This window comes from Humulus lupulus, chromosome 2 (assembly GCF_963169125.1).
Source record: "Humulus lupulus chromosome 2, drHumLupu1.1, whole genome shotgun sequence".
Lineage (NCBI taxonomy): Eukaryota > Viridiplantae > Streptophyta > Magnoliopsida > Rosales > Cannabaceae > Humulus > Humulus lupulus.
The window spans coordinates 49,874,687-49,946,775 of record NC_084794.1 but is presented as its reverse complement, the minus strand read 5'-3'; the positions used below and the strand labels follow the sequence as shown (position 1 = coordinate 49,946,775).

General features: G+C 36.0%; 1 long non-coding RNA gene across 1 annotated transcript; it reads right to left on the bottom strand.

Annotated features, from left to right (window-relative positions):
• Positions 1–55,861: 55,861 nt before the first annotated feature.
• LOC133816019 (uncharacterized) lies at positions 55,862–59,194 on the bottom strand. Its single transcript, XR_009884963.1, has 3 exons — positions 58,955–59,194; positions 58,289–58,402; positions 55,862–56,136 (listed from the first exon to the last, which is right to left on the bottom strand). It is a non-coding gene; the product is annotated as an uncharacterized LOC133816019 (long non-coding RNA).
• Between the last annotated feature and the right edge of the window lie 12,895 nt (positions 59,195–72,089).

Here is a 72,089-nt window from a genome sequence, read left to right as displayed (position 1 = left end):
ATAAATAAGATTTGCCTGAGTCTCAAAATCTTCTTTAGAGCTACTTTTTCTCCATTTACATTCTTTAATTAACTGTTATCACCCTATGCTAATTTGCTTGGTCTACTTTGCTTTTATCTTATCCACCCATGGGAATTTTGAGTTTTTGAGTTTTTTAAACTTTTTTTTTATCGAAAAAAAGGAGTATATTAAAAACACATAAACAAATTACAACTGCCAGATTTGAAACACCACCAAACTTACAAAAAACTCAAAACAAAGACTAAAATACAAGCCAAATCATAAACTCCTAACCAACTCAGCAATTGATCTATTCTTAGCCAAACACTGTTGACTCAAACAGCCAAAAAATCTAGCTGTCAAACTCAAACTTATCATTTTAACTAAACTTATCATTGCACCAGATGCATAAAAGGCCACCCCCAATCAAATAAGAAGTGTTTTTTTAGGTTCCTCATATAAACATGTACATATATTAGTCTACATATATCCAGAACAATCCATTGGATATCTGGTTTCATCCCAAGCGAAACACGCAAAACTACATCATCAACCACAGGACCACAAGGAATACCATCTTTTGTTTGGCTTGCAGTGTAACTCATAAAACTGATTGTTGTCACACTTGAATCTGCCTTGAACTTCATTGAGAAATTCTTGGCTGAGCTTGTGCCACTGCTGAGAAGAGTAAAATTTTGAACTGTTGACCCTGCTTGGGCAGACACTAGGAAATCTTTCACACACGAGTTATTGGCATCTCCTAGAATAAATTCCAAATTATAACTCGATCCCTCTTTAAGGCTTGATACTATTTGTATGCTAGTTGAAACAATCTTGATTGCAGCATTGCCGTATGGGACAAAAAAGTGCTTGGAATCTATATAGTTTACAGTTCCTAACACAGACCACTCTTGCAATGGGGATTGGATCAGACTAGGTGCTGGTTCAATCAATATTCCCTCTTCACTATGATGTTCTTTCCCTAGTCTATCTATAAGTACTTTGTTCAGTTTGTTCTTGATATATTGTCAATCCATTTTCCTTAATTTAAACCATTTTATTATACTTTATCTGATATAAGAACAGAGAAGCTGTCCATGAAAAATGTTTCGGTGCATGTGATACTCTTACCAATATGTTTGGTCTTTAATCTATATGAGAGTTTGCTTAATGTTTGGGACTGTAGAATGCCCTATTTTTTGTGTGTAAATTATAGTATTCTCTATTATATATACTTAGGCAAGCAAGGCAGCATTTTTGTGAGACACTGAGAAATGAAGTTGGTTCAATCATTGGCATAACAATTGTCACACATGGGCTCATTGGGACCAAAATCTCATGTGAACATGTAGTAATTTATCAATTATATATGTATATGGATTTATATTCAATATATTTTTTGTGATGCATGAGTTTGTAACTCAATTTGTACTTAAATTGTAAGTATGATTGGTCTGTGAAATCTTCCTGAACAGGACATAAATCTGGCTGAATGGAGAATAAAAAACATCAACCATCCAAGAATGAAAACATATACAAGTTAAGCTAAAAATCAGGTCAGATTTTAGATCTCAAAAAATGCTAAGTAATTAGCTATTAAATGTTGTATGGCTCTTGTCAATCATAAATGATAAACAAGTAATTGCTAGTCGGGGTTAAGCAAGTTTGGACTAGTTAAAACAGATGACATGTATAACAAGAGCCAATCACAGCACAAAACTTCTGTAGTTGCTAAAAGATCATCACACTATCATGCATGTCTTTTGCCAATTATTAAAATCAGTTTCCTTTTCAGTTTTTCAATAGCTCTCCTGTAAATATTTGTCTTTGTATGGTTCAGATTAATAAGACAGATTATATTCATTCATATTGCTCTTTGTAATTAGGTTGTCAATCCACATTTTCCCATTAGTGCCACCTAGAATTGAAACCATGCCATTGACATTACTTTTTACTACTCAATTTCTCTATCAGTAGTAATTAATGCTCCACTATTTTATCAAAGTCATTTTACCAATGACTGGATCTATAGCACTGTCCTTTTGGCCCTCAAAATGACAGAAAACTGAATTTCACCATCGATAGTGTTGTATTATACATGGTTAGTGAGTGGTGATGACAGTTGTAGGGAATTATTCTTTTGAAAGTTGCATGGATTAGATTGAAACATACAAGTTTGATTGGAAATATGAATCCATATTAATGAACATTAACAATGCATATTAAATTTTGATCTTAATTGATGTTTCGAAAGAATATCAGCTCCCAATTTTTATAGTTTGGGTTCTTACAATCTTTATATCTGTACTTTGCCTAGAAAGAATATCACTTCTAAGCTCTTTTTTTTACTGCTTATATTCTGCTTGTTATTTCTCATTTTTAGCTACGCTTGATGAATTTATGTCTAATTTACTTTTCCTTGAAAGAATATCACTTCTAAGTTCTTTTTTTTACTGCTTATATTCTGTTGGTTATTTCTCATTTTCACTCATTAGCTACGCTTGATGAACTCATTTTCCCTACTGGTCATTTCTCATTTACTTTGCCTAGATTTTGGTTATCACTTCTAAATTTCAGTTCAGCCTTTACCCTTTCAATTTCTCTCTATAATTTCACCCAGAGTATATACTGAATATACTCTTGCATCCACTAGAAAAAAAATTATTGGATAATAACATCTCAATCATCCCGGAAAGAAACAATTCAATTATGGAAAAATTACCATTGAATCCCATATATTTAGAAAATGATCAAAACTTACTGTTGTATTGTGTGAAATAGGTACACTCTCCTATCCATTTTGTCAAAATTTACTAAGTCATACTTAAAATGCCTTTAAATTAAATGTATGTATATATTTTATCCCCAAATTTTAAGATCAAATTAGATAAATTTTGGATTTCAAAGGCTGTTTTAATATCTATTGACAAATTTTAATTTTCTATTAATTTTTTAAGTATTGATTATATTCTTTAGGTTGGGAATCGAATTGGCAAGGAGCATTGCAAAGTTAATTTGTAAGAGGTACATAATTTGTTCTTTTAACTCTTATTATTAATATCTTAAAAATGTTAGAGGAGTTTGAATATCTTAAATATTCATCCATAGAGAAGTAGGTTCTGAGATTAAAATTGTGTGCTGTAGTGATAACGGAAGGTTGAAAACTTGTGTATTAGAGAAGTAGGTTCTAGAAAATTTGTTTGTGTACTGCGGTGATATAAGGAAGAAAAATTATTGTGTGTTGTTTGAATTTTTTGACTTGGTATTGATAGATGGTTAGGTAAGCTTTTATATGTATAGATTAGATTTTTCATTATATGTATAGATTAAAATTTTCATTTAGTCATATTGTTTTCATTATTTCCATATGTATAGATTAGATTTAATTGCCATAACAAAATTGCCATAACCCAAGGTAAAATCTTGTCTTTGATCCAAACCCAATTAGTTAGTGGCTCCCATTTTAGAATCTGATTTTTAAATTAAAAACAATACTAGAATCTCTTAAACTATAGACTATTAAATGGATAGAAAATAAACTAGCAGAATTAACAAAAAATGGTGGTCAAGACTTGTGTTTAGATAAGCCTCCAATAAGATAACTAGATAAGCATTTAGATAAGCCTCCAATACAAAAGACTTGTGTTAGAAGTTGTCTGGGCTATTAGGTTGGGAAGATATTGTAGATAGAGAGTGAGATTTACTTAAAGAAGAATTTGGCAATCTTTGGGAAAGGGGAGCCTCTCAATCTAACTCAACCTTGTAATGTTTAGGGTTTTGGTCTATACCATCACTGTCTATTAATTAATAATGCGGAATTTCAGTAGTTCTCTCTTGTATTTGCTTCCTCAAAAATTACTATAAGGTTTTCAATCAAAGGAAAATCTATCCAAATAAAGTGAAACTCACTCTGCCTTACTGATTTCAATAGAAATCTCCATAATAAAATGCAAACAAGCTTTTCAAGCCACAAAAACAAAAGTAATTTACACATTAAGAAATTGTACACAATATTTTACTATTTATTATCTTTAATATTGATCTCAAAATGAATCCTTCTCTAATTCTTTAGTGCAGCTGAAGGAGAGCATTAACTAAACTATTTGTATAGCTTTTAGTTAAAAGAAATTGAATACAGAACTAAGACTTAGAGCAGGATTCATTCTGAGATCAATACTACAAAACTTACATAATAAGAAGACCAAAATCATCAGCAATCCCTTACAATAGTGTATAGACAGAGAATATAATATAAAATATGACTCAAAAGTACAAATCTATGAAACAAGTATTAGATAGTGTACCCCACAGAACCCCTTTGCTAGCTTGAAAATCTTACCCTTGTTCATTGTTGAAACTTCCTTTTACTGCAGAATCAAACACACTCCAAAATGTATTATGATTATCTATATAGCGTATAAGTAGGTCCAAAATCTGGAACTATAGACAACGCTGATGAGGATGCCTTGACAAAAATTTTTGGTAACCCAAAATCTGGTCGTTTAATCAGACAAGGAAGAGGCGTAACAAGGTCAAAGCCAACTGTTGTTAATATGTGTAATAGCAAGATCTCCAAGTTAGAAGAAGAGCAACATAATATGAAGCTCAAAATGACTTAAATGATGAATCTACTTAAAGAACACTTGGTGGTATTTCTATCTTGCACTTATAAACCTTAGTTTTCTTTTCTTCCAATGAAACTTATCTTGGTTTTAATTTTAGGTTGGTGGTAATGTGACACCAAGTGAAGGACAGTCTCGCAATGTACCGCAGTCAAACAATATTCAGTCCCCTAAGGTAAATTATAAAAGTTGTTATTGTTTTAAATTTTCATTTTAGAAGAACAAATACAGAAACTAATATATTGTCTTCAAAATAAATTTGGTAGAGTATTGCACTAGAAAAAAGACATTACTTTACAGAAGGGAAGAATGCTTGCTACTTGCTTGACTGGGCAGATGTAATTGTTGCTGAAGGTCATTGGGATTCTAGTGATCCAAAGATAATTGTACATGGAAAGCCTCTTAGACCAGACTTTATGCGAGTATGGGTTGATGTTGATATTGTACCAGAATCTTACTTATTTCGTCCTAATCATGCGATGCTTACAATACAAGAAGCAGTTGGTTCCACAATTGCATGACCTTCTAAAAAAGTTATTCCAAGAGGTACATTTTCATACTCAAAAAATAACCAATGTCTTATAATTTAGTGTTTGGTTTCTTTGTTTGCTATGGTGTAGTTGTGAATCCATTTTTTTTTTTGTGGTGTCCTTTCTTGGATATAATTTCCATAGCTTTTTCTTGAAGTAATTTGTGATGCTAGATAATAACAGTAAAATATTTCTTTTTTTATTTTGCAGATGTGACAAGCGAAGTAGAAAATGATACTTAAGACTCATTGAAAGTAGTTACTTTGTTTATTTCTTTGTGTTGAAAGTAGTAACTTTTAGACTCCTTGAATACTTAAAGAACATTTTGTTGTTGATGACAGTATTGAATGTTTTAAACTAATTTGTGGATTGTTAATGCAATGTTGAATGTTCTTACTTTTTGTTATTTGAAAATCAAGTTCATTTGATGATGCTAGTATATATTAGAAAGCTAATTTTAATTATATAAAAAAAATTCAAATATAATAGAATAAATTAATGTTATATAAATAAAATATATAATGCGAATTTAAACATATCTAAATATAACAATAATACAAAAATTGAGTTATAATATATATTACAATAACACTTTTTAGGCAAAGAATTGTGTTATGCAAACTTCATTATATAACACAAATAATGTGTTATACTAAAGTGTAGTATAAAACAAATTTATAAGTATTGAAATGTGTTATATAATCGACTATAAATAACATAATTAAACACTTATCTATATATTAAAATAACACAAAAAGTGTTATCGTTGACAGTGTAATAACACATCTGTACAACACTGATAAAGTGTTATGTAAAGTACCTTGACCTACGATAACATAGTCGGTCTTAACACATCAAAAAGTGTTATCGTATGTTTTTATAACACATTTTCAGTGTTATTAAAAGCATTTTTTCTTGTAGTGCTATAAGATTTTAAAATGGTAAAAAAATTATTTTTTAAAATGATTTTAATGTTTTGGAACTTGTACCGCCAAAAATTAAATTTTTGGTATTAATCCGCAAGTAAATACAAAATTTAGGTGCTTTAGCTGCAAATTTACTGAATTAAAATAAGATTTAATGGTTGGTACCTACTGAATGATAATAAAAGTAAAGTTTTGGCACATTTACAGCCGAAAAAAAGTTTTGGTATTTATCTACAAGTAAATACAAAGTTAAGGTACTTTATCCACAATTTTCCCTTAAGACTATAATATGTAGTGTAGTTGTTTCAAAGTTTGGTGCTATTTGGAACCTTAAGGTGCCCAATGTCATATGCTACAGCATAACACACCTCCAGGGGGCCATTTTGTATGTATGAGCATGCCTTGGTGCTTGATCATTAGACAAGTCTTACACCATGTAACCTCCAATGTAGAGGGATGGTGCTTTTGTAATTATGTATATGTCTCCTAGGAGAAAATTATATATGTTCCTAGGAAGACTTTATTTCCTTAGAATGCTCCTTAGGGGGAGGTGACCTGGTGAGTTAGGGAAGCACCATGGCCACCAGCAGATAGGGGCTTAAGTTGTGTACTCCCTTGCCTTATCAAGGTCATATATGAATAAAAGATGTTTATCCATGCCCCGCTATGTGTGCTTTCTTTATGGTTTATATGTTGCTTGTTTGTTGCCTCTGTTGGGTCATCGCGTGCCACTTGCCTATGTTGTATACTCTAGTTGTTGTGTGGAAAGTTGTATTTGGATGGCCTGCTTTGTACTTTCTCATGCTTCGTCATTGCCCTTAAATGTGCAAGACTTGTATCGTGGCTAACCGTTGGGCTTGTTTGCCTCAGGTGTGAGTTTTAGGCTAACTTGCTAGCTGAGTGTGCTAATGAGTGTCGCATGTTTCGTCAATTCGAGGAGTAAAGTTGGTGGCCCGTGACAAATGGTATTAGAGCTAGGTTTGAGAAAGCTTGGTTACCCTGGATAAGGATGAGCAACACTTAATGGATCGAAGCACTGGAGAGGCGCGTTGGAGAGCTAGATTGCTTGGATGAGAGGGTCAAGGATCTTAGCTTTGTCATGCTAGAATCAAAGTCAGACAACACACAAAACTATGTGGTTATGTTGGAGCAGGATACAACCAATATACTAGCCCTCATAACTGCGATCGAGGGAAGGGAGAAACTTTCTAGTACATCTGATAGTCCCCGGAGGGAGGAACGTATCGAGGTAGTGGAACGAGTGGTGAAAGACATACAAGATACATTAAATGACTACGTAGAGAATTGCAAAGGGCCAGTTAAGGTGTAAAAGGGCAAGATGTTGGAGATAAACACTAAGCTGAACCTTACTATGAGGGTGGTCGCGAATCAGCCTACAGCTGGACCTATTGGCATGGAATACGAAAGAGTAAAAGTTCCTTAGACGAGGCCCTATGGCAAGGCTCGAGAAGCAAAGGACTTAGAGATCTTCCTCTTTGACATGGAGCATTACTTTAGATCCGTGAGAGCTGAATCAGAAGATGGCAAGGTCACCATGGAAACAATGTACTTGTCTGCAGATGCCAAAGTGTGGTGGAGGATGAAGTACGATGACATTCAGAACGACAGATGCACCATAGCGACATGGAAAGATCTAAAGAGAGAATTGAAGACACAATTTCTACCTTAAAATGTTGCCTACATAGCTCGATGCCAATTGAGAGAGCTGAAGCACACTAGAACAATCCGAGAATACGTGAATAAATTCTCTGGGTTGATGCTTGGTATCAAAGACATGTCCGAAGTGGACAAGCTCTTTGCCTTTTTGGAAGGATTGAAGCCTTAGGCAAAACAAGAGCTCGAGAGACAATGAGTGGCCGACTTGGCCAATGCTTAAACTGCTGCCGAACGACTGAGCAATTACTCATCAAGGAACATTCAATCGAAGAAGACTAATCCTTCACCTAGCGGAAGCAACGTTGGGGGTAAGAAGTGGGGAAAGTCTTGGTAGAGCAAGAATGAGGGAGGAGAAAAGAAGATCGTGGAGTCTAACTCTCCTAGCAAAGGTTGTAGCCCCCCGTTCAACAAGCCCCTTACATGTTGGATATGTTCCAGACTGCATAAGTCAACATAATGTCCTCAAATATCAAAGATGAGTGCCCTCCAGGAATCAATTTCCCAAGGGGAGTAAGCCAACGAAGAAGAGGACGAGGAATATACGCACATAGGTGCCCTCTAGATGTTAAATGCTCTCAAGAAGCATGGTGCGAATGTGAAGAAAACCCTTGGAAGAGGACTAATGTATGTGGACGCCACTCTAAATGGTAAAATGGCAGGGAGCGTGATGATCGACATGGGCTCCACTCACAACTTCATTTCGGAGATCGAAGCGAAACGTCTGGGACTGAAATGGGAGAAAGACTATGGTTGTAACGTCCCAAAAGTACCTAATAAGGCTTAGGGCCTTGATTAGGGGGCCAGGATGGAAATATATGGAGTTATATGCTTATTTGTTATATTTTATTGTAATTATGTGGATTATGTGATAATATGACTAGTTGTGCATGTTTGGCGATATTAAATATGCATGTGGGCCTGCTTCTTATTAGAAGGGAATTCTTGATAATTTGGCCCGTTGTGGGCATAATTGTATATATGTGATATATGTGAGAGACCACATTATTATATGGGTTTACTTTAGTTACTCAGCACGTGACAATCCTAGGGAGCAAGTTAGCGGGAAGTCACAACGGGACCCAATACCCGACTCGGGGTGAGTCGAGGGATATTTTGGGTATTAGGCATTTAATTAGGTTATCGCTTAATGGAAATGAATAATTAGAGATATATTTGAAGTTAGTGAGTGATAACTCTTGAATAAAGAGTTATTTGTCATACTTTTAAGCTTATTATAAACAAAAAGAATAAGTTGAGTGATACTTTTGTAATGGTGTCATTTCATTTCATTATTCTCTTTTCATAGTTTTATTATATCCTTTAGTCTTTGTGAAGTGCTTAAGCATTTAATCGCATTTAGAGAGTTCTTGCATTGGTACTCTCTAAAGAAATCAAGAAAAGCAAATAGATTTTTATTATGTGTTGCTTGTGATGAAATATAGGGTTTGCTGAAGATATGAGCGTTTTGCAGCAGCATTTTCAGAAAAAATAGAAGGAGGAAATATCATCTCAAAGAGGAGTACATGTGGCATCACTTATCCAGCTGTAAAAGGAGGCTGACGTGGCACAGAGTGGGTACAGATATTATATCAGCAACTTTTAAGTGAGTGGGTCATGTGTGAGAGTAAAAGGAGGGGTAAAATTGGGAAATAAGAAGAAGGAAAAGAAGAGGGTTGTACCCTAGCTAATTAAGAAAAGAGCAGCCTCCATTTTTGGGAGACTTGAGCCACAAGTTGTCTGCAGAAAAACGCCAGAAAAAAAAGGAAGGAGGTTCAAGGAAGAAGGAGAAAAAACAAAGAAGCTCAAGCATCATTTTGGATTTGTTTATTAACTTCTTCCTAAACTCTATTGTATTAATTTGTGAGTTGGATTCTAAACTGAATATTATGGGCTGTTTTGATTGTGAATTAATGTTGATGAATTCAACCATGAACTAATTTCTTAGTGGCTTGAATTGTTGATGAACCCTATGTTATAATCTATCACTTTCTTACACTTTATTTTAGTGAAATCTCCCTTGATCATTCAAGTGTGCTTATATTAATTTCTTGTTATTGTGTGGCCAGCAATGGCAAGTTATTTAATTATGTTTAATGCTGGAAAGATTAAATATAATAGGAAAAACTTGGATGACACAAGTCATAATATAGGTTAGGTTATGTTAGTAATTAATATAGGGATATGTTAATTACTTTGTGTAACATTTGAGAATTAAAATATGATTGGCATTCTTAAATCTGATTTTGCATAGGAATATGTTTAATTAGGTAGAAGAATTAGTGTCATAAAATTTGGGAAAGTTTTATAAGTGTTAAATGAACTTTTTGTTATCCTGGGAGGTTTGCTAGAAACTTGCTGCAGCAATATGTCCGCAATGTGTTCAGGAAAAATAATATAGGGGGATTCAATGATTCAACTACATTTCGCAATCCATATATTTCTCTCAATTTTCTTGTTCAGTTCACCTTCAGTAAGTTTAATTTCTTTTTGTTAAGTTAATTTGGAAAATCAAAGCAATTTAATTTGGTTACTAGTGTAATTGTTTAGTAATTAATTTTTGCATTTAGCTTTAATTTGCAATCCCTGTGGAGACGATCTTGAATACTTACTACTATATTACTTGTTTTGTGACTGTGTACACTTGCACATTTTAATCAAATTAATTTTCAGTGAGTTTATGAGGGAATATTGGGGAATTTGACCATTTCTCCCTTGGGGACGTTTTTGGTACCCCAAGTCTCACGATTAGCTTAATTCACTTAAGCCTTAGAAAAGAAAAGACAAAAACACAAAAAACACTCAGAAGCTCACTGATCGACTCTCTCCTTTCTCTCTCCCTCTTGCTGTTTTTTCTCTCAACTTTCCTAGGGAATTCCTTGTGAACTAAAGGAGAATTTCTTGCTAAAGCTTGAAGATTGAAGGTCTAAACTTGGGGGATTAGTTTTGTTGCAACTTTAGAGATTAACTTTCAGTTGAGGTAAACCCTAGACCATGTTTTCCATTTAAATTCTGTATTGGTCTAGATAATTTCAAGTGTTTTGAATCTTTTAGCTCAAGAATTGGAGTTGGTGTTTTGATGAGTTTTAAGGCTAGATTTTTTTTGGGTTTTGGTGCTGGGAACATATTAGAACTGTAGTGGTAATTGAATTATGGTTTTGGGGTGAAATTTAGTTTGTTTGGATTGAATTTGGCAATTGAAAAGTGTGAAAAATCTGGGTTCATAGGGCCAAGTCGCGGCTCTATTCCTGAGGGGCCGCGACTCATCTTGAATCCAGGGCCCTATGAGGTCTTTGTCTAGGAGGCGTGTCGCGACCCTCAAGGGCAAGTCGCGGCCCGCGTTACTTTGACAGAGGGGGAGGTTCTCGGATAGAAGGGGTCGTGCCGTGACCCTCAGGGTCAGGTTGTTGCTTGCCTGGGCATTTTTGGCCTTGGGGAGTTTTTAAAAATGGGAACCTTTACCTTAGGTCTTGGGATCGATTCCACTACCCGGCTTAGTGGAACTCGAGGCCCCAGAGGCTAGGACTCAATCTGAAAGCCTTTATTTTACCATTATTGATGGAAGCCTATATTATGGTTGTGACTAGGCTATCACTAGGGGCTCGGAACCGGGATCGTGCTCGAGGGTCTTCCTTATTTTACGCTATACTCGGACCTGAGGTAAGAAAACTGCACCCAATAAGTAGTATATGTGATTTGGGCTTGGCCCAACTATTATCAATTACCATGACTAGGGCTTGGGCCCTGAGGACATTTATGTTTAAGCTATTGTTTCACATGTTTGTTGATACTTTCTTAAGTGTTTCATGTTTGTTGTATGAATTCCATGGTTAGGTCATGAGGCCTCATTAAATAAGAATGATTACTATTGTAAGAATGGTTATTCTATGGCGTTAAGTGATTAACATGCATGCGTGGATATTTTTTGGGATATGCCTATCCATATCTATTTCTGTATTGAGGTCTGTATTCCTAGATCAGGGTTTGACTTATTAGTCAAGGACAGCAAAAGTGCGATGCACGCTGGTCGAAAGGATTACGGATAAACCAACAACGTACTATTACGTTGGCCGACTCTATAGACGTTGGTAAACCAAGGGGTTGGGCTAGCTCCATGGCTAGTTATTCAAAGCTAAGGGCAAGGGTCCCAAGTGACTCTATGGTCACATAGCTAGGGTATAGGCCCCAGGGTTGGCTCTAAAGCAAACTGTTTAGGGCAGCAACCCCAAGTTGACCTAATGACCACCTGTTTGTAACCGAATGATTGTACCTATAGGGTATTTTTGTTGGACATGCTAGATGGGTATCTGAAAGTTTATATTTTCTGTTTATGAACATGTTGAGTTTTCTTGCTGAGCCTTGGCTCACGGGTGCTTTATGGTGCAGGTAAGGGGAAGGGAAAGCTTGACCAACCATGAGTTTGAGAGCTTCAGTGGCAGCATGTACATATGCGGCTGCTTGACCACCACAGTCGGGGATAGCTCAGAGGAACTAGGGTTGTAGCCCTATTTTTCCACGTAGGTCGGTTGAATATAACTTTTGATGTATATACACCTTTTTAAAAGTTTAATTATAATATTTTGGGATCCCATGAATATATGAATCTTTTCAAATGAAAGTCAACGGTTCTTTTGACCAAATTTTTTAACCCTAACCTTTGACATTAAACATAGTTACACATTTTTAACCCAAACGACTTGGTTAGCAAGTCTAGCACAATTTAAAGTACACAGTGTAACGGTCCTAGATCAGGAGGACGTTACAACTATGGTCGCATGAAAATGGTGAACTCAGAGGCCTTAGCCACAATTGGTGTGGCTAGAAAGGTGAGCATGATGATCAGCTTGTGGGAGGGGGAAATTGACTTGGTGGTCGTGCGAATGGACGAATTTGAAGTGATATTGGGTATGGACTTTCTTGCGGAGAAGGGAGGCATTCCCATGCCAACTATGGGAAGTTTACTTGTAATGGGAAAGACACCTGCAGTGGTGCCTGCTAAAGTTGAGCAGCCTCTAGAAACAAAGTTGTTGTCTTCCTTGCAGTTGAAGAAGGGCGTGAGAAGACAAGATCCCAAATATGTTGCCCTACCCACAGTATACGAGGATACAATGGATGAAGTCATTCCACTAGAGATTCGAATGGTTTTGAAAAAGTATGGAGATATTATGCCAGATCAACTCCCCAAAGCCTTGCCACCTAGAAGAGGGATTGATCACTAGAACGAATTGGTGCCTGGAACCAAACCACCTGCGCAGCCTATAGGATGGCGCCCCTTGAACTAGAAGAGTTGAGGAAGCAGTTGAAGGAATTACTAGAGGCAGACTTCATCAGACCATTGAAGGCGTTGTTTGGTGCACCTCTGCTCTTTTAAAAAAAGCACGATAAGAGCCTGAAATTGTGTATTGATTACCAGACTCTCAACAAGGTGAGGGATGCGCAATACGTATGTCATCCCCATGATCACGAACTTGTTCGACAAGTAAAGTGGAGCAAAATTCTTTACAAAACTAGATTGAGATCAGTCTACTACCAAGTGCAGATAGCAGAAGGGGATGAGCCGAAGACAACGTGTGTGATTCAATATGGAGCATTCGACTTTCGAGTCATGTTGTTTGGGTTGACAAACGCACCAGCCACATTCTGTACATTGATGAATCAAGTTTTCCACGAGTACCTGGATAAGTTCGTGGTAGCCTACTTGAATGACACTTTGGTTTATAGCGCCATGATGGAAGAACATCAACGACACATAGCTGAAGTTTTTCAAAAGTTTAGAGAGAACCAACCCTATGTGAAGCAAGAGAAGTGCTCGTTCGCACAAGAGAGAATCAAGTTCCTAGGCCACATTGTGGAGCATGGTCAGATTCGCATGGATCTAGAGAAGGTGCGGGCTATTCAAGAATGGAAGGCCCCCACCAATTTGAAGGAACTACACTCCTTTCTTGGTTTAGCCAACTACTGTCGAAAATTTATGGAAGGCTATTCAAGAAGAGCGGCACCCTTGACCGAGTTATTGAAGAAGGGTATAACTTGGACGTGGATCGATAGATGTGTTGAAGCATTTGAGAGTTTGAAGGAAGCCATGATGCGATATCATGTCTTCTCCTTAATAGATGTCAGTAAACCCTTTGAAGTGCAGACAGATGCGTCTGATTACACTTTTGGAGGAGTACTTGTACAAGAGAGCCACTCCGTAGCCTATGAAAGCTGCAAACTTACAAAGGTAGATAGGCGATACACTGCGCAAGAGAAGGAGCTTCTCGCAGTAATTCATTGTCCACGAGTGTGGAGGCACTATTTGTTGGGGTCAAAGTTTATGGTGAAAACGAACAATGCACCAATGAGTCATTTCCTCACCCATAAAATCTTACCTCCAAGCAAGCAAGATGGCAAGAGTTCATAGCAGAATTTGACTTTCGTTTTGAACATAAGGCGGGCCGTCTAAACCAAGTAACCAATGCCTTGAGTCGCAAATCTAAGTTAGCGGCTCTAAAATTGCTAGCAAACATGTCGGTTAGCGCATTGAATACTCCTATTCGAGAGTGCATTAAGGATAACCTAGAGAAAGACCCGGTGGTGAAGACCATTATGAATCTCACAAAATAGGGAAAAATCTCCAGTTTTTGGTGGAAGACGATCTTTTATGGGGCAAGGGATGTCGCTTATATGTTCCAAAGATGGGAGATTTGCGGAGGACACTAATGAGTGAGTGTCATGACACCTTGTGAATGGGTCATCCGGGGTGGTAGAAGATGCATGCCCTGTTGAAGCAAGGGTACTACTGGCCACAAATGGGTGATGATATAGTGGAGTATACCAAGACCTGTCTCACCTGCTAGCATGAAAAAGTGAAGAGCCATAAGATGCCAAGGTTGTTATAACCTTTGTTGGTCCCAAGACGACCATGAGAGAGTGTGTCGCTTGACTTCATTACTAGTCTACCAAAGACATGAGACTTGAGTGGGATCTTAGTGATCGTGGACAGATTTTCAAAGTATGCAACATTCATACCGATGTCGAAGTATTACTCAGCAGAAGAGACAATAAGACTTTTCTTTAAGTACGTTGTTAAGTATTGGGGAGTACCCCAAAATATAGTCAGTAACCGAGATGGGAGATTCACAGGGACCTTTTGGTCCAAGTTATTCAACCTTTTGGGGTCACAACTAAACATTTCCTCGAGCTACCATCCTGAGATGGACGAACAGACTGAAAGATTCAATGGGATGCTAGAAAAGTACTTGCAGCATTTTGTCAATGCTAACCAAAAGAATTGGCCGCAACTATAGGATGTAGCTCCATTTTGCTTCAACTCTCAGAAGAGTTCTTCATCAAACAAGAGCACTTTTGAAGTTGTCAATGACTAGCAACAACTGTTACCCCACACAGTGGACAAGTATAGAGGAAGAAATCCAAGAGCCTTTAATTTCATGAAAGATTGGAAGAAAACCACCGAGATTGGTCAAGCTTATCTGGAGAAGGCTTCAAAGAGAATGAAGAATGGGCAGATCAGAAGTGATGATCATGCTGAGGCCCGAACAACTGAGATTTTGAGGGAAAAAGGACATCAGACTTGTCCACAAATACGAGGGTCCTGTTCCAGTCATCTCGAAAAGTGGGTATAACCTCCTAAAAAGTAAGCTTACAAGAATGGATGAAGATACACTTGGTCTTGCACGTCACCAACCTCAAACCATATGATGAAGATCCAACTCACAACCAGTCTACCAGAGAAGGAGTCAGGGTCAAGCCACGAAGCAGCAAAAAACCTGAAGAAATCCTAGCGAAAAGGACTGTGGTCATGGATAGAAAGAAGAAGAAAGAGTTTTTGGTGAAGTGGAAATGCCTAGAAGATGAAGAAATTTTTTGGGAAAGGGAAGAGGACTTGCACAAGCTTACACAGAAGATTGAAGATAAGCAAGGAGCGGGTTCATCGAGGATGCCAAAGGATTAAGTGGGGGAGAGTGTGACATGCTGTGACATGACACACCTCTAGGGGGCCATTTTGAATGTATGAGCATGCTTTGGTGCTTGATCATTAGTCAAGTCTTGCACCAAGTAACCTCAGAGGTAGATAGATGATACTTTTGTAATTATGTATATGTCTCCCTAGAGAAAATCATATATGTTCTTGGGAAGACTTTATTTCCTTAGAATGCTCCTTAGGGGGAGGTGACCTGGTGACTTAGAGAAGCACCATGGCCACTAGAAGATAGGGGCTTAAGCTGTGTACTCCCTTGCCCCATCAAGGCCATATATGAATAAAACGATGTTTATCCATGCCTCGTTATGTGTGCTTTCTTTATGGTTTATGTATTGCTTGTTTGTTGCCTTTGTTGGGCCATTACGTTCCACCTGCCTATGTTGTATGCTCTAGTTGTTGTGTGGGATGTTGTCTTTGGATGGCTTGCTTTGTGCTTACTCATGCGTCCTCATGGACCTTACGTGTGAGACTTGTATCGTGGCTAACTGTTAGGCTTGTTTACCGCAAGTGTGAGTTTTAGGCTGACTTGATAGCTGAGTGTGCTAACGAGTGTCGCAAGTTCCGTCAATTTAAGGAGTAAAGTTGGAGGCTCGTGACACCCAACACCACACGAGGTGGCTTCCTACGATTATTTAGCGATACTCCATACTAGTTATAAATTGATATTGTGTGGGCCCAATATTGAAATGCTCCAATAACAATATGCCACTTTCTTGTGATATTGGACACTACTGGTGCCCCTTAATTAACATTTCTCTTATATTATCTATACTAGGAATCAACTATAATATGTGTATAATATATTTCTTATAATTATTTTATTTAATTATATATTAGTTAGGTTATAAAAAGAAAGGGACATATATACACTACTACAAAATTAGGCTTTCCCGATAGCCAACCACGACTGTCAACAGAGTTGACTGTCGTAATTGCTTAGCAGGACTCTACGCTGATAGCTAATAATTGTCACAATTGCTTTTGACTGTCGCTATTGACCCCAATGCCGACATTTAATTCGATACCAATGCCGACAGTTAAAAGGTGTTGTTATTGACCCCAACACTGACAGTTCATAAAAGTCTAATGTCAACAGTTAAACGTTGTCGCTATTGACCCCAACGCCAACAGTTAATAAAAGTCCAATGTCGACAGTCATAAAATGTTGCCAAAATTCAAATAAAAAATCAAAAAATATAACTGATGAATAATATGATTTTAAAAATAAACCAAATTATGTAAATATATATTTATAAAAATTATGTATTTATTAAAAACTTTTAAAACTATATTTTTTTCTAAATTTTTCATATTATCAACTTTTGTATTTATAATAATTTTTATTTCAAAACTTAAATATATTATTCTCTAACATATTTATAAAATTTGTATTAGTTAAAAAATAGTTGTTTTATTAATTGGAAAAAACTTAATATACAAATTTATTAGTTATAATTTTTTAATATATATATATATATGTTTAAATATTTTTTTTATTAAAACATATTGGAGCAATGCCAACAGCTATAAGTTGTCACTATTGGAGGCAATAGCAACAACTTATAGCTGTCGGCATTGCCCCATTAAAAAAAATCACACTATAATATTATAATTTCCCCCCTCCTGTACTTTTCCCTCTTCCCTCTTTCTTTCTTTTTCCCTCTTCTCTATTTCAATACAAAATAGTCTTCAGCAGCCACCTATAGTCTTCACTGACTTTCAGCGCCAAATCCCAACCCATTTTCTCGACCCGAATCCCATTTCATGGCCGCTGATGCCAACGGAACCTTCTCAGCCCAATATCTCTCTCTTACCATAATTTCATTGACATCTAGCACCACATGTTCAATAAGTGCTTGTTCCACAATACTAGCACAACCACCACCACCACCACCATCACCACCACCACATGTTCAACCCGTGTTTACTCCACCAGAACCACAAGTTCCACCGACTATGCATGAGGTATTCTTATTACCATAATCAACTTAGAAAATGCTAATACTCAATAATTTTGCTATTGTACTCATTTATTATTTATTTCTAATGCAACATATAAATGCAAGCTTGCTACACTACTACAAAATACCCTTTACGGGACACTTTTTTAGGACACACACTTAAATAAAAGTCCTTAAAAATGTCTATGGAGTTTTTAGGACACTCATTGAGAGTCCTAAAAAACACAATTTAGGACCCACAATGAGTGTTCTAACAAAATATGTGAGTCCTAAAGAAACCTCGGGAGAAAATTTAGGAATGGTGACTTTTAAGGTCTCACTTTGCGAGTCCTAAAAGAGTACTAAGGACTCCCAAATCCCTTAAAATTGTTAAGTAAAAGAGACTCAAAGCTATAGACTAGTTTTTTTGAATTGGGGGATTCATCACGATTTGGGCCAGTGATGCAAATCCTATTTCTTTTTTTTAAATAAAACAATTTGGGGCTTCAGCTACTTTTCCTCTAACCCTACTCCTCTCCCTTTCTCTCAGGCGTTCTCCCTCTCTCACACTACTCGATCTCTCTCTGCCTCTCTCACACTCATCTTTGTCGACCTCCTCTTCTCTTTCACACTCAAACTCTACATCTTTCTCTTTGTACGAGATGTTGACGATGACACAAGGGTCTTGTCGACGATGACTTAGGCGCAAATGAGGGTGATAGGTGGTGGTGATGGCAGTGAGTTTGGGGGGCTCGACATCAATGGGTAAGATCTCCTTCTCTCTCTCTCTCTCTCACTAGATCTCTTTGTTCTGTTTGTTTCCTTCCTTTGTATGGGTTCGTGACTAATGATAGTGATAGAAGTAAATACAATGTATAATCTTCATTTAATAAAATTCTAGTTTGGAATAATGAAAGGATTCTTTACATTATGTTAAGTGGATTTTATGATTTTATGAATTTTTTTGCCTCTGTAGTTTATTGGAGATAATAGTTGTAAGAGTCGTTATTCTTCATTTTATTTAGTTACTTTTCATGCCCAGCTATACCACCTTAGAAAGATTCTAATATAAACACTACAAATGGATGATTAATTGGGTATGAAATTTGTTGCATCACACTAGCATATATAGTGCACCACCAAACCAAAACGTGATGCACCATGACAGGAACAATTGTTTTAGTTTTCCTTTATATGTGTTTTCTTTTTCTTTTATTGCAATATTGATTTTTTTATATAAATAAAGTTTTTGTCCACTTCTATTTGATATTTCATGCTAAGTCACTTTTTCAAGCATATGCTAATATATATGATGTTTCCAATATTGCACCTTTAGTTTACATGTTTTGCAGTTGAATACATACATATTTAATAGGACATGTATAGTATAGTTGAGTGGATCATGTTGTTAGAGTTAGAGTTTTAAGTGAGTGGAGGAGTGAGTTTAGTTATTGTTTACTATTTTTTTAATTTGACTAGTTATGCTTTATTATATAGATTTAATTTATAAGTACAATCCACAACTGATGGGTGTACCAATGACCTTCATTTGTTTGATTTGTATCATCATGTGTTTCAATTTTGACTTGCTAATTTTATCTTAAGTATATTAGAAGAGTCAATAGTGTTTGACAAGTTGTTTGTCTGAGGTTGATGTCACTACTACAAAAACACATTTTTAGGACACTCACCTAAATGCGAGTTCTAAAAAAGCCTCCTGGACTCGTTGCGAGTCCTTAAAGAATTTGTTTTAGGACTCGCAGAGCGAATCCTAAAAACTATGTGTGTCCTAAATGTCAGAGTTTTTCTTTTTAAAAAAAAACACCTCCTGGAATTTTTAGGACTCGCGTTGCGAGTCCTAAAAGAATGCTTTTAGGACTTGCATTGCGAGTCCTAAAAACGTATGTGTATCCTAAAAGTTTAAATTTAAAAAAAAATTCAAATTCCGTCCAATTTTCCTTAAAAATAGTTTTTAGGACTCACAATAAGTGTTCTAAAAACATATGTAGGTCCTAAAAAACCTTAATAGAAAATTTAAGTGTAATATTAGTGGTAAGTTTTAAGGGCTCACTTTGGGTGTCCTAAAAAATTTGATCAAATACACCTAAGTCTCCCAACCCTAAACGTTTTAGCCCCACTCCCAACCCTCTTCTCCCTAGCCGACCATGCATCACCTGTCTCCCTCCCAAACCTCACGCCGTCGACGAGATCCATGGGTTGCTCAAGCAAATGAGGCGGTGGTTCGCAGTGGGGCTCGTTGAACGATGGCTCGCTGAGGCGGTGGCTCAGAGGGGCTCGCGGAGGAGCTCGCTACAACACTTGCTTACAGAGGCGGTGGCTCGGAGGCGGGTCTTCATTTTCAAGTGGTGGCTGGCTGGTTGTGTTTGTTTGGATTTTCAGGTGTTGTATTTGTTTTGATCTTTATGTCAATGGAAAAGTTTTGTTTGGATCTTTGTGTTAATGGAAAAGTTTCAGATATGTTATTCAGGTTGATTGTATATAATCATGTAATATTATTGGTATAGATTAATGTTTGCATATGTGTTATTCAGGTTGATTGTATATAATCATGTAATATTATTGGTATAGATTAATGTTTGCTTTGATTTTGTTTTTGTGTATCTTTAATATATTCATTCAACTAATAATAATAATATTTCTAATATTTTTTATAATTTATTTATTTTAAATATATATAAGTATATATTTATTATTTATTCAGCAATAATGAGATTTAAAAAAAATATTGGGCATTTTACCCAAATTTTGATTTATAAAATAAAATTATATAATTAATTAAAAGGTACTCAAATAAATTTTTAAAGACACACATTGCGAGTCCTAAAAAACTTTTTTTTGTAGTAGTAAAAACTTTTTAGGACTCGCAATGCGAGTCTTAAAAACATTATTTTGCGAGTCCTAAAAAACCTGAGTTTTTAAGGCTCTCAAATAGAGGACTCGCGCCCCGCGAGTCCTAAAAATCATTTTTTTGTAGTAGTGTGTAATAAAAATAATAGAAAATAATGTTTAGTTTGTTTACATTTTTTTTAATGATGGATGAAATGAAACCAATATTTTTCCAAATCAAGATGTCATATATAATATTTCATTTGAAGCACTGTATTCTTCATTTTGAAATGCATAAGATTTGCTTCGATATGGATACAAAATATAACCTAAATATCTTATAAATGAATTGTTGAGAGAATTTTCAACGTCCATCCAATCAAAACCATTTTATAATTACATACATATTTAATTTAGGGATTTTTTAAAAAAATATTTATTTATCTTAATAGTAAAATTTTTAAGTTTTTTTATTTCAATGAAAAAATAGTATAAAACTGAAATTCCGTTTTTAGTAATTACCAAATTAATTAAACCATTTGAATTAATTAAAGTGCAAAATGGTAATAAACGGTTTGCACAGATTTCAGTTCTGTTGGGACAGAATCCGAACTTGTCACGACACAAATTGAACACAATAAAAAGACAGTGCAAAACAATAAAGAACACAACGAATTTTTACAAGGTTCAAAAACCCTTTCGGATAACCTACTCCTTGAGGCCACGCCCAAAGAATAAAATCAATTAATAAAGAATCACAAGTACAAAATATTGACTTAAACAAAACAAGACTCCCTCTTGAGATTTGCCGCAACTTTGTTGTACTTCTCTTCACTAATCTAATTTTGATTGAATCGCTCCACCACTTGAACTCCCTTCAATGGCCAGCGAGTGCTTGCATCCTCCCGACGCAAGGCTTGTAAAAATCTTCTCCCGAAGACTATAAACGTTGTGTTCAAATTACAATGTGTATTCACTCATGAACATGGTATAAACTCACCACTAAAAACTAAACACACAAAATTCTACAAGATCACGTGAATACTTATGATCTTGAAGACAAAGAGGAACTCTCACAAATATTACAATAATGCTCACAAATAATGCCCAAAAAGAGTTTTTTTTTTCACTGCCTTTAAAGCCCTATTTATAGTGTCCTTTGTCGTGCTCATAAAGGTTGAGAAAGAATGCTTCTAATAAAGGCAAGCATAATTGAGGATATTCTTTATTGATGAAAAGTTGCATTTTTTAGAAGATGTTGATCCAACAGATACGATATTCGTGGGGACAGCTCAGACCTGTGTCGGATAAAAAACAAGCTCAAAAAGGAAACAGCAATTAATGACATTAAGGAACCAGTTTCTTGTTTGTAATTCTTGAGCTGCACGAAAATATATAAGCAAATAAACCATAAACAACTTTAGGTAAGTACCGAATATTTGCAATATAAATCTTCCCTTTATAAACAAAATGAGATAATATAAGCTAAATAAGGAAGCTCATAATTATCCAAAATTCACAAAATGGGAAAGTGGATTTCCGAAAATTATAATAAAGGGAAACAAACAATTCCGAAAATTATAATAAATGGAAACAAACAATTCCGAAAATTATAATAAAGGGAAACAATTAATTTATCTTTTAAGAAAAAATTGTTTCTATAAAAATGCCAATTATAGGATTTACAAAAACATATATATATGGAAAACTTCTCAATAGTTATTACTCATGGATAGTTACCATAAATCACTAAACAAGTTTTTGATGATTAATGATTATAATGATGATGAAAATATATAAAATCAATAATTTCGAACTTTTAGATAAAAGTGTCATATTAATTATTCTCATTAATTCCAAAATAATTTTTCCCCATGGAATGGATAAAAGAAATGAATGAAGAAAAGAGAGCGAATATTAAATAAGATTTTTTTATTCTTTATTTAATAAATATGTGTCCGTCATGTTATCGAGTTGCTCTTCCAAAAGGTTGAAAAAGTCAAAATTTATTTTTTAAAATATAAATTAACAATTATAAATATAGATTATTGATCATAATCTAATGGTTAATATTAAAGTAACCATCCATTGGTAGTAACCATTGAGAATGCCCCCATATATATATAATTGAACTATTTTGGATCAATTGATAATTTCCCACTATTATTATTAATCAGCTATATAAATAACTAGAAAAGTTATTTGTTACTTTTTACCCATTTTTATAATAGATTTGCCAAAACTCTAATATAACTTTCTTCACTTTCTTCAAACACACTCATGAACTCTCTCTCATGTCCCATGTAGCTTCCCTTCTATCTATTCTTCTAGCCTTGAGTGTAATGTTCTAATTCTAAAATATTTAAGTTTGACTAGAATGACAAAGGATACCATGGTAGTATAAAATTTTGAAGATTTGTGTAAAAACTCAATGGGGCTTCTAAAACTGAGTATAGTGTGTATTTTCCTAAAAAAACAAAGTTCCCAATATGCTCAGCCCAAGGAACTTACCCTTTTGGATATGCCCCCGAGCTTATCTATAACCATTTTAAGAAAAGCCCAAATCCAAAACTCCAAGAAAAATGAGCAGTTTAACTTCAAAATACCAATTAGTTTTCCTAAATAATGAATCTTATCACCCTTTTTAAATTAAAACTAACTAGTACTTTCTTATTATGGTTAGTCATTACTTTATAAAGAAATTAATGCAAAAATAAATAAATAATAATAATAATAATAAAAGACTATTATAACAAAACATAAACTCAAAAATGGGTAAGAAAAATTTTCAGTAATGGAATTTCTATCATAAAGTTTTGTGTAAAAAAAATTATTAACATTTAGATCATAGACACCAGCTAAGTGTTGCTGGATCGATGTTGTAAATTTTTAACATGATTTTTTATTTGCCAATTGATATTTTAGAAATTAATAACAATATATTTTTAACACTTTATTAAGTTATGCATTCTTGTAATTTTGAAAAGTAGAGCCCTTGTGTTTGAAATCTCATTTGTGCTGCTTATGAAAATGTGATGAAGTGTCGGGAATATGATGATAAGTTATATGTGATAATTCAAGAAAGCAAGATTAATACAAAATATTGATTTTGAAGTGAGTATAAGATATGAAAAGATTAAATACCATATTTTGCTTGATTAAGTTTGCCTTAGAAAGAATCAATTTTCAGTATTCCTAGATCAATTGATCTTAGTTGTGATGTATGTACATTAATTCCTGTAGAAATAATTTTAGAACTTCTTATGGTAAACTTCTTGTATTAAGAGCCTAATACTTGATATATATATATATATCATTTCTGGTTTGCTAAGTCTATGATATTGTTGACGCCATTTTTCGTCAACTTGAAATGTAGAGCACGTAAACAGTAAATATTTATGGCCAGAAAATACAATAAAACAAGGAGGATTTTTTACGTGGTTCAGCAGTTAACTCTGCTTAGTCCACGAGTCTTTGTTATTAGAACTTAGGAAATTTCTTAAAATTCTTCAAGAATGAATTCTTCAGAGTTTCTTTCAAGATCACCAAATTTCGGTCATTTACAAAGGTGCATGACTTCTCTATTTATAGAGGAAGTCTCAGAATACCATCCCACACGTCTCTTGGAAGTTCTATTTTACATTAATAAATTTAATTGCTTTAAAAGCCTGTAACTCCTATATTCTAGGAAACGTCCCCTGAAGACCAGGGGGCGTATAACTGACTAATAAATATACCCTTATTATAGGGAAGTTACAACAATAAATGTAGATCGCGTCTCTCCAAGTGACTCACTAAGATGTTCGAAGTCGGCAATCAACATCGTCAGCGTCGTACCATCCCAGGTCTCTGAGTGACTTTCGAGTTGTATTATTTTCTCAAAATCAACTTAGAATGAAACACCGAGCTCACACTTAAGCCAAGCTCGGGCCACTTGATCCGAGGTCACACGATAATGACGTATCACGATGTTCTATCTTCCGAGCTTGCAAAGGCTTCGAGACCGCCATTTCATGGTTGCCATCTATTTTGAAGGTTCGGCGCCTAGGTCGCGAACACGTATTCTAGATATTGCGAGTTCACACCTGACGAATCCAGCTTTCGAGATCACAATTCTCAAGGCTCGAAATCTGGGTGTAACATTTTGCCTCCTCAAAAAGTATTTGTTCGAATCCTATGAGAAGGAAACTTTTGAACTTCCTTTTTTTTTCGGGAACTGTACCATCACACATGTTCGGGTATGCACACATGCCAATTGGGTATTGCTCACTCAAGGTACTCGAGTACCTTCGAAACCTGCCCACGATCGTTCGCCTGCCACCTTTTTGGCGCCATCTTGTCATTCGTCCCTGACCGTCAGATTTGATAAGGATCCTGACCAATGGCCCGGATCAACCCCATATTTCCACCTCTGATCGTCTATATATAAGACTCTAGTCATCTTCTTCATTTTACTTTTACGTTCAACAGAGGAAAAAAGAAAAGAGAAAGAGACACCAGAGGGTATCCCAGAAAACTCTTGCTTTTGCATGTTTTCCCAGCCAAAGAAGCAAAAGACCGTCAGCTTGCTTGAGACCGTGGGATTATACTTGCAGCCTCTTCTTCAATAAATGATTTCTCTGCAATCGTCATCTTCATTGCGTAAGTATCTGATATATATTATCAGTTTCTGGCTTTGCTGTTTTTTAGTTCCTGAGAATGCACTGATTCACTTTGTAGTTTTGACACACTAGGACGCTTTGACCAATAGGTATTTAGGTTTAGGTTTTTCCATTACTGGTTCTAAATCTAGTTTATATGCAGAAAAAACCCAAACATGGTCTCTTATTTCTGGATTTTAAAAATTTAAAAGACGTATCTTGTACACCAAGATATTAGGTACCAAATCTTGGTTTTAAAGAATGCACGATACCCAAGAATACCATTTTTGAACAACCGTCACCTTTTTCCCTGATATTTCAGGATTCTAAAAAATTAGACCCACTTCCCTCCTTTTTTTCGTAGAATACAAGTTCTGACCCTTAATCGGGTTTTTAGGGTTGAGCTCGTCTCGTACCCAAGCACTTCCGAGCTTGTTTCACCAAGCTCGTTATTCTTGACTCTTTGCATGCATGGCCCTCACCATTTTTTATTTCTCGCTAGATGTCACAGAATCTGGAAAGACAGTGGGGGTCGTGCTTGCCATCCCGTATTCGCCAAAATCTACGAGCCCAGAATCACTGTTTGCTCAGAACCAACGTCTGATTCGTGAATACGATCTCGCGCACGAACAGGAAGAAATCCAAGCTCATTATCGCCACCAAATCGTCGAGGTCATAGAAAAGAATAGAAGAATCCTTCGAGAGGCTCTTTATCCAGAATCTGATTCAGGGCCCAAGCCGGTCCCCCTTGATCCTAGGTTAAAAGTGACAATCGCGTACAACCCGGGAGGGCTTCAATTCTCACTGATGGGGGAGCCCTCTACCTCACAGCCAAGGAGGGAGTTTTTTGAGGCCGAGCACTATTGGAGCTCGGTTACCTCGCTAGGTCAGATAAACGATATCCTGGCCTTTCACGGTCTCAGACTGTCAGGCTCGTTAAGGTGTTGAGCCCCTACTTCCAGCGAGCGAAGTTGCTACACTCCAGGAGATGGAAATCCTGACAAAAAGCTAAGGTATGCGGCTTGGAGCCAGGAGCATATAAAGGCAGGAGCGATATTGCCTTTGAAGTCTTTCTTCAAGGACTTCACGGACTTTCTTGGGTTGGCTCCATTCCAGCTCAACACTAATTCATACAGGGTTCTGTCTGCCCTGAGGTCAATATACCACGAGCTGAAGTGGGAAGGACCTAGGCCAGAGGAGATCCTGTATCTTTTCTGCTTGAAAAGCAATCCCTCCCGAGCTCGGGGAGGAGACGGCTTCTATTACCTTTCGAGCTACCCGAAGGAGAGAAAGATGTTTGAGGATCTTCCCAATCATCCTCCTGATTTTAAGAAGGCCTTCTTCTGGACGGATGGCCAGTCTTCGTCACGATGCGATTCGTTCAGACGGATCCATAAGTACCCCACCTTCTTTATCCTTGTGCTCAAACTTTTGTCTATAGGCTTGTACTTAGTTGTAATGTATTTTATTTTCCAGCCAACTATCGTCGTCCCACTCCTTTTGCCGAGATGAAGGAGCATAGGGAGACCCTGCTCCAACTCCCTTATGGCAGGAGATCGCTCTCATACCTTTTAGATGAAGGTAAACTTCGAGCTTGCGGGCTCTTGGGAAATGGCAAGTCCACCTCGGACTGGTCCAACAAAAAATACGACCGTTGGGAGCTCGTGCCCCTACCAACAGGCATCCTCCCCCCGAGGAGAGAGGTGAGGCCCCCGCCTCCAGTTCTTCGAAGGAGCCCACAATCAGGGAACGAGGCCAACAATGAAGCCTCGAGCTTGGGCTGGGATGATCAAGGTACAGTCATCCTAAGTTCGAAAATGTGGTCCCCCACCTTGTTAAAGCACAAACCCGATAGGATAGTTCTGTGCAAAGACGATAGGAACCACTTTTATGTGTGGACTTGGGTAGATGAACGAGTTCATAGGTTCAATAGCTGGCTCGGGCAATACGATACTATGTATAGCCTGAATGAGGTATGGAACGGAATAGCCATCCAATACGGGACCAATGACTATAGGGACCTTTCGAGGTTGACATCCACATTTAGGGAAGGTACTCCCCCTGCCTCTTCTGAAGATGGGGGAATTTCATGGTCTCCGAGCTCATGCTCGGAGGAGAGTTCCAGTTAGTTTTTTCTCCACTTCTTTTTTTTTTTGTATATCTTCTAAGTTTGTTAGCACCATGCTAAACCTTGATTACAATTATGCAAGTGCTATGGACTCCGACCTTGACGCCGTGCTCTTCAGTGGCGAGGGAGCTCAAAAGAGTAAGCACCCGAGAGGTTTGCGGAGGCTAGACCGACCCTCTAAAATCCCCAAGCGCACTGAGAAGACTCCACCGGCCCCAACTGCTGCGAGCACACCCGAGGACCCAAATGCCCAGGTTGACACATCTGTCTCGACCGCACCTACCACGCTTCCTCCAGCCACAACTCTTCCAACACTCGGCCAACCCCCAAAGAAACCCTCAATCTCCAAGACACTCCTACCGTAGGCCTGACCTCTTGTTGATAGTACCACTGGGACCCACAAAGCCGTAATTGGTTCGGATGTCCTTTCTTGGGTGGGTCAGAGTCTTTCAGGATTCGACGCTGATCACTGGGAGTTTGTGAATAAGGCCCGAGACTGCAATACTCTCTATGATAAGAGTATTGAACTTACTGCCGCGGTAATTTTCGTAACTTACCTTTAATTGCTTATGTCTTGGCTTATGTTCTAATTCAATCTCTTTGTGTTTTAGGCCCTCGTCGTCTCGGCACAACTTAATTATAAGCTGACCAATGAGGTGCATACGAGCATGTCTCTGGCCCAGGAGTCGAGGGATCTCCAGCTTAGAAAGGTTGATGAACTCAAGGACTCGAAGGCAGAGCTTGAAAAGGTTAAGGCTAATGCCAAGCTCGAGGAGGAGAAAGCTGCCACTTTCGAGATAATCGAAAATGAAAAGGCCCACCTTCTTAACGAGTTCAAAAAGAAGAAAGACAAAGCGGTCGATCAAGCCATGTACAAGATCTAGGTCAACAATGCTGACCTCAATACCAGCTTCCTAGGACCTCTTGAGGCGAAGCTCGTAGATCAGTGGAATGCTCGACTTGAGGCGGAGGAGGCTGGTCGGGAGGCTGCTCAGGAGGCTGCTCAAAAGGATAGTCATGCTATTCGTCCTGGAGAGTCTAGTGCTGCTGGTGCTGAGAAGTCTAAGGAGACTTCTCCTTCTTTAATCTCATCTCGGGGCTACGTCCCTTTATTTTTGTACTTGTTTTAATTTACGCCCATAGGGCTGATACAATTTTTTTTTTCTTTCAATATATATGCTTTACATTTCTTCATTCGAAATATTTTGCACATTTTATTTAAAGAATCGCGTATGCTTGTTTATTCGCACAAACATAATTTGGACTTAGGCTCGAGGCTCAATGCATTCATGCACAGTTTGCTCGAATTATCCGCTTCCAATCTCGTTATTCATCAAGGTCGGATATTACTTTAACCATGAACCCAAAAGTACTTGTTGTTAGGAGTGTGTCCTAAAAGCATGTAAAGACATTTGTTTTTTCTGTGAATAAATAAATACGATGGGTTTATTATTATTGTTATATTTAGATTGTTAAATTATTGTTTGAATAATTTTGTAAATATTAGAAAAATTCCATATTCATTAATGAGGATGTGATCTTGTATTAGTACGAGAGAATTAAGATCACATGAATGAATAAAAATAGTCAACAACAACAAATTAAAGTTATGGAATTCTTTAATTGGAGTTGTAAGTACGGTTTACTGAGTATCATTATGATACAAATAATCTAGATTCGGATTATTGATGTGGAAAGACATCTCGGTAAAGGTGCTTTATATAATATGATTATATATGACATGGACCGATATGAATTAAAGTCTTTATCCAAAAACCATTTAACAATAAAGACTTGTAATTCATATCATAACAGATGATCATTTATAGATCAACCTAAATCCTGAGTGTTCATGAACTCCTATTCATGTTTATTAAATCTTTTGATTCACTCGTTAAGGTCTCTTCAAAGAATGAGGCTAATGACTTTTGTTTTGGAGATTTAATATCATGGATTGCTGGGAACATGTATCAACAATACGGAATCTAATCTTTCCTAATGGATCGTATATTAGTTCCCTTAAGGGTTAATTCTGGAACTGAGTGATTTTGAGCTCAAATCTATAATTAGATTATAGATTAATTATTCACTAGTGAATTAATGGTACTTAAGGAATAAGAAGTAAATTAGAAAGGTAAAATGGTAATTCTTCCATTCTAATTTATGAACTAATTAATTAGAGGGTTGAACTATTGTAAGATGGTTATATCAATGGACGACTTAAGAAAAAGATTTATGTAAAAGTATATCTATAACATAAAGAGTGCAATTCTGAATTTATAGTGGAGTAACATCAGAATTAATAAATTAACTATTATAATTAAAGAGTTTAATTATTTAGTTTCAATTTATTGGAGCTTAATGTTATAGGTCCATGGTCCCCGAAATGGCTCAAACAATCACTGTCAAAGGCAAATACAAAAATGGGCAAAAATGACTTATGTGATAAGTAAAATATTTTTCTATGTATCAAACATAATTATTGATTAATTATGTGTAATTAATTAATTAAGAATTAATTAATTATTTGATTTATCATAAATATAAATAATTTTGAATTAATTTATTTTTGGGATTTTTGGTATTTAAGTAATAATAAAATTGGGAAAAATCACATGTCTGCACATGCATGTGGTACACGTGTGGCACAGTGCACAGGAACTGTGCTACACGCATAAGAGAAGGTCCGAGTCTCTTGATTCCACAATTTTAGTTATTTAAATATTAAATAAATAATGAGATATTTTAATATGATTAAAATATTATTATTTAAACAAAAATCTGATAACTGATCAGTTATTTTGAATTTGTTTAAAATAACAAATATTTTAATATATTGGATATTATTAAATATGGGATATCAGTTTTCATAGAACGTAAGTTTTCAGGGATAGAAAAATATCTAGGATTCTCTCGGAGAAAAAGATCAGTGACAAAAACAAAGGTCATTGTTCTTCACTAAACCTAGGTCCAAACTTTATCAGATCTCATGTGTTGAGAATATCTGATAAATAGTTATTGCCTATTATTTGTATAGCGAGCCCACACTCATTCTTTGGGTGACTGAGAACATTTTGGAAGATCTTGGTGTGAGATCTCAAGGATTCAGCCATACGAAAAGATAGCAGCAAGGAAGGACCTGAGGTAATGTTTCTATTCTTGTCCTTGATTCAATGTATATATGAGTGTGAAGAAGTAGATCTAGAAATCTTATGGGATTAATCTGACAATTTGATTGTTGTTCCGCTGCACATAATCTCTGATTTGATCAATAAAAACCAACACTTGTTTGGTGCATAATGCAAACAGTTTAGTTATATCTTTTTTTTTTTAGATACTTTTTCTCGTCCTCGGTTTATTTCTCTGAGGTTATGAGTTCGAAACTATTATTTTATAAGATACTCCAGCCTCGATCTCGACTTAACTCGAAGTGGGTTTATGTTCCAACTTATCGTCGATTAGTTTTAGCTGGTTTGCTCCAAACCTGTTAAGGTCATGATTGGTTTGTAATCCATACACTTATATGTTTTTGATAGCTTGGTTATATCCAAATCATCCCAACTGGCGCATTTGGTTATCTCCAAACACTTGTATGTTATTTTATTTTTCAAGCTGATGGTATATATACCAATGATGCCCCCTTAATATCCTATGAGTGTGACCATAGGTTATTAAATTAAGAGAGATTGCAAAAATAAAGAAAAACACAACATATTGAATGAAATAAATCTTTATTTGAGAAAATCCAAAAGTAGACAAAACAGTACAGATAAACAAGCATGGTTACAGGCAACATCCTTCTTATACTATTGATAGTAAGGTCTTAGGTGTTTGCCATTCCATGCTCGCGGTACCAGGCTCCCATCCAATCTCGCTAACTTGTAGACACTGGGTCGGATGACTGACTCTATCTGGTATGGTCCTTCCCAATTTGGTCTGAGCATGCCAGTTGCTGGATCTCGCGTTGCCAAAAATACATGCCGTAGTACCAAATCTCCCACACTGAACTTTCGATCCCAAACTCTCTTGTTGAAGTACCTGGTAGCTCGTTGTTGGTATGCAGCGTTTCTCAGCTGAGCTTTGTTTCTTCTTTCCTCGATCAGGTCTAATTTTTCTTCGAGCTGAGTGTGGTTCGAGTCTTGATCATAAGCGTGGGTTCGAATTGTAGGAATTTCGACCTCAACTGGCAGCATAGCCTCCAAACCGTATGCCAAAGAGAACGGGGTGTGGCCTGTTGATGTCCGGGCCGTAGTCCTATATCCCCATAGGACTTGGGGAAATTTTTCGGGCCATCGTCCCTTTGCTTCTTCCAAATTTTTCTTCAGTGAATTCTTGAGAGTTTTGTTTACAGCTTCGACCTGGCCATTTGCCTGGGGATGAGCTACTGACGAAAAAATCTTTATTATTCCATTTTTTTCGCAAAAGTTGGTGAACAGATCGCTATCGAATTGGGTTCCGTTGTCGGACACAATTTTCCTTAGCATCCCATATCGACATATGATGTTCTTCATTACAAAGTCGAGGAATTTTTTAGAGGTTATTGTTGCTAATGGTTCGGCTTCTGTCCACTTCGTGGAGTAGTCTACAGCAACTACAACATACTTTACTCCACCCTTGCCCGTTGGGAGAGAGCCTATGAGGTCGATTCCCCATACCGTGAATGTCCATGGGGAGGTCATCATGGTCAGCTCAGATGGTGGAGCTCGAGGAATTGTGGCAAATCGCTGGCACTTATCACACTTCTTTACGTACTCGAAAGAGTCTGACTTGATGGTAGGCCAAAAATAACCTTGGCGTATGATTTTCTTGGCTTCTGGTGGAGTCACACACCGAAGTAATGGCATGGAATATCCCCTCCTATACAACCTGCCATCCATGATGGTGTAACGGGGGATTTGATACATTAATTTTCGAGCATGGTTCCGATCTTTTGTGAGGATGTCGGCTTCGAGATATTCGACTATCGGATTCATCCAAGTAGGCTTGGCGTCGATCATACACACGTCTTCTAGCTCTGGCTCATTAATACTAGGTGCCGAGAGATGTTCAATTGGCACAACATTTAGCTCATCATTCTCGGTGGAAGTAGTGAGCCGAGCTAAGGCATCTGCATTTGAGTTTTGTTCTCGGGGGACCTGCTCGATCGTGTAAAACTCGAAATGTTCCAATGCCGACTTTGCCTTTTCTAAGTAAGCTGCGATTTTTGTGCCACGAGCCTGGTATTCTCCCAAAATTTGGTTAACCACTAGCTGGGAGACGCTATAACAATGTATTGCCTTAGCTTTGAGTTCCTTGGCTATGCGAAGCCCCGTCATTCAAGTCTCGTATTCGGCCTTGTTATTTGATGCGCTGAAGTCGAGCAGAATGGAATCTTCTTCCTGCGAGAGTGATCAAAATGACTCCTGCCCCCTATCCATTTTCATTAGATGATCCATCAACGTAAAGTTTCCACAGCTCGTGGGCCGGGGTTATAACTTCATCATTGGCTATGCCAGTACATTCCACTATAAAGTCTGCCAAGGCTTGAGCCTTAATGGTCGTCCTTGGATGGTAGGTGATCTCGAATTGTTCGAGTTCAACTACCCATTTAAGAAGTCGCCCTGAAGCTTCTGGCTTAGACAAGACTTGTCTCAGTGGTTGATCAGTTAATGCATGGATGGGGTGCGCCTGAAAGTAGGGTGGAAGTTTTCGAGATGAATGAATTAAGCTAAGAGCTAGCTTTTCCATCAAGGGATATCTCGACTCTGCCCCCAGTAATCTTTTACTGACGTAATACACGGGCCTCTGCACCTTTTCTTCTTCTCGCACAAGCACTGCACTTATGGCGTGCTCGGTAGTGGCAAGATATAAATATAGCACTTCCCTTATAATAGGCTTTGATAAGATGGGAGGTTCTGCGAGGTGCTTTTTAAGCTCCTGGAAGGCAAGCTCGCACTCTTCAGTCCATTCAAATTTCTTGCTTCCCCTCAATAGGTTGAAAAACGGAAGACAACGGTCTGTAGATTTAGAGACAAACCTACTTAGTGCTGCCATCCTACCGGTCAAACTTTGGACATCTTTGTGTCTTCGAGGTGAGGGCATGTCGATCAGGGCCTGAATCTTGTATGGGTTGGCTTCTATTCCACGAGCGTTTACAATAAAACCCAGGAATTTTCCTGACGATACCCCAAAGGAGCATTTCTGAGGATTAAGTTTCATGTTATATTTCCGGAGCAAGCCAAAGCACTCTTCGAGATCATCAACATAGTTATCGTTAAGTTGAGACTTGACTAACATGTCATCAACATAAACTTCCATGTTGTTTCCTATTTGCTCCGAAAACATCATATTCATGAGCCGTTGGTATGTGGCCCCAACATTTTTGAGCCCGAATGGCATGACATTATAACAATATAGACCCTTGTCCGTTATGAAGCTCGTATGTTCTTGGTCAGGGCCATGCATGGCAATCTGGTTATATCCAGAATAGGCATCCATGAACGACATCAGGCCATGCCCTACCGTGGCATCCACGAGCTGGTCAATCCTCGGTAAGGGAAAGCAGTCCTTTGGACAAGCCTTGTTGAGGTCCGAATAGTCAATGTAGGTTCTCCACGTCCCATTAGGTTTTGGGACCAGTACCGGGTTGGCTACCCAGTCTGGGTAAAAAGCATCCCTTATGAATCAATTTGCTTTTAACCTATCGACTTCCTCTTTCAGTGCCTTCTTTCTATCATCGTCCAGTTGTCTTCGCTTTTGTTGCTTCGGTGGGAATCTTTTATCGATATTTAGTGCGTGGCTCACTATGTTCGGATTTATTCCTACCATATCAGAATGTGACCATGCGAAGACATCCTGGTTTCTCTTCAAAAAGCAAATTAGTTGCTATTTGGTTTCTTCCTAGAGGTGTTTTCCAACCTTTACCTTTTTCGAGGGATCGGACTCTTCAAGCTGGATCTCTTCGAGCTCTTCTAACGGTTCGAGATCAACTTTCTCCTCCACCCTTGGATCGATTTCTTCATCAATCTCCAAGACCGTCCCATCTTTATTTTGAATAATGACGAGTGCTTGTGCGCTCGTCTGTTTCTTTCCTCTTAAGGAAATGTTGTACCATTCCCTTCCAGCTAACTGATCTCCCTTCAACGTCCCGATGCCACTAGGGGTCGGGAACTTAATGGCCAGATGCCTTACGGACGAGACTGCCCCCAGCCCAACCAGGTCAGGTCTTCCGAGCAGTACGTTGTAGGCCGAAGATAGCTCTACTACTACGAACTCCATCATCTTGGTTGTTGAGACTGGGTAGTCTCCCAAGGTCACGGGGAGTTCGATGGACCCCATGCAGGCAGTCCCTTCTCCTGAAAAACCATACAGTGTTGTTGCACATGCTTTCAGGTCGCGAAGAGTAAGTCCCATTTTCTCCAAGGTGGCTTTATAAGCAATGTTTACTGAGCTCCCATTGTCTATGAGAACTCGGTGAACTCTTTTATTTGCGACCTGGAGAGTGATGACCAGTCGGTCATGGTGAGGGAACTGGACATGGAATACGTCGTCCTCGATAAAGGTTATTAGTTGAGATTCTATCTTTTAGCTTTTTGGAGCTCTAGGTTCGGGTTCATAAGGAGACCCGTCCCCAGTTTTTAGCTCGTTCACATATCGCTTTTGGGCATTCCTGCCCATTCCAGCGAGATGAGGTCCACCCGAGATGGTTATTACGTCTTCTCCATCAATCGGAGGGGGCCTATCCTCTTCCCTTGCTCAGGAATTGTTATTTTGTACAGGTTGTGGCGCGACTGCCCTCTGGCTCGTAGACGCCTAATTAGTATTCTGGTTTTTGACATATTGTCTGAAATAACCTCTCGAGATCAATCCTTCGATCTCGTCTTTCAACTGTCGACATTCATCAGTAGTGTGCCCGGTGTCTCTGTGAAATCGACAATATTTGCTGGAGTCCCTTTTGGACTTCTGATTTATCATGGGGTCTGGACGCCTGAAGGGAACCTGGTTTTCATTAGCCAGGTATATATTCTCCTGAGACTCATTGAGCTCGGTGTATACACTGTATACAGAGAAATATCTTTCCCCCTTCTTCTTTTTTCCCCCTTCGGCCTCGTGGTTACTTCCTTCGTTCTTCTTTCTCTTGGAAGGGTTTTCCGAAGTAGGCTTTGAAGCTGGTGGGTCTGCCAAGGTTAAGGTAGAGTTTATGTTTATCGTTGTAGTTACTGGCTGGGAGGTCACATTTAGTGTTGACCTCGCCTCTTCTACATTGACAAACCTCTGAGCTCGTTTATTAAACTCGGTTAGGGACCTTGTCGGTTTTCTCTGCATATTGTCCCAAAGAGCACTTCCTGGCATTACTCCAGCCTGGAAAACCATCAGATGACCGCTATCATCCACATTTCGAGCCCGAGCAACTTCCAAGTTAAACCTTGTAAGGTAACTTTTCAATGTCTCTCCTGGCTGCTGCCGAACGTTAGTCAGAGTTGACGCTTCAGGCCTAACCCCCATAATGGCTCTGAACTGCTTCTTGAAGTCCTTTGATAGTTGATCCGAGGAAGTGATTGAATGTCTTTTATATTTCTCGAACCATCTTTTGGCTGGTCCCGTCAGCGATGCTGGAAATAGCATGCATCTGAGCTCGTAACCCACATTACTTGCTCTCATTATGGTATTGAATGTACTCAAATGGTTGTATGGGTCGAACTTTCCCTCAAAAGTTGGGAGTGAGGGATCCGAAATCCTTGAAGAAATGGAGTATTGGAAATATGGGGAGTGAACGGTTCGAGCTCCTCGTCAGAATCTTCATATCGACCCTGACCTTGCTCATTTTTCAAAAGCCTGAAGACCTTTTCCAACTGATCAATTCTTTCCTGGACCGGGTCCGCAAGGGGTCTTGACTGAAATTGGCTGCAGTTGATCAAAATTCCAGGCTCGTGCCTCCGCAGGGGGTCTTTATGCCTATTTAGGAGATCCCTCAGGTCCGAGTTTGACAGGTTAACATTACCCCGGTTTTGATTCAAGTGTTCTCGTAGGTCAGAGCGATTCCTGTGGTTCCTAGTATTCTTTTGACCTCGATCATGCATACTGAATGATCTGGTATCTCCAGAGTCGTTACTAGTAAGACTCGTCGCATGATTATTTCGAGATGGGTCTCTTTCATGTTGCCTCATCTCTGCAGTGCGAGATTGGGACGTTTGAATTCTTGCAGAATGGGTGCCTCTCCGCTCCCTTGCCTCCTTCCCGAACATCTTTCCTCATCATCTCGAACTGGTTGAGCATTCCTGCGAGGAGGTGAAGGGTATCTTATAGGCGATGAAGGGAATCGTATGGGTGATGGTGGCTGCCACCCATTTCGAGGCCTAGACGGTCCGGAGTATTCCCGAGACGGGTCGGTTGCATTCTGCGTGTTTCCAGGGATTTGAGTCCGAGCCTCTGCAGGGGCTCGGTTATTCCTAATTCCTGCTGGTACCTCCGCAGTTAGATTAACCAGAGTCTTGGCACAGATACTTCTTTGGGGTCACGAGGGAGCGGATTGCTCTGCTGGTGCAGGAGGTTGTTTTGGTCTCCTTGTGGCAACATTTTTTCGGGGTCACCCACGAGGCCTGCAGGGAGGGACATGCACGTCCCTTGGAGCAGAGGCTTGGTTTTCATGCGGAGGTGGGGGCTGAGCCGCCCGAGCTTGTGTAGCTAACCTAGCCAACTCCTCATTCCTCTTATTAGCTTCAGCCAATTGTTTTTTCAGCTGTCGGTTCTCAAGTTCCACAATGGGAGCATACCGTTCAGGATTGTAGTACATATCTTCATCCCTTGGGGGTGCTGGTGGTCCCCGAGAATCGGAGGACTCGCTTCTCTCCTCTACATCCGGGTTTACCATTGGCTGCTTCCCAGGGCATCTTGGATGGTTTTCTTTAGGAATGTTTTGATCGTTTGCGGCCATAACTTATTCAGGGATCGCACTGCTTAAGGCTCTCAATGAAAGCACCAAACAGTTGATGCCGTTTTTCGTCAACTTGAAATGTAGAGCACGTAAACAGTAAATATTTATGGCCAGAAAATACAATAAAACAAGGAGGATTTTTTACGTGGTTCAGCAGTTAACTCTGCCTAGTCCACGAGTCTTTGTTATTAGAACTTAGGAAATTTCTGAAAATTCTTCAAGAATGAATTCTCCAGAGTTTCTTTCAAGATCACCAAATTTCGGTCATTTACAAAGGTGCATGACTTCTCTATTTATAGAGGAAGTCTCATAATACCATCCCACACGTCTCTTGGAAGTTCCATTTTACATTAAAAAATTTAATTGCTTTAAAAGCCTGTAACTCCTATATTCAATGAAACGTCCCCTGAAGACCAGGGGGCGTATAACTGACCAATAAATATCCCCTTATTATAGGGAAGTTACAATAATAAATGTAGACTGCGTCTCTCCAAGTGACTCACTAAGATGTTCGAAGTCGGCAATCATCATCGTCAGTGTCGTACCATCCCAGGTCTCTGAGTGACTTTCGAGTTGTATTATTTTCTCAAAATCAACTTAGAAGGAAACAACGAGCTCACACTTAAGCCAAGCTCGGGCCACTTGATCCGAGGTCACTGATAATGATGTATCACGATGTTCTGTCTTCCGAGCTTGCAAAGGCTTCGAGACCGCCATTTCGAGGTTGCCATCTGTTTTGAAGGTTCGGCGCCTAGGTCGCGAACACGTATTCTAGATATTGCGAGCTCACACTTGACGAATCCAGCTTTCGAGATCACAATTCTCAAGGCTCGAAATCTGGGTGTAACAGATATTTACTTCTACTAAGAGACTATGATATTTACTTCTACTAAGAATGTGTTACTTTCTCTCTTTTTCAAATTACTGAATTTCAATATTTGTTTCTTGTATCCTAGGCATATACGTACTTTGATGAGGCCCATAGTATTGGAGTAGTAGGGAAGTGTGGAAGAGGTGTTTGTGAGCTCTTGGGTGTGGATCCAAATGATGTAGATGTCATGATGAGAACTATTACAAAATCATTAGAATGATTATTAAATTTCCTAGTTTTGTATTGTAAATGTGATAAGATTTGAATATTCGTCTTTGTTCCTAAATTTGGTTTTTTAGATTTGTAACTATCTCATTGAATGCATAGGTTTTGTTTTTTGAATCTATAAGTTTTTAGATTTGTACATAAATGTTTCATAATTTTAATTTATAATAAATATAAATTAATTTTATAAAAATTAAAAATATAACTTTTAAGAGCATACATTGCAAGTACTAAAAACATTCTTTCAGGACTCGTGAAGAGAGCCCTAAAAACTTACTTAAAGGCACTCAACGAGATTTTTTAGAGGACTCGCGCCCCGCAAGTCCTAAAAACTACGAGTCCTAAAAAGCTTTTTTTGTAGTAGTGCTATCAAAATGAGAGACAACATAGTTGCATCGGGATACATCCTTAAGACTGATAGTACAAATATCCATGGAAAAAAGATATCTAAAGAAGTTTCTCATGTAGTCGTTGAGGTTGCCCACGAAGAGATGGCTAGGCTACAATTTCCTAATTTCAATGTAGGGATCACTTTGGTAGGTGAAGCAGTTGTGGTACCAGTAGCATAGCATAAACATCTAATTATCGATGAAAGTGAGCGGGGATAGGTAATGTTTATAAGTTATTATCGCCTAACTTATTTTATTTTGAAAATTATTTGATTTTAACTTTTCCTTGGGTCATAATCAGAAGAGAAAGCAAGAAGATATTGAGGTGATGATACCTTCCACTCAACATCCACAACCCCCAAAGCTTCCGTGTGTAGAGCCATTGACACAGGAGGTGGTGTCAATCTCTCATAATGATTCAGCATCTATGTCAAGTACTTTGACCTCTTTATTGAAGTTTGTATCACCATGGGATAATGACTACCACAAGAAGATTAATATCACATCGCACGTTTTTGGATACAACACGATTGCAACACTTTTCAAGGATGATGTGACATAATTTTACAACATGGACAAGATTGGGCAAACTCCAATGATATTGTATTTGAGGTATATATTTATATCTTTTATAATTTAAACTAGTTTAAATTATATGCCTGCCTTTTATAATTAAATATGATTAATTTCTAGGTTGTTGGATGATATACTAAATACCAATGAGTTGGATCATTTGTACGCATTTTAGCATCCAGATGAAGTTGATGTAAGTCATGAGAATAAGCGTGCTCAAGGACTTAAAGATCGATTCATTCAAATGGGTGAGAAGCAATTCCTTATTTGTCCCTGGAATAACAAGTAAGTTTATATTGAGTTTTGAAATATAAAGTTCATATAGTCATCTTCTAAATATTTGATTATTTGTTTTCTAGTGAGCATTGGATGTTATTGCTATTCAACCTCACTCACATTCAGTGGTGTTCTTGGATCCCATTAACCTCAATTACGCATTGAGATTAAAATTATAGTTAGGTTGTAACTTTATATAAGTTTCATTCCTTAAAATATATTATATTTATAATAGTACTTGTCTGCTAAATAAAATACTTTTATTATGTATAGTGCTTTCACGCTATATAATACAGAAAAAGGAAAAAGAGTTGTAAGTCTAAAGTATTATAGTCCAAAGGTAAGTAACATTATATTTTATAAAACATAAGATTTAAATTATAAGTATACTAACAAGTTTATGTAATATACTTTTATATTTGTCTATGTAAACAGTGCTGACAACAATAAAAAACCACAGAGTGCGGTATCTATTGCATGAAGTATGCTAAGGATCTCATTTCACAACAAAGAACCAGAGCATATCTATCGAATAATGTAATAATTAAATGTGTTCACCTTTTAACTTTAATAAAGTTATATTTTAATTACATATATATTTGACATGTAACTTATAATTTCATTTATTTGCAGTTCAATTCTCGTATACTGACGCTGAACTTAATGAAGTTTAAGAGGAGTGGACAAAATATATTCTACCGCATCTCACTAAATGATGGCATGCATGCTTAGTACCTATGTGAGGGGATTTAGTCATTTTTGGGTTTTTGTATTTCTTTTATTAGAAATTGTTATAACTATTCTAATCGAGAATCAATCTAACAAATTATAGGTTGAGTTAATTTAGTTTTTTGATGTGCATACTGTGCTAAATATCCATTTTATAACAAACTAGTTTTTTTGGAGCTTTCCTAGATTTCCGTTTTATGACAAACTATTTTGGAACTATGTATTTCTTTTATTTAGAAAGTGTTACAATTAATCAAATATAATGTTAATGTTACCAATGTTGATTTAATTTAATTTTTTTATGTGCATTATTTTATTGCAATTGATGCGTTGATTTTGAAACCAAGGGGGCACTGTCAACATATTTGTAGTGTCCTCTAGTGTGGAAACTTTGTGACAGTTAAAAATTGTCACCATAGAGAGCCAATCATGACACCTAATAATTGTCAGCGTTGCCAGTAACGCCGACACTTATTAACTGTCGGCATTGCCAGTAACGACAACACCTAATAACTGTCGGCGTTGCCAGCAACGACGACACCTATTAACTGTCAGCATTGCTAGCAACGACGACATCTATTAACTGTCGGCTTTGCCAACAACAGCGACACCTAATAACTGTCGGCGTTGCCCGCAACAACGACAATGTTAACTGTCGGCGTTGCCAACAATGGCCACATCTAATAATTGTCGGCGTAGCTACCCCTACGCCATCATAGGCAAATACTACAGTTAGTCGACTGTCGTCGTTGCTCAATAACGACAGTTAAAAATTATCAGGAAATCCTAATTTTGTAGTAGTGATAATTAAGTGACATATAATCAATAAAAGAGATGGGTGATTTGTAATATTTATAAATATAAATACATGCAGATCATCCATTTTATAAGCGGTGGCCGGGAGTTTTGAAACCACCATTTAGCTGTGGCCGCGGAAGTCCCTATTGCATACCGCATTCAAAAGCCTCGTCACCGTCCTGTGGTAGCTACAAACGGAACAATGACTGCCCACCTCCAATCCACTGAATGTGAATGATCAGATTTGATCAGATCAGATGGACATATCTCATCAGATGACATTATTAGTAATTCTCTATGTGCTCCCATCAGCAGCTGCGTTATATATTTTATATCAATATATCATGTAAACCCAATAAAATGGATATGATGAACAATATATTATTATTATTATTTGCTGACTGATTTTGCAAGAGTACGTACGTACTCTAGCAATTAAAATATGTCAACTAGATATATACATTTCATATAGATTCTGCATATCAATAATAAAAAATAGTGTTATTGATTCATTGGATTGGATGTGCTTCCTCTTCTAAAATCATTGGTGTTTCGGAGTAACACATGTAATTTTTTTATTGACCAAGTTGCAATAAAACAATTAGAACAAATTAAATATCAAACAAGCAGAACAAGTATGCTTTCTGAGTTATAATTGTCTTGAGGAAAAACAAACAAAATGGTTCACTTTTTTTTTTTTTTATATAAGAGCTACAAATGATGGGTTTTCAATATGATGATGTTAGTGAGAAACGGATTACAATATATAAATCACATTACATTTACAGCGTTCGGGTTCTTAATCTCTTATAAATGCTAAATTTAGGATATTAGAACAACTATTACAATGTGAAAATGTTAATTTTTTTTTTTTTTGCAGTAGTCAAAATGTTAATTATAATATACTAATTTACTGGAAAAGCTTCTTATAATAATTTTATAGTCAACAGAAACAAAAGGAGAACAATTTATTAATATATTGAAATGTTCTACATATATAGCGCGCATACGTCCACTAAAAATTTAAAAATTGAGGAAGCTATTGTATTGTCGTAGGAGTTGTTTTTTTTTACACTTGGTGGTGCACTATCCTTTTTTTCAACCTAATTATTTTTTTATATATATAACGGTTTATATTATAATTATACCGAATCTCTTTCTTAAGAAATTTAAAATAATATATTGTGTCGAATATATAATTCTGGAATTTCTAGTATTATACAGCACCATACACTTGGAATACAAATTATTTAAAATTTGTTTTTGACACAATATAAAATATCAATAATTTTCTAAAAATATGTAAGAAATTGGCTATAAATATACTCTATACTGTCATAAAAAAAAAATCAGTGTCTTAACAAATAAGGTTTCAAAATTTCCCAAAAATATATAAAATAAAAAAAATGCAATATAAAGACTATGACATGTTGCCCTAATTTTTCTGATATTTTCTTATGGTTACCATCGAGTGAGATATTTGTGTAAAAAAACTTTAGTCTTTATCATATATATATAAATGACTTAATTGATTGATATTTTATATTGGACGAGGGCTCTTTTGTAAATAATGTTCACTAAATAACAATGGGCAAGACATAGAAGAATATTAGTCACTTTAATTGGAGCATAGCCCAAATGTTTTGAATATTTGTTAACAGTAAAATGGACTCTTAATTTTGTCCAATTGCTGACTATGGCTATGTTTGATCGTGGGAAAAAAAACAGTCATGAATGGAGTACGAGGTACGTACACGTGTAATTTTGGAGAGATCTAATTAATTCTGTACCTTTCTCATACGTACAATACTTAAAAATTGATTTTTTTTAAAAATATATATCCCTTCTATATAAAAAGTGATAGATAATACATAATCTTAATTTTAACGGTTTGTTTTGTTAAGTTTAACGGAACATTCTAAATATTTAATTAAATATACTTTTAAAAATAACTAAAATTACATATTTATTAATTATAAAATATTATAATTAATATTTAATTTTATAATTTAAATATTATAAAATAATATTTAATATTAGACTACATATATATAATAAATATATTAATATAAATTTAAATTCAAATGTTATAAAATATAATTATAATAATAATATATAATACAAAACTAGATATTTAATAATTATATTAATATAAATTTAAATATTATAAAATATTATTTATGATAATCCTAATTTTTTATTAATTATATTAATATGAATTCAAATATTATAAAATATTATTATTGTAATAATATTTAATACAAGAATAGATATTTAATACTTATATTAATAGATATTTAAATATAATAAAATATCACTTATGTTTAAAAAGGTTATCATATTATATATATTTAAAAAAATCTTAAACAATGTTTTGGTTTAATTTTTTATTTAATATGTTTATGTCATTCTTTTATGTATAATATTGTTTATTTATTTGTAGTTTATATGACAATGATACAAATTTAATAAAATATTAATAATTATACAAATAAACTAAGCAAACATATAGTGCACGTTACTTGTATCTAGTATCACTACAAGGAAAAGACTCTACAGCGACGACTTTTGTCGTCGTTGTAGATCAAGAAGTCGTCGCCAAAATGAGGTCGTTATAGGTCTCTGTGTGTAGCAACCTACAGCGACGACAATAGGCAGTCGTCGCAGTAGGGAATCTTTTTTTTTTCGGCTGGGCTAGGATATTGCGACGACATGTCGTCGCTGTAGATGGTTGCAAAATTTGAAAATTTGAATTTCAGAAACTCCTACAGCGACGACATGTGGTCACTGTAGGTCCGTTGACCGCCTCACCTACAGTGACGATATGTCGTCGCTGGAGAGTGTGTGGGTTATATACCTACAGCAACGACATGACATCACCGTAGTGTCACGAAATCTCAGATTTTCGTGTTCAGCGAGAACCTTACGGCGACGATAGTCGCTGTAGGTAATTAAAGTTTTTTTAAAAAATAATTAATTATATTGATTAAAATTTATTTAATAAAATATTAAATGTTAATTAAATAAATGCTATTTATGATTTTTACCCCCCGAACTATTACATATGCATATTGTGCCCCTCGAATTTTTCAGGCAGTTAAAAAATCCCCCAGATCTATTCACAGTCATGTAAATTAGGACTTCCGTCCAATTCCGTTCATTTTTTGCAACGGGAGGATGATATGGCTTGTTTTTTACATAATTTGGGATGACACGTGGGACTCTAAAGTGTACAAAAAGAATTAAATAATTAATTAACAATCCCTCTCTACATATAAATTTATATATATATATATATTTATTTATTTTCACTCTTATAACAAAGTTTACATGATTAGTTAACATTACACATGCCCCAAACAAAGTTTTCAATCTTGAACATCATCCTCCTATTACAAAAAATGAACGGAATTGGACGGAAGTCCTTATTTACATGACTGTGAATAGATCGAGAGGATTTTTTAACGGCCTAAAAAAATCGAGAGGCACGATAATGCACATGTAATAGTTCGGGGGTAAAAATCCTAAATAGCCTTAAATAAAAAACCAATTTATTTAATTAAATAATACAACTAATTTATTAATTAAATAATAAAACCAATTTAACAATATCCATAGTCTCCAAAATATAAAAAACAAAACATAATTAGTATCGTCTCCAAATAAAAAAAAAACAACACAAAATATTAATAAGTTCAAAATAATAATATAATAAAACTAAATCTCATCAAAATAAATTCCAAAGTCATTATCATCGGGCTGTTGTGGTGGTTATTGTGGTTGTTGTAGGTGTTGTGGTTGTTGTGGTTGAAAGCTTACCATCATGGACTGTATCATATTCATGTCCAAGTTGACAGGCTGAAATTGTGGAGCTTGGATGTTCGGATTTGTTGCATTTGCTGGAAGTTGTTGTTCTGACTCATAAAGGCTTGACTGAAGTGTTGAATCATGGATTGGAAAGCCTTAGGTGGTACTATTGGAGAGCCTACTGTGGTGGACGGAAATGGTGGTGCCTCTGATTGTGAAGAGTATCTGGTGGCGCTTGAGGCAAAGGTACTAGTGCCCTTCAACTTACGTCCAATACCTCGGTTGTGGCCACGACATTGACCAAGTACATTTGAGACGACTTGTGTCTCGTTGATAGAGGCACTTCATACTGAAGATTCAGATTGAGATTGGGATTGGGATTAGGATTGTGATTGTTTCTGGACTTCTTACTACAAGGCATCCTGCAGTTTAGAAACAAGATAATTAATACATAATATAATTGAATAATATACATATATCCTTAGCATTCGTGTTCACCCATCCACATGTCGGATGATTGTGCATATCGATAATGTTGGGCCGTTCCTTAGTCTAAAGATTCATCTTTAGAAAACAAAATCTAAGTTAAATATTGAAATTATTATTAAGATAACTTAAAATATTTCAAATTATCTACATATTTTTATTTACCTTCTTAAATCGAGTAGAAGCACAAGAAGTCGATCCATGGAGACTTTTATACTTATGTTTTGCTCTGTTGGCAGCATTTTCCTTTGAGCATGCCATGAACTGTGGGGTGGTGAAAAGGTCAACCAACTTTTGCCAACACTCGTTATCCATGTCCTCCGATGGATTCTTTCTGACCGTCTCAATATCATCATACCCACCATGTTCATCGACATATCTTTACTTGCGACATTTTTCTATCCTTTTGTATCAGCCTTCACTCAGGGAGAGCTCGGGGAAGAATGAAAAATTCCTTAAAAAAATGGTTAGGTTTTTTTAAATTATAAAAAAAACACAGTACATATGAATAAGTTAATAAATTTACCTCAAGATTTTGCATCAATATATTGTGCTCATCCAGAACATTTTGCCACAAGTCATAATATAACGAGTCATGATGACCAATAAGGTTACCAATAAGTCTCGTGAACAATGTCCCAAAATCACCAATTACTTTGTAAGTTCCCTCCTTCAGATCAAATTGTAGAGTCAACAAGCATTTATTGTCATTGACGAGCTACTGCAATTTTCTGGATCGAGACTGACCTCTTCTTTTTGCGGCAGTCGCTGCATATGTTAGTTAAATAATAAAATTAAATTGAATAAAGTAATAAAAATTTGTCATTTATTGATAAAAGATAGACTAATTATAGTATATTACCTGTCTCACAAGAAGCAGGAACTCGCGTGGGATTTGGAGGATCACCCGCTCCATTACCGCCATGAGAACGAGCAATAGTAGCAGACATATCTTTGTAGTTTAAATAATTATTAACTTAAAATCAATTATAGTTGGTGGTTAATTACATAACTTAAATAATTTCGGTAATACATTTGAAACAATTGAAAAACAAACATTGTTGAGAAAAGTCATATATTGATTGAAAAGTCTTGAAATTAAAGCATACACATTAAACATACAAATATGAATATGCATAAGAAAATATTATTCCTCATCAATATCGATTCCTACATCATCATCTGTACTTTCTAAATCATCTTCACTAATTTCTTTATCATCATTGTGATGGATGAAATCATCATCCATATCCGGAACATATCGAGATGTGTCCCTAGTTATGCTGGTGTGACAAGGTCGATCCAAATGCATAATCTCCAACTCTCCTAATTCCACAGTGAGTGCAAAATTTGATGAAGTGCTATCATGAACGACATCAATCTCGTTATCATCATTGATACTTGGATGATCCTAGATTTTTCGATGATTGACTTCTTCTACTACCTTCCAATTTTTGTTTCTTGAAGGATCTTCTAAGTAGAAAACTTGTTTTGCTTGAGTGGTGAGAATAAACTGCTCGTTCTTCTACATTAATCATGATACTAGTTATGTTATTCTCAGTCACATTTTTACCCTTGCTTGCATCAGTGTTGAACCATTTGCATATAAACAATACTATCGAGTAACCATGGGAATATCATAACTCTACAATCTCCTCAAGTTGGCCAGAGAAAGTGAAACCATCGGTTCCTGGCACTGAAACTCCATTATTTTGAGTGATACGTCTTTCGTCACAATTATGTACCAAAAACTTCAAACTATTAACAATTGAAGCAGTGTAGGAGTATGCATTCTAATTAGACTCGTTTACTAAAGAAAATAATTCATCAATACACTTAGTTGACTGTACTTGTCGTAAATAACCAATCTATAGAGTATGACACAAAAAAAGAAAACACAATGAGATGAGTATTAATCGATACAAATTTTGTAAGAATTCTACAGTTCAATAATTTACCTTAAATTTAAACCAGCTAGGGAAATTTTTTTAAAGATTTATGTTTGAATTTTCTCGAAGGCATTCAATGTATAGCACACAAGGATTAAGGTAAGATAAAAATTTGCTATGAATTAAATTTAATGAATTCATATATGTTTTGAGCTACTTACTCCATATGTGGTTGGATTTCATGGCAATTGTTGAGTACAAACCACTTCGCTTCTTTTCGATGACAATAGTCAAGGAATATGATTTTCTTTTTGCTACTTGGACGACATTGTGATTCAAAAAATGACAACTATCTTTTAGTAATAACAATATTTTCATTTCTTTCTAGATGATTAAATTTAGTCGGTACGCCCTGAAGATATTGTGAACAAAAAGTCAAAGCTTCATCAGCAACATAACCCTCTGTTATAGAACATTCAGGGCGCGCCTTATTCCTGACATAATTTTTCAACTTCTTCATATATCGCTCAAACGAATACATCCACCTCATGTAAACTGGTCCTCCGAGGATAGCTTCTTGTGGTAAATGAATCATTATGTCAAAAAAGGCTGGAGGAAAAATTAATTCCAACTTGCACAAAATTTGTATCACTTGATCTTCTGCATTCTCCATGTCCTTAACAACCAATGTACGAGCACAAATTTGCTTAAAGAAATTGCAAAGCTCAATGATTGTCTTCGAAATAGACTTATCCAAGTAGCCTCAAACTCTTACTAGCAACAGACGTTGCATAAGAATGTGACAATCATGGGATTTCAACCCAACAATGTTGCCATCATTCTTAGAGAAATTTGAACCAAAGCAATCAGGAAGTCTAACTCCTTTTACGAACTAACAAAAAAATCGTCTATCATCCGGTGTGAGAGTACATAGGATGTGGTTTGATCAACTTCGAACTGTCTTCCTTGAGGTGCACCTCTTCTCGGATACCCCAATTCTTCAAGTCTACTCTTGCGTTGGTGGTTGTTGACGGTGAGAACTCGTCAACTAAGTTAAGTTAGAAAAATTGCAAAGTAAAGATTATCAAAAGAAAAGCTTTAGAAATCTCAGTATCAACTACAAGAACAATTGCATAAGAACAATGGTGAAATTAGTTTGTATTCACTATGATGCTCTTGCTACAGTAAATTTTCCAACCCCCTTTCATGTGGAGGTAGAGTTCATTTTATAGGAGGCTCTAATGGCCCTAGGTACATGATGTTCCAGGGGACCAGATGGTACATGAGTACCATAGCAGGAGAGTGGTTCCAGGGGTAGTGGTTTCGGCTCCCGTACATGGTCAGCATCCGTGGGGATGTCTCCACTACCTACTGAGTATGAGTGTCAGGGGTTGTCCGGTGTGGACCGTAGCAAGTACTTTGCTTGTACGGCCACTACTTGTCTAACATGGGCTTAGTGTCTGTACTTCCCCTAAGCTTTTTGTGAATTGTTGTGAGACACCTCCAATGCGCCCTTATTGGTGCATTGGAGAGGTCCATAATTTTACCTCTTATTAGACTCACGGTAATAATGGTGTCTAGTAAGTGGCGCTAATCTTAAGGGGCGAGATAGAACCCCTCTTGTGAGGCCAATTTTGGGGAGGTGTCCCCTAGTGAGACAATGCACGGCTTGAGGGGCGAGGCCCTCGATGGACGCCCCTCGCGAGGCTGTTGGGCGCACCTAGGCGTGGCGCTCGAGACGGTCGTGGGACACCAGGGGTGCGCGACACCAGGGGTGTGCGAGACCCTCATGCGTTTGCGAGGCCACATGGGTGCGAGGCGCCCTCGGCGATGCATGGATTGAGGGGCGAGGCCCTCGCGAGACGCCCCTCACGAGGCTACTGGGCGCACCTAGACGTGGCGCGCGAGACGGTCGTGGGACACTAGGGGTGCGCAAGACCCTCACATGTCTGCGGGGCCACATGGGCGCGAGGCGCCCTCGGCGATGCACGGCTTGAGGGGCGAGGCCCTCACGATACGGCCCTCGCGAGATTGCTGGGCGCGCCAAGACGTTGCACGCGAGACGGTGAATGGGCACCCGAGGCGCGCGAGATGGTCGTGGGAAACCAGGGGCGCGCGAGACTCTCATGCGTCTACGGGGCCACATCGGCGCGAGGCGCTGTATGCACCGGTGAGGTGCGAGACTCCTTGGCTGGTGCATGGTGACGAGTCCTGCGAGACGTTTGGGGTGCCCGCGGGTGTCCGAGGTGAAGTGGTCATTTGGAGTAAGGTCGATTTGAGCACTAATTTGAGGACTCAAATGGACCTAAAACATGGTTGCCTTGGACCTCCCAGGGACCTTAGGCGTTAGACGCGGGCTCTTTGCCGGTGTTGAGTTTTGAGCATCCACACTTGCCCCCCAGTCTAGGAGAGGACCTTTAGGTGCTCTTGTAGACTATTCTCCTTGATTTTTATAAATAGGCCTTCATGCAAGGCTTATTATTTTCACCTTACTTCTTTGGCTTAGTGGTTTTGAGAATCCTTCCTCTTACAAGAGGTAAGGGGTTCAATCCTCCACATCCTCATTTTTTCCATAGTTTCCTTCATTTTTTTTTCATTTCATTTCTTTTTTTTTACATATGAGCTAATTTTTTGTATGTCTATTTGGAGGCTAACACGTCCTTTTTGTTTATTTCTGCAGACGCGTGCTTTCGACCACTCAGCTCTTTTTTGACCCTGCCAACGCGTTTGGCCCTCGACCTCCTATAGACCACGATTGCACTCTATTTTTTCTGCTTGAGGTATATTTTCTTTTCCCCTCATGTTCATTGGGTCCAAACTAGTGTTACTCGGGATGGGGTATTTTGGCCTAAGCATGCCGTGAGTTAGCCCAGTTGCATGCCCCCCTGCTTATACCCTGCAGTGGATCATTTAGGGCGTTTGCACCTAGAGGTTTTAAGCCCATTCCTTTATGTTTTGTAGCAATATTCTCATCTACACGTGAACCCCCTTTTGCTTTCGGGACGAGGTCTCATGGCCAGCGACGGTCCGTTCGACATAGCCTTGGTGGTTGAGTTTATTGACCTATCCTCAGACTCAGAGTCCCCTGAGGAATACCCTTACCAGGACTATGACTCCTTAAGGCAGGCCCGTATCCGCCATCTTGAGCACATGGCTGAACTTAGGCGTAAAATTTGGGTGGTGGAGAGTGAAATTGACTCAGCGCTTAGAGGAGACAGGGCACCTTTCCTCCCTGTCCTTAGTGACCATGTAGCGAGCCTTAGGGTGACCCTTTTAGAGTTGCAGAGGGAGTTGGAGTTTATGGAGGGACACCTTCTGCCTGAGCCCTCCAGCCCATCCTCACCTGATGACTGTCATGGAGAGGCTCCCACTTCTCCTCAGCCCTTAGTCTTGATTTTCCCTAGCTTAGCACTTCCGCAGTCGGTCCCCCGATGGAAGACTCTTGCTAGGAAGAAAAAATGGAGGGTCAAGTGTTCTGTCTCTTTCTCACCTTTTTCTTTTGGTTTTGCTGATATGCCGAGGGCATGACGACAGGTAGCTTCCAATGAACCGGACGATGCTCCTTTACTGGCATCCGAACTTGTGTCGCATGTGTTAGAAAACAAACTGAAGGACATTGTGAATCACTATCGCGTCCCTTCGGAGTACGCTTTATACGTTCCTCTGGAGACATGCCGGGCTGATTGCCCTAGGCCCAGCTTTGTGGCCCTTAGCGAGCACATCCTGAAAGTGGGTGGTACCATCCCATTACACTCGTTCTTTGTTGCGGTCCTCAACTACTTCGACCTTGCCCCGTTTCAGCTGGCACCCAATGGCTGGCTGACTTTGAGCTGCCTTTTCGTTGCATTTACGAAGCTGTTGAAACGCGCTCCTATGGCAACAGAGGTGCATTTCCTCTACAACCTCATGCCTACTCCCAAGTCAAAGGGATTTTTCTATTTACAAAAATCCAACAGCGAGTCCTCTTTGATAGAGGGCTCGGTGTCCAACCCGGGGTCCTGGAAGCAGGACTTTTTCTTTGTGCAAGGCCTCCTCTCTGTCCGCGAGCATTTCCGAGCCACTCCCAGTAAGTACCCTAAGCATCACTTTCTCTCTTTTTATTTTTTTGCAACTTATTGTTTCGTGACTTACGTTTGTGTCGACCGTGGCGTGTATTATGCAGAGCAATTCGCCGAACCCACAGTCGTTTGGTCGGAAGCAAGAGATATGAGGAAGTTCCTCAGCGCTGACCCCGCTACGAAAAAGGTGGTGTACCTATTCACCATGAGAAATCTGAACCGCCACAAGCTATCCCCCGTCTCAGACCCCAAGTTGCTGTGGACTATCTCTGGGTCCAAGAAGATGGAGGCGGTATTGGCCGAGCCTTTCCCAGACGACGATGAGGCTGAGGATGAGCCAGAGGAAGCCCCCCTTGAACGCGAGGGACCTCACAGGCCGCCTTCATCTCCTGGGGGATGCCCTCCATTTGCCTTTTATGATCCAGACATAGCCTTTCCTTCTCAAGACCAGCAGGCCGTTCTGGGGGATTTTGTTTGCCTCGACCCTGAGAGCTATGACGCTTTCACTCAAGCTCCCCTCGACCCTGGTCCATCGGGGGCTTACTTTGCCGATCTTCCGGAGCCCCCCTTTGATCTACCGGGGCCTCATTTTTCCCCTTTTCCTACTCCCCCTCCCGTTTCAGCGAGCGGGTCATCTGTCCTTACCCAGCCAGGTGCCCCTGACCTGAATGGGGCGCCCTGGGTGAATCGAATGTCGACCACCTACGGGCGGCGGTTCACCCAAATCGCCTCGGACCTCCCTTAGCCCGACTGGAACAGTCTTGGGAGTTACGCTCTGTCAGACCTTAGGGAAACTTTAAGGTGCACCACTGCTTGGGTGAGTTCATGCATCTTGTGTCGGCTCTATTATATATAGATATACATACATCTTTTTTTTTGTTACTCATTATTTTTGTTGTTAACTTTCTTGTGCAGGCCCATATTGTGGCTCAGCGGTTTGCCGACTCGGCCAACATTCTCTCTGTGTCAAGTGCTGAGAGGGACCGTGTCACGGCCCGGGTCGGGGAGCTCAAGAAAGAGCTTGAGAACACCCAGGCTGAACTAAAAAGGGTCCGGACCAAACTTGCTGCCTCGTCAAAAAGGAAGCTGAAGGCGGCTGCCAAAGCCACGCAGCTACAGGGCCAAGTTACCAGCCTGGAGAGCGAACTCCAGGGGACCAAGGCTATCGCGGCCGCATCATAGCAGAGAGTCACTCATTTGGAGACCGAAGTCAAGGCTACCAGGGCCGAACTCCAGGCTGCTAGGGCCGACATCGCCACGTTGCAGGAGAAAATTGCTTCCTTGGAGGCGGATAGGACGGCTATTGAATACAGGTCCATAGACCGCGCTCTTTACGGCGTGTGGAGGCAGGATCCCAACTTTGACTTCTCTTCTTTTCATGAGCACGCCGTTGCTCGAGCGGCCGTGGCAGGAAACTCTGAAGTTGTTATTTCATACCTCTTGTCAGCTAGCCCGCAATGGGTGTATGCTCTTTTTTTTTTTTTTTTTTTTTGAGCCTTGGACCTCCCAGGGACCTTAGGCGTGAGACGCGGGCTCTTTTCCGGTGTTGAGTTTTGAGCATCCACAGTGGTGTCTTTAGATGTCTCATTCAAAAGAAAAGTACCGAGTAAACTGTCACAAATATTTTTCTCTACATGCATCACATCTAAATTGTGCTTCAATTCAAGTTCGGACTAGTAATCAAGTTCAAAGAAAATACTAATTTTACTCCAATTAAGCTCTTTTGGATATCGCTTTCTTTTTACACCCCTGAAATTGGCTTGTTTACTCGACAAACGATATGGAACATATGCGCTAATTGTTCGAGTATGTCTTGACTACTGAATTTTATTAGAGGACGTAATTTTTCATAATTCCCATCAAACAAACGACTCTTATTCCACTTATGCGTAGAAGATAAGAATCTTTTATGACCAACATAAGTCGTCTTCTCAATTAACCGACATGAAGGAATGTCTTCCTTGCATGAAGGACATGCCATATAGCCTTTGCCACTCCAACCAGAAAAACTACTATAGTCCATGATAGTGTTGCATGCATTCTGAATACATTGTTTGTTGTAGTGTCTCTGGTTTGAACTCCTTCATCCCACAACTCCTTCAATTCGTCTACCACAGGCCTAAAAAAGACATCCATATCCTTCCCAGGTGATTTCAGATTGGGAATCAATAAGGTCAGCATGAATGATGACTATTTCATGCACAACCAATGAGGCATATTGTACGGGCAGAATATTACTGTCCACATGATGTAAGATAGACTTATGTTACCAAATGGATTAAAACCATCAGCAGGCAAACCCAATCGAACGTTTTTGGGTTCTTTGGAAAAATCAGGATATTTGGAATTAAATTGTTTCCAAACACCCCGATCGATAGGATGGTGCATTACATCATCTTCTTTCGACTTTCCCGTACTATGCCAGGACATATCATTTGTTGTATGCCTTGAACCATAAAGGCGCTTCAGCATAGGAGTCAAAGGGACATATCGCAACATTTTTTGGGTGACATTTTTCCCTTTGTGTCTTCGTCAACCAATCGGCTCTCACCACATACAGGACAACTCTGTTTTTGGGAATTCTCCTTCCAGAACAAACAACAGTCGTACTTGCAAGCATGAATTGATTGATATCCTAACTCTAACTTTCTCATTTTTTTAGAATCATAGAATGAAGTCTGAATCTTATTCTCCTTCAGGAATGCAAATTTCATAAACTTCAAAAGTTCATCAAAGGAACTATTTAGCCATTTATTCATAAATTTCATGTGCATCATCTTCGCCTAGAAGTTGAAGGCAGATAACCAAGTACAACCAGTGTATAACTCAGCTTCGACCTCTAGAAACAAGTCAACAAATTGATTCTCCGCACTATTGCCACCACCGTCTGAAATTCCTTCATTTATGCCTTCTTCATTAGTGTCTTGTTCACCAATAACATCATTGATGATGTCAATCATCTCATCAATCACTGGAGCCTCTCCGTCCACTACTGGAGGCATATCAACTTCATCGTGGTAGGTCTACTTCGCGTATTGCTGCAGAAACCCATATCTATGTATGTGAGCCTCCACCACATCCAGTTTCTGATTCAGCATATTGACACACTGAACGCATGGACATCTGACTTCTCCCGAAGCATTCACTTGATTCTTGCCCATTTGTATAAATGCTTGAAGACCATTCCAAAACTCACTAGAGTTACATCGTCTATTAGTTATTCAACTCTTGTCAATCATCATAACTGATTCAAGTGAAAAATCAATTATCACAATGTAATAATTATTAAAAAAAAAACTAACTTTATTAGCTAATAATTTTTATATCACCAAAACACTAATAGTTTCAAGTAAATTGTGAAATCTTATGAATAAATTATTAAATTTTATGAATATATGTTATTGTTAGTTATGAATGTATTATAAAGTTTCGTTATATAATCTAATATTTAATTATAATTATTATTATGTTATTTACTAATTATCAAATTCTTAATATAATTTTCACTTTTTATTTTAAAAAAATAACAATAAAGTTTTATTATTTTAGAATTATTATTTTAATTTTAACATGATTTTAAGATTAAAGCTAACTTAATTACCTATTTTATCTACATATATTATCAAAATTTATGAATATATTATAAAATTAATTAAATAAACAAATATATAATTATAAATTTATTAAATTACCATTAAAGATTATTAGTTTAATTTCTACTTATTTTATAAAAAAATATTACTAAAGTATTATATACTTGTAAAATTATCATTTTAATTTATAATTTATAATTTTTTTAATTAATTTTTATTAATTACTTTAAAATTTATTAATTAAAAATTTTAAACACACTAACTTTAAAAATATTTTGTAAAGTTTAGTTTTTCTAAATCTACAAAAATTTCGTCAGCATAACGACTGTAATCTAGCATATCCCAAAATTTAAAATATGCATAAAAACATATAAACCACTCCCAGAACATACATGAAATTTAATACAATCATTTGAATTCACAAATAAACAGCAAAAACATATTCTCAAATCAACATATTATTTATCTAACCTAACATATATATAATTCGAAACACAATTTTTATTTAACCTAACATATATACAATTGAAAATAAAAACTTAATCTAACATAACAATTTTTCATAACTTAATATCAAATTTACTATAAAATTAACAAACATAAAAATTTAATTTAAAAACTATTTATGTATAAAAATTAGCTATTATTATTTATCAATACGCTAATAATCACAAAACAAAACAAAAAATATTAAAAATTGGAAACAATACCTAAAAACTAGAGATTATATCCAAACACTCCAATGCAATCTAAAAAAACAAAAAATAACAAAAATTTATAAATAACTCATACATCAAATCTATATTGCAACATATATATGTAATTCTCATCTAGAAGTTACAACACATTAATGACATGTGAAATGACAACATATTTTAATATTCAAAATTTACTAAAATTTGAACGATTATAATCCAAAAAAAAATGTTAGAACTATTAATTCTAACGAAACAGAGTAAAATCTTTATGGAAAGAAGAAGTATTATTGTTGACCAAGTAATTTGTACAAGAGAGTATTTATACAAGAGATCAATTGAGAAAGTAGTTTAACTACTTATAACAACCATAACAGAAAACTAAAGAGCCACTAAGAAGAGTAAACACACTCTAACATAATAGGCAACTAAGATGTCTTACCAAGAACCTTGAAGAGTGCAAAAAAACATGTTGAATTATGCCTACTATATATTGCTCCATTATTTAGTTCCATTTAGTTGGGTCTTAAATTGAGGCATTCCCTATAAATCAAATATCAGCAATCTATGCAGTAATGTCACATAAAATTAGGGAGGAACATTATTATCTATTTAATTAAGTGTATTTGATAGTGGTAATATGGAGGAACATTATTATCTATTTAATTAAGTGTATTTGATAGTGGTAATATGATTAACCTTATTTACAATACTCCAGTTTGGTTTCAACCATTTAAGTATCAAATGTAAGAGTAGAAGAAATCTAATATGTAAAATTATCAACCAACACTATAGGACCAAAAATTAAGCATAACTAACAAATTAATAAATTGCAATTTAAACTCTAATAAAAAAATTATGTTTACATATCCTCAAAACCAAATTCGACCAAGCTTCCAATCACTACCTCCAATGCCACCATTGAAGGGTATATTACTCCAGGAGGCCTATGAAATATGCAATTCATTTTGGATATGCACCAAAAAAAAAAATCAAACTGAACTAAAGAAATTACAATGAAACTTGGAGAAATGATCAAAATAATAGCACGGTCTTATTTATATATATATACAATCAATAGACCAGCCCCACAACTCCTAAGTATCTAAACACAATAATAAACAAACTCAATCTGAGATATGAGCTTGAAAAGATATAATATATATGTAATAAAATATGATTATTGGCATGAGGTTCCATGCACTAAGCACTATCATTAAATTTTAATACTTTTTTCATCAATAGCTAGCAAACTTATTAAATCTATGTTCAATAACTTGGATAGAAGCATAGAACTTGTACTGGAGAAAATATTTGTGTATATCACCACATAGTATATTACTCAATTCAATATTAAATAAATTTTAAAAGTGCTTCTTCTAAATAGAGAAAAATATCAGCCATATGTCACATTTGGTGTTATTACCTAACTACCACCACCTATATGTTGTATAATTCAATAATATTTATAAAAAGTATTGTACATGTCCCAATGAGAAGCACTAATTCATAGTTCAGATTATACCATACCCATAATACACCAATTTTGAAGTAATAATAATGTCTTTATCTAAAAAAGTAATAATAATAATATCTAAGAGGATAACAAGGTACCCCAAATGAGTGTGAAACTAATAACGTTAAACAAGTCCCAATCAAACTATCCCTACCACTTGTTTGAAATTCACGGAATTGATTTGTTTTTGGAGTAACATGGAACAAACATATTGGTTATGCATTATGCAATATGAATATTTACATGTAATTATTTATGTGTGTAATGGTATATCTATTCATGTATTTTGGCAATTTCTCCATAAACTAAAATACAAAAGTGACCTTGCCTAGTTGTTTTTTTTTTCTTTCAAAGAATTAAAATAAAATACTATAACTTGTGTGACTATGCATTTTGTACCCAATAAAGAAAAACCAATGTGGAGTGTCATATGTGTGAACATCAAATAAACAATAGTATTTGTTTTTAAAATAAGGAAGCAGTAACTATGTGTGAGACAATGGTGTCGTGATAATCAATGAAAGTTAGGAGAGTAACATACAGATTGAAGTGGCAGAGGAAGAGAGAATGAGGCAGTGAAGTATTGAAGACTTTTATAGGTCTTCAATAGGTCAGATGAGAAAAATGAAAGAATTAAGAGTACTAATATATGTGATACTCAAATGTATATTCATTCTTTTCCTTTAAAATTATGTACATTCATTCTTTTCCTTTTAAAAAAAAATGTACATTCATTCTTAGTTAAAAAAATATTAAATAATAAGATGCTTATATACTACTACTACAAGACGAAAAGATGACCTCTATGCACGTGTAAGGAGAGAACAAGAATTGAAAATAATAGATAAGCATAATAAAGAAATCATTATTAAACATTACTGTAATCAGGTATGTTCATTCTTATGTTTGCTGCACCATTAATTGAGCAAACACCATGGGAAAAGCAACATGCTTAACCTCCAAAAAAAAGGCAAGGAAAACAAAGGTAACCCAGACAGATTTCTACATACATATATACAGATTGTCCAGACGATCTTTCGTTGAACCTAACTTATAATATATATATGTATATATATGATATTCACTTTCAATAACAAAATTCTCTAAACAACACCCAAATTAGTAAAAGAAATTAGATAAATAAAAAATTTGAAATTTCATGAACCAAGAAAGACTTACGCCAATGATGGAGTGGATGGCTATGTAATAGATACAACTAGAGATAGCCGAGACCACTAAAGGAGAAAGGATATAGGGGTAGATCTTTAATGCCCAAACAAAGAGTGAATATTCCTGAAAATTTTATTTATGGATTAACATATACACAGAACATACATTACTGGCACAATTCCAAACCATTTATCTTTGCTTAATCCACTATGCATATAAAGTCAAGGGAGAGTGACAAGATAAAAGATAGAAAAGGCATGGCCTATATGATGAGTCAGCCAAATTTAAAATTAAGTGCATATATTAAACCCCTTACTAGTGTTTAAGGTTGGCACTGCCAGACCGCATCAAAGCTTGACCCAGAAACAAGGAAGATATCCATATAAAATATACCAAACATGGTACTACTAAGTTGTGAAAAATCAGGATTTCCTCTGTGTAAATATACTGCCATAGCCACAATAAAGGCAGCTGATGTCACAGAAACATCAATATGACCATATGTATATTTATATATGCATTGTATATTTGTAAGGACATTCTTTAAGCACTACACCACGCCCAGCTACACATATATATATATATACATACAGAGATCTCAAAGAAAAATATATATACCCAAATATCATTTTGAACCCAGATATTTAAAAAAAAAAAGCTGAGGAAAAAACTTACCTGTTCGACCTCTTCAATACAGATATAGTCGACCCTCGCCAGCGCCGTTCAAGCCCTCGCCGCAGCTGAAAGAGGATGAGAGATTGAGAGCCAATGGCGGTGCCAAACCAGGAAGGGAGAGAGAGAGTGTGACGGCAAGGGGGAACAACCAAACCAGAAAGGGAGAGAGAGAGAGTGACGGCAAAGGGAGAGAGAGACTGAGATTGAGTCGTGAAATTATAAGAGGAGGACTTAATTTTGTTTGGTGAGAGTGAACAAACAAAAATGACGTACGGCGTGGTAGTCCAAAGTTTTACCCAATAACCTAATTAAATCCCCAATTTTCGAAGAAAAAAATGTCTCTCTTTTACTAATTATTTTAAGGACTTGCTTTGGGAGTCCTTAATACTTTTTTAGGACTCCCAAGGCAAGTCCTTAAAAAATACTTATTTTTTAGTTTAGATTTGTTTAGGACTCGCATTTTTTTTAGGACTCGCAAAATGAGTCATTAAAGAGTATTAAGGACTCTCAAAGAAAATCCTTAAAATTATTAAGTAAAAGAGCATATTTTTAGCCCTGATTTTTTTAGGACTCGCATATTTTTTTAGGACACTCATTACGAGTCCTAAATTGTATTTTTTCAGGACTCTCGATGAGTGTCCTAAAAAACTCTATAAACATTTTTAAGGACTTGCATTTAGATGTGTGTCCTAAAAAAGTGTCCCGTAAAGGGTATTTTGTAGTAGTGTTATCAATTAATATACTAATCAATCACAAAACAAATTAAAAATAAAAATTACAAACAATACCCAAAGACTTTGGATGATATCAATGAATTTGGAAAAGGCTCGTGATGCTCCAATACAATTTGAAAACAAAAAAAAATCACTAAAAAGTTTAACAAACCCATTACAATAACATACAAAATACACACAAATAATCATAAAAAAACTTAGTTTAAAAGAAATAACTACACTATTAGGGTATACAACAACTAACCTTAACAATAGAGGGCCAAAAATAGTGCCGCAAATCGTTAGCCAGAGCTGGGCAGCGGAGAACAAATAGAGAAATGTCTCTGTTTTGGAGGAAAATGAAGAAAATGGATGAAGAAAGGCTATGCCTGCGGGGTTATATCGCTGTGACCTATAGCGACGACAAACAGTCATCGTTGATATCAAACGCACCATTTCACTCAAACGGTGAGACCCTACAGCGACGACATGTCGTTACTATAGGATAGTGAATAGTACACGAATCCTCTCGTGTGCTATGCGTCTACCCTACAGCGATGACATGTTGTCCCTATAAACAGTGAAATTTGACTTAAATTTTTTGGCGGTTCACTTTCCTATGTTTTTTGGGTCCTATTGCGACGACATGTCGTCATGATAGAGTAAAAATTAACTCACCAGTGGATTAAATTAGACTCTATAGCAACGACATATCGTCACTATAGGGAGTGAAAATAGACAACCAACTCTTGGTGGTTAAGTTCCCTCCCTATCCTATAGCGAGGACATGTTGTCGCTCTAGAATAACATATTTCCCTCATTTTTTCCACGATGACTCTACAGCAACGACATGTAACGATATAGGGAAGGGGGTGCACATAGGCAACCAACTCTAGGCGGTTGAGCTCCTTCCCCATCCTACAGCGATGACAGGTCGTCGCTATAGACAAACATATTTCCCTCTATTTTTTTGACGAAGACCCTACAACGCTGACATGTCGTTGCCGTAGAGTCATTTTCCACCTCCTAATCCCTCCAAATTCCTGGTACCATACAGCAACGACTTTTCGTCCCTGTAGGGTATCAGGAATTTGGAGGACCTGGTCGTGTGTTGTTGACGACCCTACAGCGACCACGTGTCGTCGCTTGTCGCTGTAGCTTATTTTTTCAATAAATTAAGAATTTTTTTTTTTTTCGTGAATTTCGACTACATTCAACGATGACTCCTATAGAGTCTTTTTTCTTGTAGTGTATATCTATATATACTAGGTACAAATAATGTATAATGCACATTTGCTTAGTTTTATTTTAAAAAATTATTAAATATATTTTTTATATTTTTATGATTGTCATATAAATTTTAAATAAATAAACAATATTACATATATATAAATAACATTAACATATTAAAAGAAAAATTAAACCTAAACATTGTTTTTGGTTTTTTCAAAAAAATAAATATATGACAACATTTTAGATCATAAACTACACTATTTAAAGTATAAGATATCCATGATATTATTCAAATCACACATTTATAATTGGAGCATAAACTTGTTTATTCTTGATAGAAGATAAACATGATTCTAATTTCTTATGTAGTTACATGTTTTCTTTATAAATATAAATAATAAATTTTCTTAATAAAATATAAGATTATGTATTATATATTATACTAGTAGTGATATTTTATATTTGAATTTATATTAATATAATTATTAAATATCTAGTTTTATATAGATATTTTATAATATTTAAATTTATATTAATATAATTAATAAATATTTATCTATTTTTAATAACTTTTAAAGGTATATTCCGTTAAAAATTTGTAATATTCCTTTAATGTTAACAAAAAAACATTAAAACCAAGAATTTATGTGATCTACATATATATATATTCTATTTAATAGTTATATATATATGACAATTCTTCTATAGGAGCTTCACTTTAAGCCCTACCGGTGGGACTCTCAGTGTTCACGACCCATGAACAGTTTTCGGCGCGATTTTTTATGACCGTGTATATTGTAATTATTTAGAACATCCTGCAAATTTTCAGAAAATTCTGAATTGTTTACAGTACCGAAAAGTAGGTTCAAACATGTTGCTTTCCACTAGCATAAAAAAAATTAGTTACGCGTGCAACAACATATTTGAACTTAGTTTTCGGTACTGTAAACTATTCGAAATTTTCTAAAAATTTGCAGGATGCTCTAAATGGCTACAATATACACGGTCATAAAAAAAATCGCGCCGAAAACTATTCACGGGTCGAGAACACTAAGAGCTCCATCGGTAGGTCTTAAAATAAAGCCCCTATAGGAGAATTCCCCTATATATATATTAAAAAACATTTTTGACAAAATGTACAAGAAGACTAGGAAAGTGGTCCCTAAAATCGTACAGACTTAGCAAGTCAATGATTTTACTATTCCACTGGACTAGCTTGGACTTATAAACCACTGCTTGAACTAGTCAATATATACTCTCTTTCACTACATATATACTATATCAAGTTTACAGTATATATTTCTTTCATATATAGTAGCCAACCAGGGTCATTGTTAACTTTCTTAATCAATTTAGTACAACAATAGGTGATATGTAAAGCTCTTTAATTTTCATCCACACGCACTTTGGATGATATCTAAAATAAGGAAAAATCACAAATGCCTAAACTATCGAAATTAGTCTAGCTATGACCGCAACGAAATTAAGGAGTTGGCAGTTTACTTCTATCCAAGTATTAATATAAAGAAATTGCATGTGGTATTGTAATTAGGATTAGTTAGTTTCTCCTAATTAATGAGTAGATGTTCCAAACTATTTTGACCTTAAATATTTCCATAGATCAATATAAAATCAGAATGTACGTCATGTAAAATTATATTTATAGTTTATGTTTTTTTTCCTGAATTATAATTATATATGGTGTTAGTGAATTTGGGTGTATGTTTCGTTTCCACAAGCACCTTTCTTATTGTTTTGTTTGGTAGTTTACTGATTCAGCTAAAATTATTATTATTTTGTCATTTGGTCTTAATTTTCCGGCTGTAAGGAGGAAGGTGATGTAGAAGCTGAAATACCCAAAAATAAGATGAAGTCTTTTCTTATACTAATTACAATTATGTTGTCTACCATTATGTTCTTCCCATCCCCATTAGTCATTGCTTAAGAGTTAGAAAAACGTGAGAAGAATAATGCTTTCGTCATTACTTATTATGTTATTTTTTAATTAATAAATAATATATATTGCATTATTTATTCAGCATATATATATAACGTAATTATAAATTTCATGTTATATAAATACATTTAATTTATTTTAAAAACTAATTTTATATTATTAATATTATTATAAAATACTTGTACTGAAATAAGTGATCTTAATTAAGTTGTACATTTTGATGGTTTCCTACAATTGTAGTATTAATTAGTGTAATGTCTTTTATTATTTATGTAAAATATAAAAGAAAAGGAACAATTAAGTGACATGAAGATAAAATTTATACAATGTAATGTCCCACTCATTCTTGCTATGCATGTATATTATCTACTTTATTGTATTTTATAATTAGAGAGAATGAATACAGAATAAGTTGATCTTGCTGTCTAATATCCTTCCAGATATAATTTTATGGTATCAGAGTTGCAGATCCAACAATGTCTTCATCTTCTATGTCCTCTACCTCCAACCCATATCAACCAGCTACAATCAGTACTACTCAATAAAATCATCCTCAACCTCCAACATTTCAAATTCATCAAACACCACCTGTATTTCAGATGTCTCCTCAACTGTAGTTCAGCCGCCCTCTTGTGTTTTAGACGTCCTCTTCTTCTCCACAAGGTCATCCTTAGCCTCCAACAGTTCTAACTCAAACATTACCACCTACGTTTCATATGCTCATTCCCACTGTTGCTTCCCTTCCCACCACTCACTACAAAAAACAAGGCCTATACCAAGAACAAATGTCATCGGTAGAAGCCAAAATGTTCTCGGTAGAGGCTATACCGAGAGCATGTTTTCAGTAGTAGGTCCTCGGTATAGCCGTGTCGGAAGAGGTAAACTTCTACCAATGACATTCAATCTGTCCTCGGTATAGAGTTGACAATGTCCTCGACACAACCTGTCCAATTTTGTCATATGGATGGGCTATACCGAGGGCATTGTCCTCGGTATAGACTGATCTGAGATTATTTTATATTTGCAATGTTTATTCACTTATATATTTATTTATTGATTTAATTTGAATTAAATATAAAACAATAAAATTAAATTAAAACACTTATATTAAACATATAACTAAAAACATAAGAGTACGTTTGCTCAATCAAAATAAAGAGTTGTCCTAAACATGAAAATGTAATAGTTCATAGTAATAAAACTCATACATAAGTACTACTGACTCGATGCTCCAACATCAGGATCATTAGGTGGTGGTGAGGCACATTGAGATCCCAGGGTGATACAATGAGTCCGGATGTGCTCTTCTAATTGTCGAACACGCTCTCTCATCTCAGTCATCTCTAGTTTATGGATGATCAGTCGTAAATGGAGATCAGTCCCTTATGTTAAGGATATGCCCATATCCTTTTTGGTGGCCACGTCGTTTTCTGAAGAAAGTTTGTAGCAAAGATAAGTCATCCCCACTCGAAACTGGTGTGGAACTCTCAGTATCAGTTGTCTGTGTCTCATCTCAGTCATCTCTTCATCTTTAGTTTGTGGAGGATCAATAGTATATGGAGTTCAGTCCCTTATGTTAAGGATAAATCCATATCCTTTCTAGTGGCCACGTCTTTTTCCGAAGACAGTTTGTAGCAAAGATAATTCGTCATCTTCAGGCGCACTCGAAACTAGGGTGGAACTCTCTGTATCAGTTGTTTGTGTCTGTTGTGTGTCGCGATATGCACGCATTTCCTCCTATGATACAATATATAATGTAATTATGTATTGTAAACAAACAATTAAAAAATTTTAAAATGTTTAAAAAACCTTAACGTACCCAAGTTTTTTTGGCTGTCTCTGTCACCCACCCTGTGCTTGATTTATGGTGAGTATCCATCCAGCTATCTGGGATCTGCTCAAGTTGCCTAGTCTCTAAATTTTGCTGTCACGTACATATATTTTTATAAAAATAGTAATTAAACATAAATAAGAAAAAAAAACTTAAAAAGAATTAATTAACTAACTTTTTTATAGCGCAACGCTGAGATTGACTGAGAACCTCCATTGCTAAGCTCGTTTAGTTTCTTCATATTTTCCTTGTTGACTCCAGAACGTTTCTGCAAAAAGTTTCTGTTAGTAATATATTTAATTAAGAGAGTTAAGTTTAACAAGAAATTAATACCATAATTTCTAGGCGTCGGAAAAATTCAATGACTTTTTGCCACTGCGTATCTATGCAACCACCATAACGATTTTGTGGCCCATTAATCGTTAAATGTTCTGTAATATCGTACTTCCAATCATAATACTTTTTATCACATGATGTATCAATGCTTCTCAAGTTCCCAGGCATGTGCCCTTGTCCATATCTGATACGCCCGATATCAAACAAATCATCCTAAATTGCAAACATTTATTAGTAAAATGATATATAATTAAATAGAATTAACAAAATTCAGAAATTACTTACCTCCAGATGTGCAAGTATTCTTTATTTCTAGGCATTTGATACTTTTGACCATTGAGGACAGTCTGGATCTGTGTACTCTCGAACAAGTAATCCCAGCTCTCTTGAGAAATTTGAGCTATAATCTCCGATCTCTTTATATGTTCTCCCTTGCACATCCCACTCGGGAGGGAGAGAATGCCCCAACTCTTCCTTTTTTTCCCGCGTGTTCAATCATTTGTGGCGTCCACATTTGTTTGGAGGCACTATTGTCACTACAAGAAAAGATGCTTTTAATAACACTGAAAATGTGTTATCAAAACATACCATAACACTTTTTGATGTGTTAAGACCGACTATGTTATCGTAGGTCAGGGTACTTTACATAACACTTTATCATTGTTATACTGATGTGTTATTATACTGTCAACGATAACACAATTTTTGTGTTATTTTAATAAATTTTTGTTATACTGCACTTTAGTATAACACTTTTTTTGTGTTATACTACACTTTAGTATAACACATTTTTTGTGTTATACTATACTTTAGTATAACACATTATTTGTGTTATACTACACTTTAGTATAACACATGTGTTATATTAGCTCAGAGAAACATAATCTTTTTTTACTAACACAAAACTAGGAAAACAAATATGAAAGTTGAAGCCAAATAAGGTAACATAAATAGATTTTTATTAATTACTCAAATGTAATTACAATATTTTGTCTACTAGTCTAGGCTTAAGAAATCATATTACAACATAATTTATGACCAATTCAGATTCCTTTATCACTAAATACAAAACGAGAAATGTATACAAAAATTAGTGAAATACATTCTTCCATTCTAAAGGCCTCAACTACAAATGTTGTCAAGAATTGCTCCAAAGAAATCATCTCAATATACCTACACATTGTAAAAATAAATCATTTTATTATTAAGAACATAAGACTTAAGCTAGTTTCCACCTGTAAGCATATAAAGTTTAAATTTGTTATATGAACTAGTTTATATAACTAACTAAACTGCCATATAGCCAATTCACTTATCAGTGATTCATTGAGAATCATCACATACTTTAATTAACTTATGAAATATATGGAATGGATGCAACTTATAGTTTATTCCCTTCATGTTGATTGCAACTTATAGTTTAGTCCCTTCACTTATCTTTTTTATTCTCTCTTTTCAATCTGAATATGATTCAAACCACTTGTAAAAAAATTGTGACTGAAATTAATTGTATATTTATATAAATAATTTTTACACAAACATAATTCATTATATGTATAATTTCATTGAATTTCCTGTAACACAAGTATAGGAGCCAAAAAAGGGAAACACCATAGTTTTCATGCCCAAAACATAAGAAACACAAGTATCAGATTAAAAGTAAACAAGGAATTGAAAAATCAAAATAAATTCAAAGAGAAAAGCAGAGGCAACAAAACTAAATGGGTCAGTTTCTGAGTTGAAAAAAATTCTGATACAGGGAGCTATGTCCCTTGACATGGGAAGACTGTTCACATGATATGGCATTGGAATTTTCTCTTATGTGGTAACTTTTTTGACTACCACTTAATTGTTTATATTTCTAATGATAATATATTCATATTATTTATACTAATAAGATTACTAATGAATGAAAACATGAACAGGTCCCAATATATATAGCAGAGAACAAAATGAATAAGATTACTAGAGAAATCAAAATTGTTGTCCAAGCTCTGGGAAAGACCTATAACCAGTTGAAAAATCATTTTGTTAACAAGACATGATTCACTTCTGAAAGCACTAGTTGTTAATATTATTTAGTTATGTTAGTTTGTCTGCTGAAGAGTTTGTTATATGGTAGTTAGTTTCATAACTACCCCCTCTGTACTACTCATTCTCTATATAAATAAAGCTCTTGACTAACTCTCTTTAATGAGTTTAATTTAGGCACCATGAAAGCTGAGAAAAAAAACTGGTCCATGCATTATTTTACCAATCCCAGGAAACATCATTTCATTGTCATGACAAGAATCAAATTGAGGTTTTGCTGATCAAACTATTAAATTTGGTTATAGTTACAAGACAGGAGTACCTATGTGGTGCTGCAAGCAACCCCGTCCCATTTGTTGTAAGTGTTTCTGCTGTTTTCTTTCCATACTCCAAAATCCATACTACAGAAAAAAAGAGAAATTGTCCAACTCATGTTCCTAACTTTTTCAATTTCAAAACAAGAAAAAATGCAAACAAAAAAAAAAAAAAACAGAAGCAAAAGCTCACCCCACTGCTGGCATTTTGATTCATCTTGCCAAGAGTTTTTCCTGTGCTGTATTCCATTCCTGCACTTAAACATTATGCAAAAAAAAAGTATACATTTGAATTTGTCAACATTAAAAACAACTCTCATACGTTAATGGCACACAGACATTATACCATGTAATAAGCAATGGCTCATCGAGGTTATTCTTGACATTAACAACAACATTCTAGTTGGTAGTGACGTTGAGAATCGGTCCTGGAAACTGCCCCTTTATCCCAACAACCTAGAATAATGAAACAACCAATGTCATTTTATCACTAGCCTCAAATGTTTAAGTCTTACACAGTAAAATACTGGAGCAAAAGGAGATAAACAGAGACTTAAAAGGTAATGCTGCTCAAAATGAAGTAAAAAGCGAGATTAATTTCTCGTACTCTTTAAAAAACAGTACACATAATCAAGTTGCCGACACACCTAAATAACCAACACAAGAAAGAAAACATACCCATGAAAGGAAAATTATTCAAGCAGACAAAAAATAGAGAAAGTAGTTTCTTGAAAGTTTTAACTATATTGGAAGATATAATATTAGGAATTAAAGGTTGAGCAAATGTATATCTTGATGTGATCACCATAATTGAAGAAGAGAATAGCATATTAAAAGGTGAGTAATCTCATTGCTTATGATGAAAGAATAATATTTCAATTTCAATGATTTGCGAGAAGAGCTAGCATTAGTGAAATGATATTTTAAAGTAATAAAACTAGCACACACAAAATACTAGTTATACATTAAAGTGACCTGCAAGTTAGATAACTGCTGCAATATATGTACTCTCTCTTCATGATCATGTACCAGAATGCATGGAAAATCAAACTTACTACTGTTAGAAGCCTTTTTTGTGCATTAATGGTACTCACATACCTTGATCCAGAGTGAAGAACATTCAAAGTTTGTCAGAAGTCATTTATGTGTATTCATGTTAAATGAGTCAGCTTCTTCAACACCATCAATGTAGTGGCAATATTCTGGACATATACAAGCACTTCCAGCATATGCAGCATCCACATGGAACCACATTCCATGGCTCTAAAATGGACACATTACAATCTACACATTAAATCTTTAGAAGGAATTGATGGGTTTAAACTCCAAACCTCATGGCAGCAAACTATGGAGCTACCCTCATCATGGGTTAAAACCATACATGACAAGAGGGAAAATGCAGAAACTCAAACTCCCATACTATGCTAGCGATAAAATAAATATGCTATAAGCTATATCTCCATGGAAAAGCACCAAATTATAAAGTGAAATCTACAACTCTGAAGTGTTGGAAAACCTCACCTGTTGATATTTGTCTACAGTAAACATATTAGTTTCTTTGATTTTGTATTCTGCCCATTCCACCTCATCGTCATATCCAGAGACTATTGATGGAGGTTGTTTAATGTATAATCTATAGATAATGTAACAAAAGTAAGCTCATTATATGAAAAATAAATAAACAAATATGACATTCAATCATTAATATTTACGGTTTCTTGTTGGTATTTGGGGAAGGAAAACCTTTGCAGAAAGCTTTTGTTCTCCAAAAATGAAACTAGTATTGTGTCCAAAGAACACTCATATCCTTTTATCTCTACAAGGATGGCCATTTGTCTAATTAATTTTCTCTTTCTCTTTCTTCAAAACTTCACATAGTTTGTTTTGATTATTAATAAACTAACGAGGTTTGATATAACCTTACATTTGAATAAAGCTGGCGAGTTCACCCGCCCCATAAGAGCTAATTGCAAGCTTAGTATCCAATTTATGCAATAGTTTTCCACCAGCATCAAATTGCTGAAAAAATTATATAAGACATAATAAATAAAAAATTAAAAAACATAGCTTTTTAACATTCAACACATCGAGTGCATTAAGGAAACAAACATATATGTAGATTTCACTATGCTAGCTACCCTCAGGGAATTTTTCACAAACACATCGATTGCATTATGTAAACAAGAAAGATCAATTGAATAAATATGCTAATAATTAAAATCCACAAAATTATAGACAGTGAGAGAGAATTATAGCTTACCCAAAGAGAAAATAATCAACTGCTTGTTTTTGTCCATCACTTTAGTGCCAACGACGTGTCACGAGTTTGTTTACTGGACTAAATAAGGCAAATTTAGAGAGATTCAAAGTGAGGCTTTGATCTAAGCTTCATCTTGAGATTGAGAAAAAAACAAATCCAAAATATAATGACTAAAAATTATAAATATGATATTGTCTCTGTACAGAACAACCCACCCATACAACCTGAAAACCAAACATGTACTAGATCAGAAAATAGGACAACCCTCCATAACAACCTGGAAATGTTGAAGGGATGGCCAGTTGAGTCAAAATTATGGGAAGAAATGATTGGGAACTTCTTGGCTTCATACCAATTAAACCAATAAGCAATGGGATTAACTTTGCCAAAACAAAACAAAAACAGATGCAGTGTCATCTATTCTTGGCTGCTTTAACAAACTACTGAATGGTATGACATGCAATTCAAGAAACAGAACCATCATTTTTTTAGACACAAATTCATTATTTGTCACCTAAAAAAAGGCACCAATCCAACAAGGGTTTTAAAATAAAACAGGAGCAAAATATTTTCAATGAGTAGTAACAACCTGTGATGCTAAACATAATTTCCTGGTATGTTGTGCGAACAATATGTATAGAGTCTATAGACCTTGTTCATGCTACTTCACTTTTTCATAAACATTTTTTGGTGGTGATATGGTTCTCTCTCTATTAACATCTTATAAAATACATTGAGGCAAAGTCACAACTGATATTTATTTTTGGTTTTAGGAGCCATAAATGTGCATTGGCTAGTAATGATTAGAATCAATATCAACAAGTTCCTGAATAATAAAGCCACTACTTAAATTGCTTTCTCTGAAATAAGATAGAGGTCGTGAACAATTATAACTACAAATCTAAGTAAATCATGCCTAACAAATGAACAAACTCCTGAACGCTTGTACATGCCTATATGATTTGAATGATCAATGTATGAATAATCAATACAAATTTAAACCAGAAAATACAAACAACAATAATTACCAGATAATCACTAGTGTTTTTATTAATTATACCATGAGTTTGATTAAGACTATTCAAGTGTGGATTTCTTCTAAGAACTTGCTTGTTATTATAATGATTAACCATTATGTGAAAAAATATAGATATTACATGGGCATTGATAATGATAATTCATAGTCATACATTATTGAGTCCTTGATATGTGCCTCTACATTAATTTCACCTCATTTTGTAACTTTTTCCACATACCCTTTTCATATAAAGCTAACTTATAAATCAAACTAGCTTTTTTTTTTATCAATAGCTTCATATATATGCTTTATCAAAGAAAGAAAGTTTTTTTTATGATAATTATGAGAATTCCTTGTCTTATAATTGACCTTTAGGATATGAAGAGGATAAGTCAATTTCTAGTAAAGTTTTAATAATAGTATGTACAGTATCTATCTATGTAAATAAATCTTGATTCAGTCTAGGAAGAAAACACTTGAAAAAGGGATTACTTTGAGCCAAGATTAGTAGAGGTACAGTACTAATTTTACCACATTTCTGGAATCTATACTATGCTAGGGAAAATCTATCTATACTATCACTAAATTACATTTAGAACATAAACACAAAATTTTGTTTATTCTCTTAGCCAACTATTGGTGTTTTCCATCTAAAGTCAAAAGCTAATTAATATCAACAGAGGAATATGAAATAAAAATATGAAGAGAAATAAATAATAAAATCCACACATATTAGATCCTTCAAATATTGTATAATATTTTTAAAAAAAAATGCTAGAAGTGTCAAACAAGGTTGATGAATGACAGAGATGAGTCAAATAAGGTGAGATTTACAATAGAGCCAAAAGAAGAGCTCAAGAATTATCATTAAAAGAAAAATGAATTTCTTATAAATACTGTCAGCCTTGAGAAATCTACATTGGAAATAGCGAATGTTTTATAAAATCATTACACAGAAAAAACTTGCTTAGCAAAACAATACTGCCATGGAAGTGATAAAATCTGACATATACATACTAATTGATTATTATATATATTGCCTAGTGTTCTAAGGGAAGAGATATAAAAAAAAAAAGTTGATTATAAACAAGAGATGCAAGAGAGTATCTTTAATAAAAAGAGAAAATCGTATACAAAGTAATAACAGGATATGTAACTGCAATTATACTAATTTTACCAGTTTATTCTAATCTTTTCATAGCCATTAAATTAGACACATCAGAGAATAGTTTATTATAATTTTAGCACTTTCTATACCGCATTAAATTAGACACATTAGATTTAGCTTAGTTTGAGAGCATTCTACACTCTACCAACAAGAAACCCAAGGCCATTGACTTTTGGAAGCATTTGATCAGCTACAGCAATAATTTGGGAAACAATTAACCAAATGAGCAGAGAATTTACTTTTTGTAAGAAACAGAAAATATTTGGAAAGAGAG